We start from the raw sequence: 72,089 nt of genomic DNA, 5'->3' as shown, positions 1-72,089 counted from the left end.
ATTCATTAGTAAGTTTACTATGACATGTGATCCATTGTTTAAACTATTAAAGAAAGACCAAAAGTTCATATGGGATGAAAATTGTCCACAAGAGTTTGACAGAATACAAAATTATCTAAAATCCCCTCCCATACTTATGCCACTTAGACCCGTCATTACTCTCATTTTATACCTTAATATAACAAACACAATCATAGGAAGCCTATTGGCTCAAGAAAATGAGGATAACCTCGAAATGACTATGTACTATATTAGTAAAAGAATGACTGAGTGTGAACTTAATAACACTCAAGTTGATAAAATCTTTTAGGTGTTCGCATGGGTTACCAAAAGGTTAAGACACTACATGTAAGTCCACCCCATCAAGTTGGTATCAAGATTGAACTCGATCCATTTCTTGTTTCAACAAACTCTTCTATCACCTAGGCTAGCTAAATGGATGATGATGATATTAGAATATCACATAGCCTATACAGTACAAAAGTCTATGAAATGAAACTGTTAGATAAAGGGAAAATTGTTAGATTAAGTTAAAGAATTAATAAGGGGGAATAAAAATCAGAAGGAAATCAATCAATTAAGAGAAACGTTGAGCTGATGATGCTTAGAATAATTAATTAAGACATAGTTTTGATGATGCATCAAAGTTTTGATGATGTAATTAAATAAAACTAAATCCTATAAATGTTTAATGCGCAGGTAAAATTAAAGAAGCACGTGTAGACGTCTAGGCAGACGTCTCAACAGTTGAGCTGTGAAGAAGCGCGGACAGACATCTCAACAACATAGTTGTGAAGAAGAACGGTCACACGTCTCAACAACAGAGCTATGAAGAAGCGCTAGTAGACGCTTTGCTTCAGTCGTAGTATGAAGAAGTACGAGAAGACGCCTTGCTTCATCAGCAGTCTGAAGAAGCATGAGCAGATGCCTTGCTTCAGCAGAAGTCTGAAGAAGCACGAGCAGACGCCTTGCTTCAATAGTAGTCTAAAGAAGCACGAGCAGACGTCTTGCATTAGCAGTCGTCTTAAGAAGCGCGAGAAGCATTCTTGCTTCAGTAGTCGTCTGAAGAAGCGTTTGCTTATCTTTATAGCTCATTAGCATAGTGAATAACAACGTTCATTATCAGTAGTATGCCAAGTCGGCTTAATACGACAAATGTACAATTTCCATGTACTCACTTATTCTACTAGCCCGCGCTGTACTTTTAAGTACACCATGTTCTATCGAATATTTTACATTACAATCTAGTACTCCACGATCCAACGAATATATTCTTGCGTATATCCCCGTACACCTAGCATACATTTAATGGAAAGTTGACACGTATCCCAGACTCATATTCGACCGTTGTTACACTTAAGATATAAAAAGGCATCAATGTATAACGACAAATCCCTTGACCATTCCGTATTGCGAATTACGAATTGTTAAGCTCTGTGTTTTACTCGCTCTAAGATTATTCTGTAATTCACTAAACTAAGATGATCTGTTGTTTACTATTCTACCTGAGTGTATTTTCATATTGTAAGTTGAATAGGTCGTTGTCTGTTCAACAGAGTGATAGTTAGGATTTCAAAAACAAGCAGCTGTTAAGTCATGTGTTCTGACTGAGTTTGTGTAGTCGCTATACAAACAAAGCCTTATAGTGAAAATCCTTCTAGAAACAGAAGAAAGGGTGACGTAAGAGTTTTATCTCCAAACATCCATAAAACTTTTGTATTATTTAATTACTGCATCTTTCCTTCTTGCATCTGTCGCTTCAAATCTAGCAAGCTTTTCCATACATGAATTCGTTCAAGAGTTTACGACGATTTGTGAAGAATAAAAACATATTTTCATTTCTAATAGGATTAAAATTAAATTTAAAGTGATTATTTGTTCAATAATATTCAACCCCCCTTCTATTGTTGACACCGATCCTCAAAAGTGGTATTAGAGCAAGGTTTTCTATTCTCAAGCATCTTTAGATATCAAAATCATGTATATCCTAAACAAAATCCTAATGTTCTCAAAGGAAAATTATGATGACTAGAAGATAAGAATGCAAGCTCATTTGCCCCCTTAAAATGATGACTTGTGGTATGTCATTACCGATGGGCCAATAAAAATCATGAAGGTCAGTACAACCACAACTTCAACCAATGGTGCTCTTGAGATTAAGGAGAAACCAATATCTGAGTGGAATACTGAATAAAAGAGGAAGGCCAACCTCGATAATATCGCCAAAGACATTCTTTATAAGACGCTATACAAGAATATATTCAGCAAGATCAAGTCATGCTCGACTGCCAAAGAAATTTGGGAGAAGTTGACTCAACTTTGTGAGGGAAACGATCAACCAAATAAAACAAACTCATGGTTGCCACACAAATATTTGATAGCATCAAGATGCGTCCTGGAGAAAAAATGATTGAATTCTATGAGAGATTCAGTAACATTATCATCGAACTCTCCACTTTAGGAAAGACATATAAGAATAGAGATGTTGCCATTAAAGTCATGAGAGCTCTTCCCAGAGAATGGGATATAAAGACGATGGCGATGAGAGAATCTAAAGACCTAAACAAGATGGAGTTGCATGACCTGTTCGCCGATCTGAAAGCCTATGAGTTTGAGATAAACTCAAGGAATGAAGAGGAGACATCCACATCTGCCATCACTAAAGCGCCGATGACTACTGAAGAGCCACCAACAACGATAGCTGTGAAGTCGGCTGAGCCGATCAACAGCGATGCCATGTCACTCTTCGTCAAGAAGTTTGAAAAATTCATGAAGAAGACTCATTCTAACTCAAACTCTAATAATAATAATTATAAGAATGAATCCAAAGCTGGTTTGAAATGTTTTAACTGTGACAAACCAGGTCACTTCAAAACGGACTGCAGAAAGTCTAAGAGGGATGATAAGAAGCATTTTGATAAGAAGAATAAGAAGGATCAAAAAGCTCTCCTAGTTAAGGAAAGCAAAAGCAAGTGGGATGACAACGACTCAAATGAAAATTCATCAAGCGAGAGTGATAATGAAGTCCTTAAATTTTTCATGGCTGACGACAATGAGGTATTTGACTTCTTTTCAGGCGAGTTCACAAGAGATGACTTAACCACTATACTCAATGACATGGTCTATGAGTACAAGAAGTTGTCAGACTCTTTTAATGAACTAAATTTGAAAAAAAAATCTGACAACACTTCTTCAACTCAATACACTAAACAAGAAGCTTTGAAAATAACTAAGCTATCATCTAAGAATGAGAAGCTCAAGGAAACAATTCAAACTCTTTTTACTATAAATCGAAGGTTAAACTATGTGGTTAGTTTCTGGACAAAATCTAGAGATGCCTTCATACTAATGAATAGTCAGCAAAAGCCTGCCGGACACAATCCGGTTTAGGATTTGTTAATAGCAACCCAGATGAGTCCAATAAAAAATTGAAACCAGAAAAAGGCGAGCTTAAACCAATAAGCTTTGTCAAGGGTAGCTTAACTGACAATGGAACTAATCACAACTGTGGTTACTTAATGTTAAAAGATGAGATTAAATATGTTAAGCCAACTGATAGCTGGCTCAAGCCAAAGAAACGGACAGCCAGCTGGTCTGGAAAACAAAAACTTGATAGAAAGTCAAGAAGTTTTTACCAAACTTCATCTTTTAAAGTTAATGAATCATCATCAGGCAGAAAGTAATATGCCAAATACATAACACACACACAACGGAAAATCCATAAAAATAATCAATGTATGGATTCCTAAAGGACTAATAATCCACGGACCTAAAGAAAAATGGGTACCAGATCTGTTATTGTCTATGGATGCAAGTAAAACAACACGTTCGGATGCAATACATATCAATAGATCAGCAAGTGGCGGACATCCATAAAACTCTTGTGTTATTTCATTTATACATCTTTCCGTCTTGCATATGTCGCCTCAAATCTAGCAAGCATTTCCATACTTGAATTCGTTAAAAAGCTTGCGATGATTTGTGAAGAATAGAAACATATTTTCATCTCTAACAGGATTAAAATCAAATTGAAAGTGATTATTTGTTCAACAATATTCAACCCCTCATCTATTGTTGACACTAATCTTAAAAGAAGCGTTATCGCGGACTTTCTAGTTTACCCATCATTGTTGAGTTAGAAACGAACTCCAGTTCCTTAATGATAGAATTATGAGTATTACACTAGATACACGGGAATTGATGTTTAACGGAGCTTCCAAAAATCAGAGTTATGGAATTAGGATTTTGTTAGTTAACTAAAAAGGACATACAACACAATATCAATAAAACTCGAGTATCTCGTCACTAATAATGAGGCCGAATACATGGCATGCCTCTCGCGTCTCAAATTGGCATATGAAAAAGGGGCAACCAAGATGTAAGTCATTGAAGACTCTAACTAGGTTATATCTCAAGTCAATATCACGTGGCAAGTGAAATGGGAAAACTTGAAACCCTACCACGCCCATCTGACCAAAATGATGAACAATTTCAATCAAGTATCGTTTCTTCATGCTCCACGAAGCCAAAACCGCTTCGCGGATGTATTGGCTACTTTAGGCGCCATGACTTAGATATGTATCCAAAACCTTGTCTATCGACAAGTACAAAGATCAGTCGTATATGATCTGTTAACAATCTTGTTTGTTGATAAGAACCCAAGATCATTTATCATGATCCACTCAAAATTCCTATCATTCGATAGGTATCAAAACTCTATCTCTCGATAGGTACTCCAAACCCTATCACTCGATAGGTACGAAAACCATATATCTTGATAGATACTCAAAACCTTATCACTAAATAGGTACGAAAGCCCTATCACTCGAATAGGTACTCCAAAACCGAGCCCTATATCTTGATAGGTAATCAAACCCTATCTCTCGATGGGTGCCCAAACCCCTAGTTGTTACTAGGTACCAAAAACCCTATATTTCAATAGGTAGCTAAGCCATGTCTATTGAAAACCACAAAGATTATACATGCATGATCTACTAAAAAAACTATCTTTTGATAGGTATTCGAACCTTGTCTGTTGAAACTATAAAGATCATACGTACATGATCTTATCAAACCCTATCTTTTGATAGGTATACAAGTCATGTCTGTTGACAAGCACATAGATCATTTGTACATGATCCGTTAACAATATTATTTATCGACAAGAGCCCAAGATCATTTATACATGATCCATTAAAACTCATATCTCTTGAATATGTATCAAAACCCTATCGCTCGAATAAGTATCTCAAACCTTATTGCTCGAATAGGTACAAAACCCTATCTCTTGGTAGGTATTCAATCAAAAATCATATTTTTTTATAGGTATTCTCCTTCTAATTCAAAAACACAAAACCCTATTCGTTGATAGTACCTTGATCATTTGTATATGATCGCCCTAAAAGTTACATGTTGGTAACTTCCATGGCAAGTTTGTTATCCCCATGATGAACCTATCTATTGATAGTACCCTGGTCATTTGTATATGATCGCATTGAGCATTACTTGTTATTACGCCTTATAAGCAAGTTTGTTAATTTTCACTAAGATTTTTATGTTGATAATCTCGTGATCATAGACATATGATCACCTTAAGATGTTACTTGTTAGTAACTCACATGAAAGTTGTTAAAATTTTCATGTCCCTTTTAGATCTCATCAAATGACATCAACCACTAGCCATTTGTACACGACTATCTTGAATAATATGTTAATATTTAGACTAACTAGGAATTGATGTTTTAAATACTTATGATTATGATTATCTTTATACCTTGTGAATTTTACAGATACTTTATTAAGATCTGTGAGATAGGATTCCAGAAATTAGCGTTGTTAGGATAACCACCAAGAAAAGATCCTTAACCAACGCATGGAAGTACCTTGGCGAATGTTGTGTATACATCAACATCAAGTCACTCCAACTTCAACTCACAACATGTTCTATCTTTCCATTACCCTCAATAAATTGGATGAAAAAGACTTAGTGTTAGATGATACTTGAATCAACCTTTTCAAAAGCAGTTTGTTGTCATCAAACTTGATACGAGAGGGCATACTACAAGCACTAAAAATTTACATACCCAATTTATAAATTTAAGAATAATTATTTTGATTACTTTCGAATAAATAAATCAAAATAATTAACCTTAAAGGACAAAACCTAAATAAGCAATCAATTAGATTAATTATTGTGATTATTCAAACCAAATTTATTGAGGATAATCGTCAAATAAAATAAACAAAATAATTTAGGATAAATATTGAACTCATTTAGGAAGAAATGTGGTATCCATTTTATACAAAAAAGTTTATTTATTTAACCCAAGAATATATCAAAAAATAAAATAAATTAGCAAAATACTTGTCATATTTATTTTAAATATTTTATGTATTTTAAAGATTTAAAATAAATCCAAAAGGATGACAGAAAAATAATTTCAAATAAATCCTTAAAGTTTAAAAATAAAAATAAAATCAGTAATTTAGTGCAACTGAATCTCAAAAGATTTGCTACAGCAAGAATTGCAACCAACGGATATGCGTTGTATTTTCATCCAACGCTTCAACGTTGCTCACGTTGCCTGCTACAACGGAAGTAGCATGCGCCTACAAAGCAACGAATCAGCTAACTCCCCATTAGCTGAAACACATTAGAGCTCCCTAAATGTGATGGAACTTTGACGGGACGTGGATGGAACGCTCCGCGTCGTGTTTTCACTCAAAACGAAGTCGTTTTGCCTACGGCCTTCGTCTTCATCGTGACACCGGGAGGATAGACATCCACAACCATCATTGATTTTTCAACGATGGAATCAACCGTTTCTAGATGGTTTGACTCCATTCAAAAGCTGAAATGATCACCCTAATTTGGTGATCATTTCCCCTACATCTAGGTGCATCATTGATGCATATTCCGATAACTGGCCGGCTTGAGTGTTTGACTAATTCAAGCCACTTGAATTCCTTAACTAACTTCGGGAAGCTTTAAATAGTCTCCACTAATGTTTCTGAAGCTAAGAGACAACATCTCAAGCCAATAATCAAAAGTTTCATAAAATCCGCCATTGAATCTCCAAGCTTCTAGATTTTTGAAATTTTCGTGTAAGGCCTTAAAGTTTAGATCTAGACATCCCCAAAGCTTACTTAAGGTTTAAGGAGTATTCTTCAATTCTTGGTATGCTTCCAATCACTCTTTATTTTATACTCTAGTTCATAATTAAAATTTGTATTTTTCAGTTTTCCTAAACTTGTATGTTGTCTAGTTTATGAATATGTTGATTGGAAAATCGATCATAGGATCATTTACAATGTGAAAGTTAGAACCGATCAATCAATCATAAACAAAAAACTCAAATTTATATTTGGAAAAATTGAAAATCAGGTTTTCTGTTCTTGAGCTAATCCTCAAGAAAAGTAGCCTAGAAAGCTTCCCAACATGTTTCTAATGATGTTAGGCAACTATTTGGATCATATTTGATCCATCTCGATCATGTTTAATCAAAATCGAAATTTTCAAAAGAAATGAAAATTTTGAATTCTTGAATTGGTCAAAATGAACTGCCAATTTTAATGTTTTGATACCAATCAATCATATAAAGTATAAGGAAGATGTTAGAAAGTTTCATGAACTACATTATAACTTTAAAACTAAAAACCCAATTTTTGGCCCTAAACTGTTTTGATGAAATCGAGCATCATCCAAGTTGAATCACACATTGAGATGATGTTCATAATGTTCCTGGGACCCTTTTAAAGCTACCCAGGAAACTCTAGTGTAAAGTATGTTTGTAAACATACCTTTTATTAATTTTTCTAAAATCATTTGACGACTCTATTTTCAAATTAATAATATTTTCTTAAATTAATTATGTTTAATTAATTTAAACGGATTTCAAGTCAAATCCTTAGATTATTAAAATTTAAATAAAATTAATTATTTTTACATAGTTTATTTCAAAAATCTCCTTGGTACTATCAAAATCTTTTAAATAATAATCTTTTATTTTTAAAAGATGCCTAACACGCAATCCAAGGTTGAAACACATCGAACCTTGAGCCACCCCGAGATTCCCCTTGAATTTCCATGCGTAACTCGACACATGTTAAGCTACGGGGACGCCTCGTAAGGAAAGCTATTTCCAGGGGTTACAAATTTTTGACAAATTTGTTGGGGTATTATTTTTAAAATAAATAAAACTCTGGCTATAAATGTTTTTATTTATAACATTCCAAAACCTTCATAAAATAGTCAAACTTATCGGGTTCATCACTTTAGAGGATACCTAGGCTTTATCCTAATAATTACCAGAAACCCAAAATGGGTATATCACTCGAGATTACGTGAAGAAGTACCATATCAGAACTTTATACTTCTACGGATTACGTGATGACCGATAATATCGGTCTGTGATCGAGAGATGTTGCGTGAGGAAAAACTAAGAACACATAATCGATTCCCCCTTTCGAATTTGATACATATGTCAGGATGCGACCTTAGTGACGGTGGGGAGAAATTCCAACTCAAACCTCGACTAAATCTTAGCACCCAAAACCTGGTTATTCTACCCACTTATTGTTTGACGTCCCCAAACAACAAAGCCTCTACAAGTCAATATGTACGTACTTATTTATAATACATGCATACATCTATAATACATATAATAAATATCTCTAAGCATATTTATTTTATTAAAATCAAACAACATGTTTGTCAAGTTGATTATACGATCGCAGAATGTCTCTACTAGAGAACGAAGATCTAGTCCTCTAGAGCCACCATTTCCACAAGATAGAATGGTACTACCGAGGCTACGGTCTAAATACCGCTCTCAAGTATACTCACTTTCGTATCCATAATAACTTCATGATGGAGATGCAGCGAAAGTGCGATCTGATACATATGGCCTTTATCTTATGTGATTGTCAAATCTGTCCAACTATCGAAGAATTCAAAGCAATCATGATGATCGATAACAAAAACATCATAAGGCTCAAACTTTATACAGAGTCCATGTGTCTTAGGTGCCTTATCCATAAAGAATTTGGTTATACTAAGACCACGACAGACAAGATCCTAACAAGAACATACTTGGACCTTCCACGCTGGGTAAAGTTGGCCACTAAGATTGGAGAAATTCCACTAAATTTCAGTACCTCTCTACTCACGATGAAAATCATGACGGCCCACTTTCTCTTCTCCCCATCAGGAAATTGTATGCCATCCTCCAAGATACTGGGAGTGGCTTATCACCTCAGGGGAGGAAATAAAGATCCCATTAAAATTATCCTAGCTAAAACATTGCTAGGTTAAAATGAATCCTCACCTACTATCTCAACAAGAGAGGGGCTCTAATTATTTTCTACATATGACTCTTGGAAAAGATGGAACATATACCTCCCCTACTTCCCGGTAATAAGATGAATTCCACCCTCTAATGTCGATGCATTAGGAGTGTCAAGCCGAAAATATCCATCCATGATAACAATTCCATACATGAACTTCTACCATGGTATGGTATTAATAATATCATCTATCTAATGGATGATCAACCTAAACTAATGTTTATGGGTCTCGAATGGATTATTTCTTACTATACCAGTGAGTTGTTTAAGAAATTTGGGAGAGACTGCATGCGCCCCTATCGTGATTGTGCGGTTGCCATAGACAAACCCACTAAACATAATGATTTCACAAACTATCTAGAGTTGTGGAAAGATGTAGAAAAATGGGCATCCCTAAAGACATGATGGATTATCTTGACCAAATATGGATGAGTACCAACATCAGGAAGAGGAAAAAGAGAGTGAAGGTTCCATAACCTCTACCTGTTGTATCAAAACTCGCGCCCCTTAAAGAGGATCTCTAGTTTTACCACTGTTATATAAATTAAAGGAGTTAAAAAGAAGTAGTATAATTAACTGACAAACACAAATCTCCGAAATTTTGAACTGTGTAAAATCAAAAGTTATTTAAAGCAAGTATATAAAACTCTTATGAGATGTTTATTCTAAGTCATGTTATTTGCATATTCATTTGCTCTTATTTTTACAATTGCAATACTTCCGTCTACTATAAATGGGGTCTCCAACGTTGTCCATGCTGACCGATGTCGAGCTGGTCTCCTACATCGATAACTTTCACTCTAAAAAATGAAATTATCAATCTTATGGCCTCATCCCCATTATGAGGTTCATAAACTTCAAAGTGAAGTCAAACTTCATGATGGAGATGCAACAAAGATGGAATCATGTCAAAACGAGCTTACTTCCTCGGTAAAAGGTCTATATGCCCAACCATAGAAGAATTTCGGTATTATGATGACGATTAAAAAAATATTTTATGTTTAAGACTGTTTATAGACTTAATGCCTATTAAAAAGCTCTTACAAGAAAAGTACGGATACTCTAAAGCTACATCTAATACTATCATCACGAAAATGTACATTAATTTCCAGATTTGGACCAAGATAGAAATAATAGATGGAGAAATCCCTCTAAAGTTGTGCTCATCTATAATAACGATGTCGGTCCTACTTGCTCATTTCTTTCTAACACCGACAAATGATAAGTCCTTCTCGAGAATCATTAAGGCATACGAAATGTGAAGAGACAATAAGGATCCTTCTAGTGTTATTCTAGAAGAAACACTAATGGGCATGAACAACTCATGTAGATCTTCTACCATGAATAAAAAGGGTTCCCCTTTAATCCTCTATATATGGCTTGTTGTAAAGCTCAAGCGCTTGCCGCCAGTTCTGTCTGATGGCATCATGTCTCCTTTCATCAAATATTAGAGAATGAAGAAAGCCTTTCTTAAACTCCCAATATATAGAAATGATGAAATTTGGGACATTCTCCCATGGTATCTCATCTAGAAAATGACTTTCATGATGAATGACAAACCGATAATCATGATTATGGGTTTGGAATGGATTACATACTACTATACCCATAGCATTTCAAGCATTTCGGCTACAACTTTGTCGAAGCTGCCTTCGCTGTGGATAAACCATCAATTGAAAGACCCATGCATGATATCTCGGAAAATGGAATATTGCCTTTCAAATGAATATCCTATCAAAGTGAATGAAATATGTAGAACACATTCTCAAAAAGTATGAGATAGTTCAGAAAATTGAAGCATAAGAAGATACTAATTTCATAACGGACTATGTTTGGACTTAAAGTTTTTAATTTTCGTCAAGCACTTTTTCTCTTTATGACTCTTTGTAAAATATCACAAAAGTGTTTTGTCTGTAATAAATGTCAGTATTTTTATATGGGAAATCCTGATTTATTCTATAAAACACAGGCAGGCTGTACTAAATGAGCTCAGCAAGGCTAAGGTACCAACTAACACAACTTCTAAAGATATGGTTGGAATCATTTCTGCCACTTCGTAAATCGACATGATAGGATTTTAGGACAAAGATCTACTTGCTCCTGAAGAAACCCATGTTAAGGAACTTTACATATCTGTAAAGATGGCCGATAAAATTATTCTCATGAATCTAATCGACAATGGTTCAGCGCTGAACATATGTCCATGGAGGACTCTCCATGAAATCGGCATCTCTACTGATAAAATCATTCCATCAGACTTGAGTGTCTGAGGCTTTGACAATTCTCGTCAAGAAATTATGGGTAGTTTCTAAACAATTATTTATGTAGCTAATACACCATTTGAGGTAGAATTATGCGTAATAATATCCGACCATCATACAACATAATCTTGGGAAGACCTTAGTTGCATCAGGCTAAGACTCTAGCATTCACCCTGCATCAGAAAATATGGTTCATGGCTAACAGTAAACTCATCACCAAAGAAGGTGAGAAGTACATCACAACCAACGTAGGTTCAACTCATTCTAGTAACCTATAGGTTGATTTAAGTGGATTCGATAGTTGTCTTATATTTAGACAAGGACATAATTCATCTCACATTCTTGAGTTTACACCATATAGTGTATGTTCATGCATCTCATGCTGAAAATTGAATATTTCTCAAGAATGGGTTTAGGACCAAATACTACTAGCATGCCTTCTTTTTATTGGTCTTATTAGAACATAGATAACCTTGGTATCGGATATACTCTGACATGGTATGAAGGTTCTAGAAAAGGAAAAGGACTACTTATTGGCACGAAACTCTAAAAAAGTTGGTCAGAAACAATTCATCTATGATGGGAGAAGGCTTGGATGATGAAAGTTCTTGTAAGATAGACTCTGCAAAGCTATTAGTAGTTTATAAAGCTCTTATGATCAACCTGAGAGATGATTGAAACATCACACCCCCTTTTGGATTGTAAAAATGTATTTGATGTTGTAATAAATACATAATGTGTTTGGGTCAAATTATTTTGACTAAGTGTTGAAATAATTTACCCACTGATATTTTGATGATGAAATAATTTATGAGTTTTGATACAGGTGTATTAAGACAACATGTTATTAGACTTGGATCTAATGAGGGTCATTAGACCGATTTTGATCTCCATTCGCATAAAATTAGACGCAGGTCTAATGGAATTAGACGCACAGTCTAACTCAACGGAGTTAGACGGGCAGTCTAATAGACGCATGAATTAGACGAGAGTCTAATGGAATTAGACGTGAGTCTAATAGAATTAGACGTACAGTCTAACCCATCGGAGTTAGACGTGTAAGTCTAATAGATGTGTAAAGAATTAGACGGATGGTCTAATGAATACACGGAATTAGACGTGAGTTTAATAGAATTAGACGTACAGTCTAACTCATCGGAGTTAGACGTGTAAGTCTAATAGATGTGTAAAGAATTAGACGGATGGTCTAATGAATACACGGAATTAGACGTGAGTCTAATAGAATTAGACGTACAATCTAACTCATCGGAGTTAGAAGTGTAAGTTTAATAGATGTGTAAGAATTAGACAGATGGTCTAATGAATACGCGGAATTAGACGTGGCAGTCTAACTCAGTGGAGTTAGACGTGCCAGTCTAATGGTTATTATAATTAGACGGGTTGTCTAATTAGTGAAAGTTAGACTTGAGTCTAACTCCTTCAGACAAGTCTGAGGTAGAACCGAAATTAGACATGGCAGTCTAACTCAGTGTAGTTAGACGTGCCAGTCTAATGGTTATTATAATTAGACGGGTTGTCTAATTAGTGAAAGTTAGACGTGAGTCTAACTCCTTTAGACAAGTCTGAGGTAGAACCGGAATTAGACGTTGCAGTCTAACTCAGTGGAGTTAGACGTGTCAGTCTAAATGTTATTATAATTAGACGGGTTGTCTAATTAGTGAAAATTAGACGTGAGTCTAACTCCTTCAGACAAGTCTGAGGTAGAACTGGAATTATACGTGGCAGTCTAACTCAGTGGAGTTAGACGTGTCAGTCTAATGGTTATTATAATTAGACGGGTTGTCTAATTAGTGAAAGTTAGACGTGAGTCTAAATCCTTGAGACAAGTCTGAGGTAGAACCGGAATTAGACGTGGTAGTCTAACTCAGTGGAGTTAGACGTGTCAATCTAATGGTTATTAAAATTAGACGGGTTGTCTAATTAGTGAAAGTTAGACGTGAGTCTAACTCCTTCAGATTAGTCTGAGGTAGAACCGGAATTAGACGCGTCAGTCAAACTCATCGGAGTTAGACGTGTCGGTCTAATGGTTATATAATAATTAGACGGGTGTCTAATTATATTAGACCAGACGTTCTAATAGACGTTTTTCATTAGAATGAGTTGACTTATTTCATTAGACTGATTTTCTCAAATACGTCTAATGCTCTGTTCAAGCAGTACGCTTGAATCTAGCATTTCTCCTATCCACGTACTATAGTTGTACCCTACTCCTGCTCCACTTTCCAGTGAAGATTAGTACAACAGCTATATGCATCCAATCAAGGAATGCGACGTAAGAGAATTTTCCTCACATTACCCGTTTTGCAGGTACATCTCTGATGGAATATTCGACGCACTACCAGTTCGGTACGGCCACGATCCTTGTGCTCAGAACCTGTTGTGTACAATGGAGGCTTTCCAATGGAAGAGCGCCACGTATCATTCTTGAAGATTCGACCGTTAGTTCCTGCTCAATTTTTAATCAATCCTAAGGACAACGGACAATTAGCCTCAACCAATCTTACGAACAAGCATTCTGATTTTGCAGAGAGAGACTACTCAATCATCTTACTTATTGAATTTATTTTGTGAAGCTTCTTTCTGATTGTACTGTGTGTGAATCGAGAGAGAGAACTAGAATCAAAACACCATTAGTTGAGTGATATTCTTCATCTTCTTGTAATTGAATAGAAAGTGTTCTGGTCAATAGTGAGCTAAGTGTGTGTGTAAACTGTATTTGATTCTAATCATATAGTGAATCCTTCTGGTGGTTGGAAGAAGGGGTGACGTAGGAGATTTTCTCCGAACATCCATAAACAAACTGCTGTGTTCTTTTTTTTTCTGTCATCTTTTCATATTTCATCTTGTGCTTCAAACCCAGGTAAACAATTCCGCCTTGAATCTATTTCAAGTGTTTACACAAGTTTGCGTAGAATATAAAGAGATATTAATCCCTAACATGATTTCTATCAAACCGTTTTTCATAAGCCTTCATCATTATCCAGACCCCCGTCTCTATTGATAAAGCCGATCCTATCAATTGGTATTAGAGCCTTGTTTCTATTCTCAAGCATTAAGTTCCCAAAGCATGTCTTGCATCAATGAAATCCCTCTTTTGTCAAATGACAACTATGATGTGTGGATGGTAAGAATGCAAGCTCACTTGGCTGCTATTGACTATGATATGTGGAGTGTTATCATCGATGGTCCCATAAAGATCTCAAAGCCAAGAATTGAGTGGACGACTGAAGATAAAGTGACCAACAACCTGAATAATGTTGCTAAGAACATTCTGTTCCAGTCTCTCAACACGAAGATGTTTTGTGAGATTAAGTCTTGTTCCAATGCAAAATAAATATGGGATAAGCTTAGCCAGATCCATGGAGTGAACTCTCAAGCAAAGAACAACCAGAACGCATTCATTTGTAGTCAAAACAAATCCAGATGGGCTGACAGTGATACTGAGGAGTCTCCCACCGAAAAAGAGAATGAAGCTGTAACATGCCTGATGGCAGATGACCAATCTAAGGTAAATGATATCTCTGCACCAGAATTTACAAACGAGGAGTTAACTAATGCACTCAATGAAATGGCTATTGAGTACAAAAAGTTAACTGACTCTTTTTATGAAATGAAAGTTAAATATAAATCAACTGTTCCCTTTTCAAAGCAAGAACCCGAATCAAATGTTTTTGATGAAAACTTAACAGAGATCTCATCTGAGAATGAGATGCTCAAGGAACAGATTCAAACTCTTTCATTTGAAAACAAGAGACTGAACTACATGGTCAGTGCAAGTACAAGGTCTGGTGATGCTGTCAGATATCAGATCAGCATGTTGAAACCTGCTGGATCTAGATCCGGATTGGGATTTGATAGCAATGATCCTAACTTGACCTGCAAAAAGTCAAAGTCAAATGACAAACTTAAGCCAATAAGTTTTGTCAAAGGAAGTATGACTGACATTGAATCTGATCATATTCATGAAGAAGTGGCTTTTAAAAATGAAATAGTTTATGTTCCACCAACCGTTAGCTGGCTCAAGAATAATCTTGAAAAGGCTAATAAGTCTAGTAACCTAAAACCTGACTCAATGTCAAAGAGTTTTAAAAGAAAATCTTCTTCAAAAGCTAAAAGATCAGTGGCTAGCAGGAAGTCATCTGCTGAGTCAAAAACTTATGAATGAATCACAACACAAAATGGGAAATCCATCAGAATAACTCAAATATGGATTCCTAAGAGACTGATTGATCGAGGACCCAATTAAAGGTGGGTACCAAAAGATTGTAAATATCTATTTATGTAGGTACAAATAAATGAAGGACTGGAGGAATCTATATGGTATCTCGATAGCGGATGTTCTAGGCATATGACTGGAAACAGACGGCTTCTCACTGATATATCAGACTACTCTGGACCTAAGATCACATTTGGTGACAACAAGAAGGGTAAGACCATGGGTAAGGATAAGATTATCCATGGTAACCTAACCATTAATGATGTGCTGCTAGTTGACAACTTGTGTTATAATTTAATCAGTATCAGTCAACTATGTGATAATGGTTTGTCAGTAAATTTTCAAACTCATGCATGTTTAGTTAAAGACCAAGATGGAAACATTTTATTAACTGGAAGTAGAGTAGGAAACTCATATAAAATGAATTGGAAAAAAGAAACATCTGATCCTATGTGCATGATTGCCAAAAATGACCAGAAATGGTTATGGCATAAACGTTTGAACCACTTGAATTTTAAAACCATCAACAACATTTGTTCAAACAATTTAGTTATTGGTTTACCCAACCTTCAGTTCTCAAAGGACAAGATTTGCACTACTTGCCAGTTAGGCAAACAGGGCAGATCATCGTTCAAAAGCAAAGGGAAATCACAATCCATCCGTATCCTAGAACTTTTACATATGGATCTTTTTGGTCCAATTCCTGTAAAAAGTGTAGGAGGAATGAGATTTGCCTTAATTGTTATTGATGACTTTTCACGTTTTACATGGGTTCCATTTCTACCATCAAAAGATAAAACTGCTGAAAATTTAATTAGGATATTTAGAGGAATTCAGAATCAGAAATCTCTAAATATCACATGTATCAGAAGTGATCAGGGAACTAAGTTCACTAACAGATATCTATCATCTTATCTTGAGGAGACTGGGATTAGGCACGAGTTGTCTAGTGCCAGAACTCCACAACAAAACGCCATTGCTGAGAGAAGAGTGAGAACTCTGAAGGAAGCAGCGAGATCTATGCTTGCTGAATCAGATGTTCCTCAGAGGTTCTGGGTGGAATCCATTAGTATTGCTTGTTATACTCAAAACCGATCAATAATCAACAAACGTTTTGATAAAACTCCCTATGAACTGTATTATGGGAGAATTCCCACAGTTTCTTACTTTAAGATTTTTGGGTGTAAATGTTTTATCCATAACAATGGAAAGGTTTATTTGACTGCTTTTGACGCTAAAGCAGATGAAGGATTCATGTTGGGATATTCATCAGTAAGCAAGGCTTACAGAGTATACAACAAAAGAACACAGACTGTTGAAGAATCCTTTCGTGTAATTTTTTATGAGCCTGTTGAGAGCAAATCCAAAGAACCCATTGATCTTGCTGACATACTACAAGCGGCTAGTCTAGAGTCTGTAAGTGAAGAAGAAGAAACCTTGGACAAGCGGATGGCTCTATCTGATCCCGTGGCTGATCCGGTTGAAGCTCAACCAGATGTACAAACTCCTGTTCAACAAGATGTTGAGAGTTTGGATGTCGCGGTGTCACCGGTTCAGATGACCAATCCCCTTGGTTCCAACTTCAGATGGAACAGAAATCATCCACCAGAACTGATAATTGGTAACCCCTTTTCTCCTCGAAGGACAAGACGTCAGTTGATGGATGAAATGGCCAATTCTTCATTTATTTCTCAAATTGAACCAAAGAAAATTGGTGAAGCTATAGTTGATCCAGATTGGATCAATGCTATACAAGAGGAGTTAAACCAATTTGATAGAAATAAAGTATGGTATCTTACTCCTAGACCAACTGATAAGTTAGTTATAGGAACAAGATGGGTTTTTAGAAACAAGCTTAGTGAAGATGGCCTAGTCATTAGAAACAAAGCTCATTTAGTTGCTCAAGGATACAGACAAGAGGAAGGTATTGATTTTGATGAGTCTTTTGCACCGGTTGCAAGACTAGAGGCAATCAGAATCTTCCTAGCATATGCATCATTTAAGAACTTTACAGTTTTTCAAATGCATGTGAAAAGTGCATTTTTAAATGGAAAATTAAATGAAGAAGTATATGTTGAGCAACCCCCTGGTTTCGTAGATCATGTTTTACCTAATCATGTTTATAGGCTTAACAAAGCATTGTATGGTCTAAAACAAGCTCCTAGAGCTTGGTATGATACCTTAACCAATTTCTTATTTGATCATGATTTTGTTGTTGGAACAGTGGATAAAACCCTGTTTAGATTTGCTAAAGATTCCCATATATTACTTGTTCAGATATATATTGATGACATTATCTTTGGGTCAACTAACCTCAAATTGTGTGAGAAATTTGCCAAGCTGATGCAGGATAGGTTTGAAATGAGCATGATGGGAGAACTTACATTCTTCCTTGGGCTTCAAATCCATCAGCTAGAAAACGGAACTCTCATCAACTAGGCCAAATACACTAAAGAATTGCTAAAGAAATTTGGTTTGGAGAACTGTTCTGCAGCAGCTACTCCAATGAGCTCTTCAACTAATTGGACAAGGATGAAGGTGGCCAAAGTGTAGATGTTACAGCATATAGATGACTCATTGGTTCCTTGTTATATGTAACAGTTAGCAGGCCAGACATTCAAATTGCTGTTGGTGTTTGTGGCAGATTTCAGGCTGATCCTAAACTTTCTCATTTTACTGCTACTAAACGTATTCTTAAATACTTGAAGGGAACTCAAAATGTGGGACTATGGTATCCGAAGGATTCCAGTTTCAATTTAATTAATTTCTCAGATGCAGATTATTCAGGATGCAAAATTGATAGAAAAAACACTAGTGGAACTTGTCAGTTCCTTGGAGATCGTCTAATCACATGGTTCAGCAAGAAGCAGACTTCTGTGGCAACTTCTACAGCTGAAGCAGAGTATCTTGCAGCTGGTAGTTGTTTTGTGAATTCAACAACAGCTCAGAGACTATGGGATTAAGGCTGATGAATCTCCAATTTTCTGCGACAACACAAGTGCCATCGCAATATCCTACAATCATGTTCTGCATTCTCGGACAAAGCATATTGAAATCAGGCATCATTTCATCCGAGAACACGTCAATCAGAAGCAAATCCGTCTTGAACATGTTCCTACAGATCAACAATCTGCAGACATTTTCACGAAACCTCTACCGGAAGCTAAGTTTTTTCATTTTAGAAACATGCTAGGTCTTGTTGACCTTGATTGACGTAATTATGTGCATAAATTGAGGGGGAACGTATTGCTCAAAACGAAACTGAACAGATATGAAAGACGGAGGTCTTAACTTGTCCTAAGGATTCAGAGTTTGAGAAACATAGCTACTTAGACAAACATCTCCCTTAGCTGTTTCATCTTTATATGAAATCATTGTCTTGGTTATTTTAACCTGCTTGGTTAGACGGATGCATCTATTAGACGAACACGTCTAATAGACATTGGACGTTTTTACGTCATGAGCAAGATGATACTCACTTCTAATCAGACACGCGTGTCTCACGTGTTGTTATAGCATAATTAGACGTACACGTCTAATAGACTGATTTTCAAAAAGAAGTTGAAAATGTGAAAAGGAGAATAAAACGTCTAACTACTGGTGTAATTAGACTCTTCATCTTTTGGCATTTAGGACAGCTGTCCTTTAATGATGTCTGTTTAAGTTCTCTTTCCCGCCGAAAAATAAATTAGTCATTCCTCAAAAGAATTGAAGACACGTGTCTCTCAATATGCAAGAAATGACTAATATTTCTGACATCTTTTGCTTGTACACTTAGTATTAGACGTTCTATTTCATGCTAACATTAAATGCTGTTTATTGGGAACTGTCTTTTTCAATTCTTGACGGTTGGAGCAATCATTAGTATTCTTCTTCATGATTAAAACCCCGATATTAATAGGTTCATTCACTCTAAAAGATAGAAGATCCTTGAAATCCCTCTTTCTCTCTTTAGAAGTCGAATCCTGTAAATCTCTCAAACCCTTGTTCATCAAATCAAAATGCTGCCTTTCCGACCAAAAGCGATTCAAGTGGACTTTCAATCCGTTTTCACTCTTGAATCTCCGGGCATGCAAAGGATGTTCGATTCTCTAAAAGCTTCAGGGCTGAGAAGATTCCTCACCCCTCATGAAACCTATCATGAACAACTTGTCAACGAATTCTTCCAAACCGCTAGCTTCTATCAAGATAATGTTATTGCTGGTGCAGTAATGGGCCAGATGGTATGGCTCACAGAAGAATCTTTTGGTGAGTTTTTTCATCTCCCAACAGAAGGTATTGATGATTTCTCTACCACTCACCCTAACCTCATGATTTCGATGATAAAAGTCTTTTCCGATTCAACTTAAGTAGATATTCATGGAAAGAAAAACCTTCTGAAGGTTGAATATGCTCTTCTAAGTGATATCATTTCTAAATCCCTTCTGTCTAAAGAAACCTCCTACAAGTATTGTACGAAGGTCTTTCAGATAATAGTGGCTATCACCAGGAGTGTTCCGGTGAACTAGACAAGCTTCCTCTTCGAGAATCTTGTCAGAATGGTTGTAGCTAGAAAGAAGATCTTCGGCTTTGACGGTCCTCTCAATTCTTTTCTTTGTCATCATCTGAACGAACCTGGTAAGAGTTTCCCATACCCTCTAAGATCCTGAACTACCAGAAAGTGGTAGATTATATTTAAAGGGTGGAAACGCTCAAGTCTAAGAAACGAAAAAGTGAAGACTCCATCTCCCCTCTAACTGCAGTCTTCGAGACATCTTAGGTTGAAGTCTATCCCGTCCAGAAGTTATGACCAGGAAGAAAAAGAAGAAGAAAACTAATGATTAAATGTCTTTTTATAGTTATTTTGAATGTTTTGAGTGTTTCTTCTGAAAACACTCATATGTGATTAACATGGATATTTTTGAATGATTACTTGCATGTTGTCTGTTTGTTTATTTATTGGATGAATGCAAGTCTTGTTATGTGTATGCAGGTTTGCAATTTCTTCATCAAAAAGGGGGAAATTGTTGGGTCAAATTATTTTGACTAAGTGTTGAAATAATTTACCCACTGATATTTTGATGATGAAATAATTTATGAGTTTTGATACAGGTGTATTAAGACAACATGTTATTAGACTTGGATCTAATGAGGGTCATTAGACCGATTTTGATCTCCATTCGCATAAAATTAGACGCATGTCTAATGGAATTAGACGCATAGTCTAACTCAACGGAGTTAGACGGGCAGTCTAATAGACGCATGAATTAGACGAGAGTCTAATGGAATTAGACGAGAGTCTAATGGAATTAGACGTGAGTCTAATAGAATTAGACGTACAGTGGAGTTAGACGTGCCAGTCTAATGGTTATTATAATTAGACGGGTTGTCTAATTAGTGAAAGTTAGACGTGAGTCTAACTCCTTCAGACAAGTCTGAGGTAGAACCGGAATTAGACGTGACAGTCTAACTCAGTGGAGTTAGACGTACCAGTCTAATGATTATTATAATTAGACGGGTTATCTAATTAGTGAAAGTTAGACGTGAGTCTAACTCCTTCAAATTAGTCTGAGGTAGAACGGGAATTAGACACGTCAGTCTAACTCATCGGAGTTAGACGTGTCGGTCTAATGGTTATATAATAATTAGACGGGTGTCTAATTATATTAGACCAGGCGGTCTAATAGACGTTTTTCATTAGAATGAGTTGACTTATTTTATTAGACTGATTTTCTCAAATCCGTCTAACTGAAATACGTCTAATGCTCTGTTCAAGTAGTACGCTTGAATCTAGCATTTCTCCTATCCACGTGCTATAGCTGTACCCTACTCCTGCTCCACTTTCCAGTGAAGATTAGTACAACAGTTATATGCATCCAATCAAGGAATGCCACGTAAGAGAATTTTCCTCACATTACCCGTTTTGCAGGTACATCTCTGATGGAATATTCGGCGCACTACCAGTTCGGTACGGCCACAATCCTTGTGCTCAGAACCTGCTGTGTACAATGGAGGCTTTCCAATGGAAGAGCACCACGTATCATTCTTGAAGATTCGGCCGTTAGTTCCTGCTCAGTATTTAATCAATCCTAAGGACAACGGACAATCAGCATCAACTAATCTTACGAACAAGCATTCTGATTTTACAGAGAGAGACTACTCAATCATCTTGCTTACTGAATTTATTTTGTGAAGCTTCTTTCTGATTGTACTGTGTGTGAATCGAGAGAGAGAGCTAGAATCAAAACATCATTAGCTGAGTGATATTCTTCATCTTCATGTAATTGAACAGAAAGTGTTCTAGTCAATAGTGAGCTAAGTGTGTGTGTAAACTGTATTTGATTCTCATCATATAGTGAATCCTTCCGATGGTGGAAGAAGGGGTGACGTAGGAGAGTTTCTCCGAACATCCATAAACAAACTGTTGTGTTCTTCTTTTCTATCATCTTTTCATATTTCATCTTGTGCTTCAAACCCAAGTAAACAATTCCGCCTTGAATCTGTTTCAAGTGTTTACACAAGTTTGCGTAGAATAGAAAGAGATATTAATCCCTAACAGGATTTCTATCAAACCATTTTTCATAAGCCTTCATCATTAGCTAGACCCCCGTCTCTATTGATAAAGCCGATCCTATCATAATGTAATGACACTCCTAATGGGATATCCTCTAATCTTTATAATAAAGTGTCTATTAAAATACCAGAGTACAATTTCGGATATATGTCAGATGATGATGTTTCCTTTCAGTCTGATATAATTTCGAAATGAAAAACTTCTTGGAACAAGAGGACGAAATCGTTTACGTAGCTGAAACAACAATCGAAATAAAACTCAATACGACCGATGATTCTCAATTAGTATTGTTTGGACATAGTGTGAATGATGATGAATGTCATGAAATGATAGAATTGCTAAAAGACAATAAAGACGTGGTCACCCGGTCTTACAAGGATATGCCCGACGTAGATCCTGACATTGTTTGCTGATTCCCCTTTATCTAGAGGATAAACCCGTCAAATAAAAGATAAGATGTGTGAAAATTGAGGTTGTAGCCAAGATAAAAGAAGAAGTTCAAAAACAGTTGGAAGAAATATTTCTTGAAGCTATGAATACCCCACATGAATAGACAATATGGTTCCTATATTAAAGAAAGACGAAAAGATGCGTGTGTATGTAGACTACTGCAATCTGAACAAAGAAATCCATAAGGATAGTTTTCCTTTACCACATATCGACATTCTGGTCGATCATGCCGCTGGCAATCAGTTATATTCTTTCATGGATAGATTTTCTAGATATAACTAGATATTAATCACTGAAGAAGTCAAAGATAAAACTACCTTTATCAATGTGGTAGGCACGTTCTATTTCAGGGTCATGCCCTTACGTCTCAAAAACATCGAGCTACTTAAAGAGCAGTAACTATGATCTTGTACGACATGATCCAAAAGGAAGTGGAAGTCTAGATAGACAACATGATCGTAAATTCTAAAGATTGTCGGGGTCATATTCCCAACCTGGACAAATTCTTGTAGAGAATTAAAAAATACGACTTCGATTAAACCTGAAGAAGTATGCATTCAGAGTCATCGCTGGTAAGATGCTATGTTTTCTTATTACTTAATGAGGAATAGAAATTGAACCATCCAAAATCGAGGAAATTACGGCTATGCCTACCCCTCGAAATGAAAGAAAAGTCTGGGATTTCCTCGGCAAAATTCATTTCATTAGTCGGTTCATTAGCAAACTGACTCTCACATGTGATCCTCTTTTCAAGTTATTGAAAAGGGATTAGAAAGTTCAATCGAATGAAACTTGTCAACAAATGTTTGACAATATCAAAGACTATCTAAAGTCACCATCGGTCCTTATGCCACCAAGGCCTAGTGTTCCTTTAATTCTCTAACTCACGGTAACAGATTCGGCCATGGGCAGATAATTGGATCAAGAAAACAAGAATAAGTTCGATATTGTCGTTTACTATCTGAGAAAGAGAATTACTAGATATGAATTAAACAATTCGATGACCGAAAAAGTGTGTTGGGCACTTGCATGGGTCACCAAAAGGTTGAGACATTATATACAAACCCACCCATCAAGCTGGTATCTAGGTTGTAACAAATCCATTATTTATTTTAACGAATGTTGTTGTCGCTTAGGCTCACTAAATGGATGATGATAATTTCTGAATACGATATTACATATATGGTTCAAAAATCTGTTAAAGGAAGCGTTGGTGTAGACTTCCTGGTTGATCAACCAATCACGATCAAGCATTCCTATAAACGTGACTTTCCGAATGACACCATAATGTCTTCCACTACAGACACGTGGAAGTTAATGTGTGAAGGAGCTTCATTAAAACATGGCTATGGAATTGGAATTCTCTTGATAGATCTCAATGGAATGTATAATCTTATCTTTATTAAGTTAGAATATTTTGTAACCAACAATGAGGCCAAATATGAGGCATGCCTCTCAAGTCTCAAAATTGCATATGAACGGAGAGTAACTAAACTAGACGTAGTTGGTGACTCTAACCTGGTTATATACCAGGTTAACAGAACATGGAAAGTACGAGGGAAAATATTAAACCCAATCATACTTGCCTACTCCAATTTATCGACAAGTTCGATCATGTGTCTTTTGTGCACGTGCCAAGAAGTAAATATCGCTTTTTCAATGCTTTAGATACGCTAGTCGCTATGACCCAAACTCCTGTTGGAATAAAGATCAAATCTCTGGAAATCAGGCATAACCAAAAGCTCAATTTCAAAATCGGAGTGGTAGCCTCCATTCAAGTTCCCACAAAACCATGGTTCAATATTCTTCAAAAATATATCAAGTATGGAGAATATCCGTGTCATTTCCGAGCTAAGGAATGAAGAGCCTTGTGCCAGTATTCTACTAACTATGCTTGGATAGCCAACAAGTTATACAAATGATATTTTGATGGTCAGAACATGCTCTTCATCAATGGTCCCAAAGCACAACGGATCATAGAGGATGTACTTGCAGGAGTATGTGGTCCACATATGAATGGCCTAGCCCTTGCCAAGAAAATACTCCATCTCATGTATTATTGGAAAAATATGGAATAAGAATGTGTCAGCTATGTAAAAGGATGTCACCAATGTCAGATATATGTTGATCCAAAACATACCTCGCATCTTTGCTTTACAGTATGATATCATCATGGCCTTTTTCTACATGGGGCATTGATGTCATTGGGAAAATATATCCCCATGATTCAAATGGACATGAGTTCATACTCGTAGACATCAAATATTTCTCCAAATGGGTCGAGGCAGCGTCATACAAGATTATGAAATCTATTCAAGTGGAAAAGTTCATTTGTATCAACATCAACGGTAGATACAGATTTCATCATGCCTTTATTTTAGATATTGGAAGACACTTCCAAGAAAATGTTTTATCCTTGCTCAAAGAGTTCAAAATTGAGCATCACAAATCATCGCCTTATCGACCTCAAATTAAGGCGCGGTTGAATAAGCTAACAAAAATGTTATTAGGATCATCAAGAAGATGACCAGTAGATACAAAGATTGGTATGAAAAGTTACCATTTTCTTTATGGGGATATCGTGCTACTGATCGCGCATCGGCAGATGAAACTCATTATTCTCTAGTATATGGTATGGATGGCATACAACCTATTGAGATTGAAATCTCTACATTGAGAGTCCTTTTGGAATCCTAAGTCATTGAAGAAGACTAGGTAAAATATCGATGTGAACAGTTGACATTGATGGAAGACCACAAGTTGGACGCGTTGTGCAAAACCTAGATTTATCATAAACGAATGGCCGATACCTTTAATAGAAAGGTCAAGCCCAAGAACCTAAAAGAAGGTGACTTGGTGCTCAAACGAACCCATGAACTATTAGACCCTAAGGGCAAGTTCCGACCACAATGGGAAGGACCCTTCCTAATTAAGAAAATAATCTCTAGAGGTGTAGTTCTCCTATTGACAGTTGAAGTTGAAGAGTTTATTACTCCAAGAAATCTAGACGCATTAAAACGATATCATGTGTAATATCAACCCATGCAAATGACGGCTCACAATCCAATTTATTAGGATTAAAACGAGCTTAGTCCCCTGCCTCAAATGGACTAATCGACCTCTAGTTTTGTATAATTACGTCATTATTAATCAGGAGAACTACGTGAGACCTGATTCTTACAAAGAAATTAAAAATATATATGTCAAGGAAAAAGGAAGATACGTAGGCAGCCTATATGTAGGTTCGGTCTCAATAAAAAATAAAAATTAAAAGGAATGGACAACTCCTAATTCTGTCTCGCCTAAAGACTAAAGATAGTAGGAACTTTGGTTCATTCCACCAATCGGTGACAAAGATTTTAATAAATAAGTAGGGACAAAAGCCAATAGTAGCTTTGTTAATCAACAGTGATTAATTTCCCAAATATGACCCTGAGTTTCCCATAAAATATGATCGATGGATATCCTTAATAAACACATTTTCATTCTACGCGATTATTCAGAAAATTAACCCTCATGGAATGATTTTGAAAAAAGACTAAAATAAACCCCCAAAAGCCAAGCCAAAGCCGCAATATGAGAAAAGATGTCTCATTCCCATTTGTACAAAAGAAAAAAGAGAGCTAGACTCACGGTTTCAAAAAATAATATACATAAACACTCCCGAGTAGGTCGAGGTGAAATTATTGTTTATGCTTACTCAGGTGGATGTCTCGATGACTATCGCAAGAGCAAAGCTTATCGATTCTCCAAGAGATACCCTAAGAACCAAAAATATATATGCTCCCGTGTAGATTGAGGTGTTGAAATTACCGTTTATGCTCACTCGGGCAGCTGTCTCGATGACTATCGCAAGAGAAAAACGTATTGATTCCCCTAGATACACCTCAGAAGCCCAAAAAAGAGAAAAAAAGAAAATTCATGAAGCCATAAAGTTATAACTCTCTCTAGGAGGAAAAGGAACTCGGACTTTTTAAGAGAGATAATCTCCACCAATAGCAAGAATGCTTGTACCTTAGTCCCGAACACGTTTCCAATTCAAATCTCCATGATTCATGGACAGAACTAAGGTTTTTTCTATTTTCAAATATTTTTTGAGACTGAATTGGGATTAGTCTATCCCCAAATACCTTTTATTAAAGTTACCCATGCCATAGATAAATAAGACACAATAAAGCATGAAAAAGTAACATGCACTCCTTCCTTGTGATGGAAGATGACAAAACAAAGGTCGATGTTTCACCCAGTTGTGAAGGTCACTTCGTAAAACGAAAGAGAAAAAGGTTTTATTAAACTATTCCCTAAGTGATAGAAGTTTCTTGGAAGTCGGCGGTTTTAATCCAACTATGAAGGACATTTTTCAGGTTAAAGCCAAAGCACTCCACAACACAACCGGTTGATCACCCAGTTACGAAGGACACTTTGTCAAAACTAGAAGAGATAAGTTGTCGATCAGAGAAGCTTCTCTCGTAAAAAAATCCCTAGCCGAATTATGATTTTTCAACCAGCTGTGAAGGTCACTTTGTATAAGACCTCTCCAAAGCCCTATCTGTTGATAATCATAATAGGACATTATTATGATTCTTAAAGCCCTATTTTAATAGGCATATGTGTAGGTCATTGTCATAACCTATTCCCCTAAAGTGATTGTTATCACCCTTCCCCATAATAAGTCTTATCCTATGATAGACATCTGTGAAGTCATTATTATGACCATTCTCCAAACACAAATTCTATCTCATGTTGGACATAGCGTGATTATTATCACTATTCCCGATGAGAGTATTCCCTAGGAGAATCCTATTTGCTGATAAGCATCCAAGGAAAAGTCTTACTTTCATAAGACTACTCCCCTCCCCGTTGAAGCCCTATCTATTGATAGGCTTTATCAAATATTGTTATGGTAGGGTTATTATAATAATCCATCCCCAACTAAAGTCCTATTTACTCCCCAACATGCGTAAGACTATTGTGATAGTCTATCCTTAAAAAAGATTCAATCGATGAATGATCGTGTGGCAATCTGACTTAAGAATCATTGTCATGATTCATTACTAGCATTCGTTGCCATTCAGGGTCTATCCTTCTACTTTATAATTTAGGGTATGAATTTCAGAATATTCAAACCTCGAACCCACGTTTTCCAAAACTGTAGTTTGTTTTATTCAAAGTTGGTTCTAGAGGGGCATTTTGTAAGAATGAAAATATGACGTACCCTAATTTATAAATAATATTATTAATTTATAATAAAATTAAAAAAATATTTTTAATTTTAAAATTCAAAATAACCCAAAAAGAGATTAAAAATCATATTAGGGTTAACTATTGTGATAATTAAACCCTAATTAGAAAAATTAAATAAAAATCCAAAAATAGTTTGAGATTAAAATATTATATTTATTTTACCCAAATTAAACCTGAAAAGTGGTTGAAATTATTTAATTATAATTTTAAACATAAATTATGTATAATATATGACATATAATAATTAAATAAATATCCTAAAATACTCAAAAATAAAATAAATAAACGTAATTTTTATTATGTTGTCAAAAATATTTTTTTGTATTAAATTGGTAAAGAAAAACGAAACAAATGGTTAAAAATTCGATTTCAAATAACTATTTTATTAAAAATATAAACTGATAATTCTGTGTGACAAAAATTCTATTTAAATTTTGCAACATGATTTAGGGCCGCATCCGGCTGTAACGAAAGTAGTGCGCGCCCGGGTCCACATCGGAACAACTAACGGAATACCAATGGAAATCAACAACGTCTTTTTTCTTCTTCTTCGTGAACGCCGGAAGCCCGCAACCAACGTCGGCGACCTTCTAGAAGGTTTATCTCCTCTGTTTCTCAACATTATACCTCCATTTTTCACCAATGTACATGTCTCCTCCCCGCCACCATTTCTCCTAGGATCAATAGTCAAAACATATACTCTACTTAGGATGCTTATGACGAAATAGAAATGGGGAAGAAAAACTTCAGTAACCAAATCGAAGTTGAATTCGATCTCAATAACCGACCTAGTTTAGTATAAATAGTCTCTAAGTGATCTTCTTCCAATCCAACAAACAATCATCAAACATTATAATATAAATCAAAGAATTGTGAAGAACTCTGGTGACTGGTTTTGTAAAAACTTCTCCGACGAGTTAAGCTTCGATCTAGGGTGCAGGAAAACTTCCTACACATCAATGGAATGTTATCCAATCAATTGTAAGCTTCAAGATCCACTATAATTCAATTTGTGATTCAAAATTGGACTTTTCAAGTTTGATCGGGTTGATCATATTTAGGGTTCAATTTTGTGTTTTCTTTATTTAAAATCATTCCCTAGATGATTTCTAAAGTTTTTTTCGAAACAGATTTCATCAATTCAACCTAAATAGAAAAAACCCAATTTTGATTTAAAAATCTAAAAATTTTGAATTTTATGTTCTTGAGCTTTAAGCTTTAATTTTTTATTCAAATAGTTTCTTAACATGATTTTAAATATGCTAGGATGGTTTCCAAATCATATTACAGTCATCCCGATCATGTTTGATCCAACTAAATTTTTTAATAATAAAGGTTTGAATTTCAGTTTTGAATTTTGTTATAGAGATTGAATGATATTATTGTTTTGGTTATGTTCCACTATAAACATCATTTCAAATCTTTTGTAACAAGAATTAGGCCATGAGATGGCTTAAATAAAAAAAATTTCCCTAAAACCATTTTGAATAATAAATTATTATAGAGTTCGATTAATTGTGTTTAGGGTTAGGGATTATGATTCATACATTCATATGAGTTGTTTGCAACTTATAAATCATATTTTCATGATCTATATCAAAAGATACAAACCTACAATTCTTCATATAAAATTATGAATACTCGATCCCCGATGATCGAGTCCTATAGGACCAGGACTAAGAAGCTAGACCGAAAACTCTTGGTCCTTATCGAGACAAGGACCGAGAAAATCGATATAGGACCGAAGTCAAGGACTAGTGTTCTTGAGTTATGACCGAGACCTAAGACTAGTGTTCTTGAGTTAAGACCGAGACCTAGGACTGGTGTTCTTGAGCAAGGATCGAGGAATCCGACTAGTAATTCTAACCTAGGACCGAGAGGTCTGGCCTGGAAACAAGACTCTCAAGTCCAAGATTGAGGAAGCTAGATCTAGGATAGAGACTCCAAGACCTAGGACCAAGCCTCCTAAACCCTAAGGTCGAACCTTTTAGTCCCTTGACCGAGTGTCCCGAGCCTTGATCCAGACCACTCTCGGTCTTGACCGAGCCCATCCGAGCCCAGATCGGTATAAATGGATCCAAGCCTTAGGACTCTGGTCCTAGGCCTGTATTGGAGCCCCAATCCATTTTTAAATAATCTTGAATGGTTTGAAAATGTTATTTAAATATTTTCGGGATATTTCCCAAACAAATATTTTGACAAAGGCCCCGTTTGGAATTTATTTTTAAATTCTAATCCTTTACTGATATTTTTCTGGTATTATACTCAATCGTATATCAATGCAATCGCAAGTATGCATTTCTAAATAATTTTGTACAATTATTCACGTAATTTAAACTTATATATGTTTAGGAACCCAGACTACTAATTAAAGAAAATAAATATTATAAATAAATCTTTTGATAGCCATGCTTTTAATTTATGAATAAAAACGTTTTCAACGGACGAGTAGAACATAGCGCGAAAGCCCATTCTTTTCCCAAGCGAAACCAAATAATAAATCTCTTATGAAAACTCTAGTATAAAGTACGTTTGTGTTGGGTCAAATTATTTTGACTAAGGGTCAAAATAGTTTGACTATTGGAATTTCGATGATGAATGTGTATAAAATTTAATATAAGTCGTCTAATCATTTTTGGTGCAGGTGTATCAAAAACATGTAATATTAGACTAAGTCTGAATGAGGTTCATTAGACTGATTGACCTTAAATGCATTCAGTTAGACGTGCAGTTTAACAAACGTAGTTAGACGTGTAGTCTAACAGATACGTAGTTAGACGTGTAGTCTAACAGATACGTAGTTAGACGTGCAGTCTAACGGATACGTAGTTAGACGTGCAGTCTAACAGATACGTAGTTAGACGTGCAGTCTAACGGATACGTAGTTAGACGTGCAGTCTAACAGATACGTAGTTAGACGTGCAGTTTAACAGATACGTAGTTAGACGTGCAGTCTAACAGATACGTAGTTAGACGTGCAGTCTAACAGATACGTAGTTAGACGTGCAATCTAATAGATACGTAGTTAGACGTGCAGTATATACGTAGTTAGACATGCATTCAAAAAAATACGTAGTTAGACGTGAAATCTAACAGATACGTAGTTAGACATGCAGTCTAACAGATACGTAGTTAGACGTGCAATCTAACGGATACGTAGTTAGACGTGCAGTCTAACGGATACTTAGTTAGACGTGCAGTCTAACAAATACGTAGTTAGACGTACAATCTAACAGATGTGTAGTTAGACGTGCAGTCTAACAAATACGTAGTTAGACATGCAGTTTAACGGATACGTAGTTAAACATGTAGTCTAATAGATACATAGTTAGACGTGCAGTCTAACAGATATGTAGTTAGATGTGCAGTCTAATAAATACGTAGTTAGACGTGTAGTCAAACAGATACGTAGTTACACGTGCAGTCTAACAGACGTAGTTAGACGTGCAGTCTAACAGATACGTAGTTAGACATGCAGTCTAACAGATGCGTAGTTAGATGTGTAGTCTAACGGATACATAATTATACGTACAGTCTAACATATACGTAGTTAGACGTGTAATCTAACAGACGTAGTTAGACGTGCTGTCTAACGAATACCTAGTTAGACGTGCAGTCTAACTGATACGTAGTTAGACATGCAGTCTAACGAATACGTAGTTAGACGTGCAGTCTAACAGATGAGAGTTAGACGTGTAGTCTAACTCCTTCAGATTAGTCTGAAGGGATGCGTAGTTAGATGTGTCGTCTAACAGATTAGAGTTAGACGTGCAGTCTAACTCCTTCAGATTAGTTGGAAAGGAACCGTAATTAGACGTGTCGTCTAATCCCATTAGACCAAGTGGTCTAATGGATCATGCGATTAGACGTTGGCGTCTAATGTCATTAGACATGTCAGTCTAAGTGAAAAACGTCTGATGTCATGCTTAAGCAGTTGCTTGAATCTAGCACTCGTCTACCCACGATCAACTAGTTGTATGCTACTCCTGCTCCACTTTCTAATGAAGATCAGTACGATAACCAGTTGCAACCAATTGATTAATGCCACGTTAGCAAATATTCTTCTCACTACTTGTTTCTTACAGGAATATTTTAGAAGAATATTTGGCGCACTACCAGATTGGTACAGCCACGATCCTGGTGCTCAGAGTCTGTTGTGTACTATGGAGGCGTACCAATGAAAGTTAGTCACGTGTCATTATAGAAGATTCGACCGTTAGTACATGCTCTCTATTTAAAGATCTTCAAGGACAACGATTGAATGATCGATCTATCGATACTAAGAATTATACGCAAACATACAAGCTGATATACTAAAGAGTTGCTTTCTTATTTTATTGTGTGTACATCAAGAGAGAGAGAGAATCAAAATATTGTCTAGCTGAGTGATATTCTTCAATATACTGTAAGTTGAATAAAGTCTGTTTTGTTCAACAGTGAGCTAGTCGTGTAACTATATTTGATTCTAAGAAACGTATAGTGAATTCTTCCGGTGGTTGGAAGAATGGTAACATAGGAGAGTTTTGCTCTGAACATCCATAAACAAACTACTGTGTCATTTTCATTATGTCTTCTTATCATTCTTTGGTTCTTAGCTTCAAATCTGAGCAAACGTTTCTGCACTTGAATCTTTCAAGAGTTTGCAAAAGTTTGTGAAGAATAGAAAGTGATTTAAATCCTTAACAAGATTTCAATCAAACCGTTTTCCAACCATACATTATTATGTAAGCTAAACTCTTTAAACATACTCTGTCAATTCTCATCACACTCATCAACCGTAAGTGAGTTATATACAATGTTCTTCCTTTGTTTTTTTTATCATTTTATATTACGCAAGACCACCTAATTTAGTTGGAATTTTTTTTCACTATATGTCAAAGACATAAATGGTGATGAGAATTTGGTAATACCTCTGCAATTGCAATTGCCATTAAACGACATTGGTATGTGATTATGGCCTTTGAAGCACGTCCAAACATACATATCAAAAATGTTTTGAACAGTCACATGAATGATTTTGTATCTTCACTAGATATTAGTCCACATCCAAGTAAAATAGATTGCCATGATAATTCACTCCAACAAATGGAGCGAAAGGTATATCATAACTATTAGTCAAATAGGTTGTATCAAAAGTAATGGCAATAGAAAAATAATCATATGTAGCTCTTGATCTTGCATCTACCCAAAAAATATTTATAATTCTAGATTCACCATCTAAATCAAGCGCGTAGAAAAAATTTGAGTTCTTACTTTGCATTCGACGAAAATAAGCACTCAAAGCTTCAACATCTCCATTCCATAATCTTAACCTTCTAATATCTAAAATATAATTTCTACAACTTCTTTCATCGTATGAAAAATTATCATAGCTTCCAGCCTCAACTACAAGTGATTGATTGAAAATTTTTACTTAAAGTTATTTCAGCTTCAATATTGAGTTCAAATCTTCTCTTTGTAACCACATCCAATACTTAATTAGATCTAAAATATCGTGATTTTCCTAGACTCAATATATGATTATGTTCAATGTGTACACCACTTATTACAAAATTTGTATCACCTTGAATAACTATATTAATCTTAACTTTACAATTTGTCTTTAATTGTAGGTCTTGAATTTAGTAATTTTTTTGACATTTATACTTTGTTACGACATTTAACGCATCCAATGGAAAAATATTTATATTTTTCATCGTCTTCATTTCTACAACTTAATTTAATTTGGAATACCGAAACCAATATTCTCTGAATAAGATTTATAAAAATTAAGTACTTTATCTTCAGATGAAAACCATATTCTAATTTCAGAAGAATTTACCTCTTTTAAACTTGGCAATGAATCTTGATTTTCATCGTTGTTATTTTGAATCATCTAATTTGTATCATTTTTTCTTTTTTTCATAATAATTTTTCTACTTAAATTTATTAAAAAAATACGTGCAATTAGCAATTATTAAAAAAAAAGTAATCACAATATTGATCAAAATAAAAAAGATTACCTCTCTCTCACTAATATGTAGATAATTTGAGTTTGATATTATTGACCAAAATAAAAAAAAAATTACCTCAATTGATATGTTAATAATTTAAGTTGGTTAAAGGGTTAGAAATTATGAAAAATAAAAAATGAGAAATATTAGATAAATATGTACCTGCCATAAAAAAATATTAATAAGTCAAAATAAAAATAGAAAATAAATAAAAGAGATAATTAATTAGTTAGAAGAAAAAAAGGAAATACACCCCACTAGTTTTTATTCAAAAAAATTATTAAAATTAACCACTTCAATAACATCATTTGAGTTACTCATTTATGTCTCAAACAAAATGACTTGAACCTCTAAATTCTTTGAAATGGCGGGAATCTGATCCACAACATAGTAGTAGTATCTCAGACCCTCAAAGTAATAACTACTACATATAAATAAGTAATGTTCTCATCAGTCTTACAGTACTATCAGTCGATGCTAAGAGCATATTTGAATATTTCTGTTTAAGCTTAAATCGATTGTTACCACTTTTTGGATGCGAAACACCAACTCCTCAATAACTCAACCATTAGTATTTCCGATGTTAAATTATTATTTAACAGACCGGCCGGGAATGGCAATTACAGGTTGTTTTTCATCATCCTGATGTAAGTACCACCTACAGTGGGAAAACACACATTAGTTCTTAATTTAAAGGCTGGAGAAAGAAAATATAACTAAGTCTACTACTGATTCATGTGAATTTTTTATTTATTTTTTAAATCTTCAAGTGATCAAACCATTAATCAAATAATGTTTAACAACAACCCTGAAGAGACCAATAGCTTAAAAGCTACTAGTTGAAGTTGTAGAGTCTAAGGGCTGGTTATTAATTTAAACCCAGCAACCATAATCTCGTACTTCGGATGTGGGATTCAAGTCCCATATCTTAGCCAATTGGGTCATAACATAATGACTTATCTATATTTATTTACATGTAGAATTTGTGTAACAAGAAAGAGCACTGGGGTGATCAAGTACAGAAACAATTTCTAAGGCACTTGTATGATTAAGATAAAATTGGCTGAGGATGAAAATAAGCACATCACTTATCAGACATCTGAAATAATTGAAAATGTTTCAGTAATCACTCAAGTGCCCAACCTAGTTATAAAATAACCTATCTTAGAACATAAATGTTAATTCTTCAGAATATCTGTAACGGAATCAATGCAATCCAACATAACTGTGCACATGAATATCCAAAAGTGTACAAGTAAACCAGCAATTTTCTTTTGAAAAATTAAAACCACGTATATTAAGTTTTGTCTAGAAGTGCCAATATTACAGACACGAGAAAACCAGCATTTACTATTTTCTTTCTTTTTTCTTTTCAAATGATCCAAATAACCCTACATCAAACAAGATCTAGATATTTGTTTACCTTTATCACTCAAAGCAGGTGAAAGCTTGGGATCATTTATTGCATTGATCTCACAGAAATCAGACATTTCATGTGATCTGATTTGTGTCGGGGAGCATGTGTTGCTCCTGATTGCATGATAACTGGAGGTCTGGTATCCCGTTTGGTGGTTTAAGTATACATCCATACTAGCAGATGAAGAGGGAGCTATCTTTCTCTTGAACCTTCACCTAACACAGATGTTAGAGACGAAAAGAGAAGAACAATGTACCCTTTCAAGGTTCTTAAGCATGTGAAAGTTAGAAGTTCACACATTTAGGATACCTGTCCTTGCGTTTTTCAAGATATCTTTGCACTGATAATTTTATATTTGCAGGACCTTCAGTTGCTAAAATGCCAACAAGAAGGAAATCAGAACCTACAGTATCATTACGTTTGCAGTTTAAATTATAAAAAGTAGTTGCAATCTATTATAGATTTCTTTGACACTGAAATAACATCTCTGGATGTCAAGGAAGTTATATATAATTTTATGGTCAAGAAGACAATACTAAGTTATAATCAATTGTATGACAAGTTAGCAATGTGCTGTTTTAATTATCAACCTTTTTCATGTTGATCGTGATGTAAAATTTATATTTGTTATGTTTATGTAAATCACGGTGATCTAAAAAAGAATCAGATTATCATCGTGAAAAAAGTCTATAGATCGAATGAGGCAAAATATTACACTATAATTTGAATTATGATCTAAAAAAGAATTTATATTATCAAATTAAGCAAAAAATATCAAACTATATGCTGGATCATGATCCAGAAAGAATCTTATACCCAAAAAAAAAGACTTTCAATTTTAAGTTTGCAATAGAAGTGTAGAAAGGATAATGCAGTGATGAACCTGACCATCATAGTTTCATTTAGAAAGATAAATTATTCACTTTGACAATATGTCAAACAACGAAAATATAAATTATTCACTTTTACAACTATTCTTATAATATGAAAATTTAAATAGGAGGCAGAGCCAGAAGAACCTAAGAAGTTGTAAAAGTATGATAAATGAATTTATATTCTTTGCTCATTACAGTTAGCTGTCCTTAATTTTTGACATAAGTGAGAATTTTAAATTTTTTACTTAAGTTACTTCAATGAGAGAATTCAATAAATACAGTTTTAAACCTGGAAATCCTTTGTAGCTTTCTTTTGGAAAAGGAATAGCAACATGGATAGTTTGTATTTAAGTGGCCCGGAAAATAAAAAGAGTCAAATGAGACTGATTAGGAATCTGATGACATCCTGAACAAGATCTAGAAGCTCCAATGGATATGGTATCTAGAATGAGTACTAAATTTTACTTTTATTGGAGTATCCATATGGGAAAGGCAGGTATCAATATAAATTTGACATTTCACAAATGTTTAAAAGCTAATTGAACATACTTACCAAAGTTGTCCTCCAGATTTGTGTCAATTTCCTCTCTGTGTAACCGAGAGTTATCAGTGAGGTTCACTGTGAAAACCCAACCAAGTCACATCACACATGTAAGTGAACTTGCTAGCAAATAGTAACAACCATTATTTTAAAGTTCTTAACTTAGTAATGCTCCCAAGTCATACGTAAACATGAAGCCATGAATAGTTTTCAATAATGCAAAGAAGAATTTGAAGGTATAACAAAAACAACAGCAAATAAGATTAATCCACCATAAATCATTCCTTTGATAAATTCCCAGCTCAAGTTCCTCTTCATGGAAAAGAAATAAGGAAAATAGGTAAGATTAAAGTTGGGGTTACTTGATATCAAGGTTGGAACAGGAGGATCCACACCAGACTTGACACTGGATAGATGAAAAATGCCTGGCAAAGTTTGCCTTGCGGCTGCACCATCAAAAGGGCCTTCTAGAGGCAAATGCAGAGGACTTGCAACAAGCTGCTTAAGAAAACGAGCCTAAAGTAGTGTTCATGTTAGACATACTGACAACTATATCTTTTTATTTCAAGCATTCAATCATAGTGGTAATACCTTATCAGCAGGCACATCATCATATACATTAACCTTCCCACAATAGAAAATTGTCAATTGTCCAGCGGGAACATTTGCTGCTTCAGATATTCTATAACCATTTTGTAGAGCTTCAGTTTTCAAATACCAATTGGTGCAAGAAAATGACACTATTTAGAAAGAAAAAATATCAAAGCTAGCATATATGTTAAACTACTAGGATATATGTTCAAATTGAATAAAACATAAACCAAAAGAGAACATTAGAATCTCAGCTAGAATCAAACAAACTTAGAAGCAGAAAGAGAATAATTTACCAACTTCTCTAGCTGAATCACTCATTTTCTCTCCATAATCTTTTTTCAATCTTGCAGCCATGTGGCCCAGCCGTTGAATATTTATGCATCCAGCAAATATGGGACAATTAATAAAACATTTATTATGAAGCCTTTCCATGAAGGGAATTTTCTTAAGAAAAATAGGTCTATTTGATCCCAGAAAAGGAAAACACTAAGGAATTTCTACTTTCAACATAGAACTTCCACTACATAATATATATAGTCTCCTACATAACATCGTTCAGACAGTAAAACTGTCAACAAAAAATAATTGTCCACCAAATGGATGATATCAGTTTCATGATACCCGAATGTAGATGCCTGATCAATTGAAGTCAGTACTAATCAAGTTTCACAAGATATACATCAGAGTGAATAGGTTTGGTATTTGCATAGAAGTAAAGCACACTGAATGTGCATTGACATCATTCTGCTGCGTTACACCCATATAGCTTTCAGTTGACATTGGATAAGACAGTGCAAAGGCATGTTCACCTAAAGTCATGACATTAATAAAAAAAGAGAACCATTACGAACTAACGCATTTAAAGTTTCATCAGACAAACCTACAATCATGGAGATACTTTACGTCTTGATACAGAAAAGTTATACCCGTCAACCATATGAAATTAGAATGTATGATCTCAGAGTAGGTACAAAAGCAAACCAAAATCTAATCATACCCAGAATGCAAAAAGATACATAGTCGTAAAACCACGATTGGTAAAGGAGCAGAAGATAGGAAAAACAAAGGGTGAGTCTATTATTTAAATTGCAAAGTTCAGACAGTGAAAAATTGTAGAATTGGTGCTACAAACAACCTGGGAGGGATTGAGTCATTAGTATCAGAGGCAGCAACATGGCAGGCCAATACATCGTCGGGGAGATGATCGGATTTTTCTGAATCCTTAGCCTGGTAAAGTACAGTTTCTTCGGCCGATGAAGGACTTGACGGACTATTCCCACTTGCTGGTTTTGGGGCCTACTTGGCAAATAAATCGTATTTTGATATATAGAAACAAAATAATATAAAATATATGTTCTTTCTGGAAGTATGCTTAACTGATGATTGAACTCACAATGTAGGAAGTATCGAGGCGAGGAATGTGGAGCTTCTTCCGAGCGGCGGAAGCATCGGAATCGTGTGTGGCTTCGAGAAGTGTCTTGAGAGAGATGACCTGTTGGATCGCCTGCGATTTGTTCCAGGAAGGACGTCGCATTCCTGTACGGAAGTGTTAAATTAGACCTGTTCCCGTCACTGACATTCCAAATCCTCTCATTATTTCTATATGTAGTATAGACGTGAGTATGTGTGATGTGAACAAGAGAAGGAGAGAGAGAGAGAGACCTTTGGATTTGAGATAGCGTCGACAGTCTTCGCGAGTTAGCTGGGATATATCTTCTTCTGTGAGCTGGTGGAGGGGTTTGTCGAGAGGTGATGGGAGAACGGTTTCTTGGGAGGCCATGTAGACAGATTGCAGCGGTAATTGACCGGAATTCTCAGATTAACTTTGTTTGTCTCCCCAGATTTGCATAGATCAGTGGCCTGGAATTGATGTTTGAGCACTGGGTTTCTTCTTCTTTTTTTTCTGGGTTCTTTCCCGTCCGGAAGAAAGAGAGGGCTATTGAGCTTTGGCTTGGTGAATGCTGAGGGGTTTCAGTTGCGTAGCCGCAGCAGTGTGGATAGCTTGGCGTTTATAGTTATTTATTTTTAATTGGCTTCTTTTTCATCAAATTGGGGGGACTGCAACCCCAGATCGCCACGTAGCTTATATATAATATTGTTTCCCCTTGTTTGTCCAAACTTTTCTAACAATAATTACCATTTACTTTCTAACTATTCTTACATTTTATTCACCCATTTTTATTATTATTATTATTGTCAAGATGTATAACCCTTTACTTTTTCTTTTTCTTTCTCTTTATAACTTTCCTTTTTTATTTCTTTTTTTATATATTATTTTATTTATAAATATATTTTTTAATTAGAGTAAAGACTTCTTTTTTACCTCTTAATTTATAATTTGTATTATTCATTTTAAATAAAATAAGTAGACTATAAAAGAAACTTAGAATTAATCATTTTGTGTTTATTTGGCAGGATAACAAAAAAAAATTGACAAAAGAAATCGACTTGGGAAACTGTAGACGACAATCAAGGACTGCCTGTCGGAGTCAGTCGAATAGGTGAGCCCAGTCGACCTACGAGTCAACAAAGCTAGTCCCGGTCAACCAACGAGTAAACTAGGTGTGAGAACAGGCATGTTCTTCAGAAAATTTTGCAAAATGACCTAATAATGGGTTAAATTCGAAAAATGATCCACGCTTGATAAATCTTGCAAAAATAACACTTTCGGCCTGTGAAATGTACGTCTTGCCCCTGAGATGCCCCCTTACCGTTTATTATCGCGTATTACATAATGCGTGTAACGTGTATAATGTAATATGCGTATTACATAATACGCGTATTACATAATACGCGTATTTCATAGTATATAAAACTTAATTTAGGACCCTCATTTTAAAAAAAATGTTTCAACTCACGACTTTCTTTCTTCAACCCACGACTCTACTCTCCAACTTCCACGACTCTTTAACTTCGTTCAATATCAGTTCAACTCCGTTCAACATTAGTTCAACATCATCATCGCTCAACACTCATCATCGTTTGTCCGTCTCGTCGTTCTTATATATATTGAGGTGAGTTTAGGGTTTATGTGTAATGTTCTTGTTATTCTGGCGTTTATGTGTAATACTTCAATGTATGTGTATATTGATGGATAATTCTTAGCTTTTAAGGTTTATGTAGCTTTTAGGGTTTATGTAGCTTTTAGGGTTTATGTGTGTATATTCTGATGTTGCTTATCCAATGTTTCTCACTCACGCATATTACATGAACATATTGTAATGTTCTTATTATGCATGCATGCATAGTTTAGGTTTATAAAATATCTGTGTATTGCTACTTCACGAGCATTGTACGTATGTGTATATTGAAATGTCCACGTATTGCAACTTCACGTGAATTGTTTGTTATGGTTTATCCAATGTTTGCGTATTGTCTAATGTTGCTTACTTGAGTTGTTAAGCCTACTCCAATGTTGTTTGTTTTTTACTTACTTGTTGTTCTGTTTTTGTATATGGCGTCAACCATAATTCCTGAGTTTGCTGCTAGGGTATCATGGAATGCCAATCTGTCAAACATTGCCACCAAGTTTACTACAACGAATCTAATGGAAAGGGTAGAGCAAACTCAATTCCAATTTTTATTCAAAGGAGCCCCGTCACTACGGTTCTCAAGAACGATAATCCATCAAATGCTCCTCAAGAATAGCAGCTCAAATTCTAAGAAGATGAAGTTCCACATGAATGGAGAGGAGTTGTGTTTTGGGATGAAGGAGCCTCAAATATGGGAGATTCCCTACGGTGGAAACCATTTTCAATCATGTTGAAGAATTTCCTCATTTGGTGGTAAAATATTTTAAAAGTAATATGATTGTTAGAACATAAGACATTCACTCAAGATTTGTGTCTTGCTTTGATAAGGAAGATGCATGGAAGTTGGGGTTGGTATTTCTAGTTTTCCATTATCTCTTCTCCCTTGACCCAAGGAAGATAATAAATATCAAACTCCTCCGCATGGTCGAGGACATCAATACTTTCCCCCAATTTCTATGGGGAAAGTTGTACTTCAGAGCAACCCTGAATGGTTTGAACAGGGACCTAGAACACTTTAGGTCGGTATATCTAGACAAGAAGAAAGCCATAGGGAAGAAGGAAGACAAGAAGGTCGATGTTTCTTATACCGTATTTGAGTTCGCATTAGCCTTCCAAGTGTGGACCTATGAGATTATAAAAACGTTTGTCCCAAAACTTGCCTAGAGGATGTTGTACGCGCATGAGCCTATCTGCCTAAGGATAATACGGTATAAATCCAGTAGGAAGAGTACCGTCTCTAATCTTCACACTGCCCTGTAAGGCAAGGTTTTCAAAAAGATGGAAGTGTTCGAAGAGGAGAAGATCTTGTATGGTGGGAAGGAGTTTGAAGATATGGGAGGTAATTTGTATGATTCATTATTTGAACCTGATTCCGAAAAGAGGAAATATGAAGAGATTGAAGATGTAGTTCCTCCCAAACCTGCCATGAGGAAGAGAAGACAAATTATTCACCCCAGCACCTCTCATTCTGTTCCTATCAAACCTTCCACGAGGAGAAGAACCTGCATCCCTACCCCCAACCCTAACACCTCTCATTCTGTCGAGAGCACCACCAGGACTCAAGTAGATTATGATGACTCTCAAATGACTCCAACATCGACATTTCCCCAAGATGATGGCCCCCGAATGAATCCAACAGCTCCCTATGATGGATGTAGATTAATTAACTGACGAAAGAGGTAAATGAACTAAAAAATAAAATAAATCTCATAAAAAAGATGTTGAACTAGTTATAAGAACAATTTGACATAATATCATCCACACTAGAGGAGGAACATAGTATGACAAGATTGAAGAAGAAGGAGAAGAATGAGGAGAATGTTGAGGTGATGGAGGAAGACAAGGATGATGTATGTACAATTTACATTCACTCTTTTTGTATATGTTCACGCTTTTTATCTAATTTTTTCCAATGTGCATGACAAAATTAAGGAGGAAGATGCGGAGAAGGTGGATGTGTTGGTGGAGAAGAAGAAGTAGAAGAAGAATGTGAAGGTGGAGAAGGATGAGGAAGACAAAGAGAAGATTGAGGAAGACAAGGATAAGGATGTGGAGAAGGTGAATTAGGAAGACAAGGATGACAAGGATGAAGATCTGTTAGAGGAGAAGGATAAGGATCTGGTGAATAAGGAAGATGTGGAGAAGGTGAATACGTTGAAGGAGAAGGATGATGATCTAGTGAATAAAGAAGATGTGGAGAAGGTGAATGTGTTGGAGGAGAAAGATGAGGATCTGGTGAATGACGAAGATTTGGAGAAGGTGAATGTGTTGGAGGAGAAGGATGAGGATCTGGTGAATGGGGAAGATTTAGAGAAGGTGAATGTGTTGATTGAGGATATAGTGAAGAAGATTAATGATGTGGAGAAGGTGAATGAGAATATTAAGGAAGATGTGGTGAATGAGAAGATTAACGAAAAAAAGGATGTGGATCTATTTGTGGATAAGGATGAGGTATGTGCAATTCACATTCACACTTATTGTATAAGTTTACATATTTTTTCTATTTTTTTCCAATGTGCAAGACAAGATTGAGAATCTAGTGAAAAAGATTGATGATGTGGAGAAGGTGAATGATAAGGTAGAGAAAGATGTGGTGAATGAGAAGGTGGAGGAAGATGTGGTGAATGAGAAGGCGGATGAAGATATGGTGAATGAGAAGATTGAGGAGAATCTAGAGAAGGATGTGGATCTAGAGAAGGATGAGGATCTAGAGAAGGATATTGTGTTGAAGGATTAGGTATGTACAATTCACATCCACGCTTTTTGTATTGGTTTACACATTTTATCTAATTTTTTCCAATGTACAGGACAAGATTGAGGATCTGGTGGTGGAGAAGGTGAAGGATGTGATGTTAAAGGATGAGGATCTAGAGAAGGATGATGTATGTACAATTCACATTCACGCCTTTTGTATTGGTTATCAATTATCCCAGTTTAAAAACCAATTCAAGAGATACAATTAATCAAGAGCAAGAAATTCAACAAAAGTATTTCAAAAAGTTCATAGTAAAAAGAACAGTAAGTAGATAAGTTTAGTGTTCCTCCCTTGTGTATTTGTTTTCTCTTTCTTCGATATCCACCAAGACTTAGGTCACAATGCCGATACTAGTTCGACCGCTAGAGTTCCTTCCACGACCCTTTCCTCTTGAAGCTCGAGAGCCGCTTCCTCGGGAAGAAGGAGGTTCAGGAGAAACATGATACTTGAATGGATTTTGAGTTGTGCTTCGTCTAGAGCGAGAGCTACGAGGGATAGGATTTTCTCGTTGGTTCACCATCTGTGATAAGCTCATATTGTCCTTTTCATTAGCTTCATTAGTTTGTTTAGTAGCCTCAGTGGCTGCATTTTCTTTATCCTAAAATCTTTGTGCAACCGCCTCTATTTCTTTCAGTCTTTCGCATCAGTAGCATTGAATGACTTAGCTATCTCCATCACTTGGGACGTGAGGACATCAATTGAAGACTAGATTTCGATATGGAGATCGAAGGTCTTGTTGAAGAAAGATTCTACCTTATTAAGCTATTGTCGCATCCTATATAGCTCTTGAGTATTTCCCAAAACGTTTTTGTCTGTACACTTATGCGCATTTGAGGAGGACGCTTGTAAGTCCTCCATTCGGTCCAATCATGAACTAAGGGATTGGAAAATTTCTTGCCATAGAGCCATAACCTCCATGACAATTTTTCGCACATCCACCGGTCTTGGTGTCTCCTCCTCGGAATTAGAATAAGAGGAAAAATGGGAGCCAATAGGAACATATCAGAGAGGTATAGTAGGATAGGAACTAACCTGAATAGACATCTCCCGTTCTATTTGAACATTTTGTTGACCGACTGGTTCTTCAAGAATCTCATCTTTGATTTTACGAATACAGTTCGAGACTTCTTTAGACTTAGTGGACTTACCCGAGGTAGAATGAGCAGGGGTCGGCAACTTGGAATTCTGAATTTCAACCTCCTTTTCGATAGCCTGCTGGAGGAGAAGGTTCACTACAAGTCAGTTGAGAGTTTTCAACTTAATGAGAGGAGGAGAGACCTTTTTCAACTACGGACGATGGTTTTGAACAAGCTTAATCTTGCTCATCCTCTTTCTTGCTTTTCTCAAATTCAGAGGAGGAAATACCTGTTGAGACTCTTTCACCAGATATCAGCCCATCTACCGCCAAGGCTGTCCCAGTACGCTCCCAGTCCTGCCTAGGAATAGGAGTCTGCTCTTAAAACGCATTGTTGTAAGTGATCACTGAAATAAAACATGTCAAAACGACGTTCCTCAAAAGAAGTCTTCTTCTGCTCGACCAAATATTTCTTTGACTTTTCTACTTCTCCATCGAACATTTGCTCAGTTATATAAATAAATAGAGTCTTATCTTGAGGAGTAATCATATCTTCAACAAAGTCTATGGGCTCGTCCTCGTCATAATAATTCAGATTGGTTTTAGGAGAGGGAATTTCAGATTCTTCTGAGTTGGAGGATTCACCACTGTCCACATATTTAAGAGTAGTAGAAATGTACTCCTCTAATAGCCCGTTTAAATTATTGATGACATCCGCATCCATTCTTGCAGTATTAGCTAACGGATTATAGTTCTTTTTGCATTTTTATAGTAAGGGAATATTGCACGGCCTCTTGCAGATGCTTCCACAACTTCACTTCTTCTGAGGGCTTCGTTAATAGATTTAGTTTTGGTTAAGGAAAAGATCACATTTTCCAAGCTCAGCAATTCAGACCATTTCTCATCTTCTGCAACATCTAGAAGCACCTCACTAAAGCTTGTGCCTAATCTGATGCTTACCCAAATGTTGAAAAGATTGATTTTCATCTTGGCAACAACTTCAGCCTCTTCGAGTATCAATTTGATAGATATTTGAGATTCTGGAGTAATGTCAAGAGGCGAGTTAGGAGGTGGATCAGCAGTACCTTTTTCGGCCCCTACAACTTTAGCGAGTTTATGATCTGGAACAGGTTCTCTGAACTCAATTCCCCTTACTGTTCTCATTTGAGCAAATGAAGAGAAGCCCATTGGGATTGTTTTACTAGAACTTTATTTGTGACATCTTCCACTTCTACATTGAGAGCAGCCGAAGAGTACAGAATCTCTTGCCAAAAGGAAGGAATAGGGATAAAAATTCTTTATTAGCGGCTACATCAACCACCTTATCAGCGTTTTTACCCATTGAGGAGACCATAACAGGAGTTGGAACCTCCCGTTGAATAACTAGAATATTATCAGGTTGACCAGTTTCAATAACTTCTAGTTGGCCGGTTTGTAAAGAATGAAACCGATCGGTATAAATGGCATCTAACCAGTCAGTTTGAGGAATACTTGATCGATCAGTTTGGAGAATAACTGACCGATCGATTTGAGGAATGGTTAATAATATCATCTGGCCGGTTGGTTTGAGAAACGTCCAACCGGTAGGTTTGAAAAGCATTTGACCGATAGGTAATAACAGAGTCGACCACCGTGGTTGTAATATCAACTACCGATTGAACCTCTAAAATCGCAGGCTCAATCGGAGTGACAGGGGGCTCTAAACTTTGCTCTTGAACTGGAACATTTAAAGATGAGGCATTAAAACGCGGAGGAATGGGAATATTACCTCAAACCGAGTTCTCTTTCGAGATGAGTTGATTTTACCAAATTCTTCAGGTCTGACTTTGGCAATACTATTGGAACTAGCATTAGACTCAACCCTAGAAGATTTTAGTCTTTTTGCAGACGCGGCATGGGTAGAAGTGTTTATGCGTTTAGAGCCGCCCACTGATCTTCTACTTGCCGATTTCACACTAAATGTTTTATCCCCACTAGATTGCTGACAAGAGGCCTCGGAGTTAGACTCCTTTCCCTTCTTAGTCCTGGTAATATGTATTGCAATCGTTTTTGAGGATACAACTTTATTTGGATTAAGGGATTTACCTAGACTGATGAGAACATTCAAATGCTCCAAGATCCATCCGATCTAGACTGAAAATCTCAAACTCCTTTTGGTGTGGGGAGACACCATTTCGCAGAGAATGTTGAAGAGAACCAATCCCTAGTTAACTTCTTCACCCTTTATTATTGTAGCCATCATTTCGAACTTCAATTGGGTTATCGAATCGAAAGCTCCTCCTCTCCCTTGGAGTGCTTTAGTTGTGATATCGCAAAAGATCCAATATTCACACTTCAAATCTTTCTTCTTTCCGCTATAGTTGATGGGAGCACTAGTATCGGAGAAGAAAAGTTGCATTTCGAACAATATCTTATCGAGAATGGCCTTAGAAAAGTCAAAACCCTTCGTCGGAAGCTACAAAATCTCAGCGAAAGAAGCTTCAAAGTGAATAATGTCCATTCCCCTCACCTTTGCTGATATAGATACTTAGACAATCTTCGCCGAATCGAAGTATGCTCGTACATCTTAATCGTAGAAAATGAAAGGACCGCCTAGAAATTTCATTAGGCCGGAGGCCTCAATCGATCGAAAAACCTTCACCATCTCTGGAAATCCAGATTTGTAAATGGATTTGAAGTCCATATACATAGCATTGTTAGACAAGGCATTATTTTTAGCCATGTCGACAGTCTAGAAGAAATGAAGAATGTTGGGTCAAATTATTTTGATTAAAATAATTAAGAGAATAAGTATATTCGATGCCAACTTTATTTTAATAATGTGATTAAAACTTAACTATGATTAAAATTTAAATATGAATGAAGCTAAGCCGTGTAATTATTTTTGTGTAGGTGGATCAGACTTGGAAAACTTAGACATGGTCTAAGCAGGCTAATTACACGTGATACGTAGTTAGACGTACAGTCTAACAGATACCCAGTTAGACGTGTAGTGTAACAGAAATGCAGTTAGACGTGGAGTCTAACAGATACGCAGTGTTGGGTCAAATTATTTTGACTAATATTATTTTGATGATGAATTAGTAAAACTTAAATTAAGATTGAAGCTAAGTCGTCTATTTTTTTGTGTAGGTGCATTAAAACTATGCTAATTAGACGTGTTATCAGTTAGACGGGCAGTCTAACAGATACATAGTTAGACGTGTAGTCTAACAGATACGTAGTTAGACGTGCAGTCTAACAGATACGTAGTTAGACGTGCAGTCTAACAGATACGTAGTTAGACGTGAAATCTAATAGATACGTAGTTAGACGAGCGGTTTAACATATATGTAGTTAGACGGGCAGTCTAATAGATACGTAGTTAGACGGGCAATCTAACAGATACATAGTTAGACGAACAATCTTACATATACGTAGTTAGACGTGTAGTCTAACAGATACGTGATTAGACGTACAGTCTACCAGATACGTAGTTAGAAGTGCAGTCTAACAGATATGTAGTTAGACGTGTATTCTAACAGATACGTAGTTCGACATGCAGTATAACAGATACGTATTTAGACGTGCAATCTAACATATACGTAGTTAGACGAGCAGTCTAACAAATACATAGTTAGACGGCAAGTCTAATAGATACATAGTTAGATGGTCAATCTAACAGATACTTAGTTAGACATGCAATCTAACAGATACGTAGTTAGACGTGCAGTCTAACATATACGTAGTTAGACATGCAGTCTAACTCCATTAGATGTATGAGTCTAATAGGATGTAAAGATAGACGTTGGCGTCTAACTCCTTCAGACAAGTCTGAAATGATGTATAGTTAGACGTTGCAGTCTAACTTCATTAGACTTGGTGGTCTAATGGATCTTGCTATTAGACGCTGACGTCTAACTCTCATTAGAGTTGGCAGTCTAATGGAGCACGTCTAATGCCTCGCTTCAGCAGCTATCTGAAGTTAGCATACGTCTACTTACGATCAACTAGTTGTTTGCTACTCCTGCTCCACTCATCTGTGCAGTCCATTACGCTAGCTATTTGAACAAATGAATGAATGCCACGTAAGTAAACATTCTTCCAATTATTTGTTCTATGCAGAACAGTTTCAGTAGAATGTTTGGCCCACTACCAGTTTGGTACGACCACGATCCTTGTGCATAGAGCCTGTTGTACTCTTGTACTATGGAGGCTTTCCAATGGGCGCTTGCCATATGTCCATCTAGAAGATTCGACCGTTGGTGTCTTTCTTCTATATATATATGCCAAAGGACAACGGACAAATCAATCTCTCTCTCTGCCTGACTGACTGTCTCACGAATTGTTGATTGCTTGCTTACTTGCTCACTGATTTGTATATCTTCAAGTTCAAGAGAGAATCAAAATCTGTCTAGCTGAGAAATACTCTTAATCATATTGTAAGTTAAATAGAGCTTGTTCTGTTCAATAGTTAGCTAGCCAGTAAACTGTATTTGATTCAAAGAAGTATAGTGAATCCTTCCGGTAGTTTGAAGAAGAGGTGACATAGGAGAGTTTTGCTCCGAACATCCATAAACAACTTGTTGTGTTATTTACATTATGTCTTTCCTTCTCTCACTAGTTCATAGCTTCAAACCTGAGCAAACAGTTCCGCACTTGAATCGCTTCAAGAGTTTGCAAGGGTTCTTGAAGAATAGAAAGTGATATTAATCCATAAAAGGATTTCTATTAAACCGTTTTCAAGAAGTTGTCATCAATAGTTAGAACCCCGTCTCTATTGATTACACCGATCCTATCAATTGGTATCAGAGCTCTGCTTCTATTCTCAAGCATCAAGAACCTGAATCATATCTATCATCAACGATATCCATCTGCTTTCGAAAGAAAACTACGACTATTGGATGATGAGAATGCAAGTTCACATGGCTGCTCTTGATTGTGATATGTGGAGTGTCATTAGCGATGGTCCCATAAAGATTGTGAAGCCAAGATGTGAGTGGACAATGGAAGATAAGATGACTAACAATTTGGACAACGTTGCCAAAAATATCCTATATCAATCCATCAACATGAATATATTCTATGAGATCAAGTCCTGATCCTCTTCTAATGATTTTTGGGAGAAGCTGATTCAGATCTATAGTCGTAACGTTCAACCTAAGAAGAACCAAAACGATCAGAAGGTCCTCATATATGTTGAAAACAAGTCCAAATGGGCCGATAGCAACTTAGAGGACTCTTTTGGTGAGTCACATGCTTGATGGCAGATGATCAATCCAAGGTAATTTATCTTTCCTCACAAGAGTTTACCAACGAAGAGTTATCTGTTGTACTCAATGACATGGCCATTGAGTACAAGAAGCTATCAGATTCTTTTAATGAAATGAAAGCGAAATATGAGACTAATATATCTTCTTCATCTCAAATCTCCAAACCAAATAATTCTGAAAATAATGTGGTCGAGATCTCATCTAAGAATGAGATGCTCAAAGAAAACATACAAATTCTATCTTCTGAAAATAATCGGTTAAAATATATTGTTAGTTCATGGACAAGGTCTGGAGATACTGTCAAATATCAAATTAGTCTGTTGAAACCTGCTAGATCTAAATTCGGTTTATGATTTGATAGCAATGACCCAGACCAGTCCTGTAAAAAGTTAAACCCAGAAACTGACAAGCTTAAGCCAATAAGTTTGTCAAAGGGAATTTAACTGATACTGAAACTGATCTAATACATGAGGAGTTAGATTTAAAAGATGAAATAACCTATGTTCCGCCGATTATTAGCTGCCTGAAAATTAAGTTAGAAGAAGCCAACAAGTCTGACAAACCAAAACCTAACAAGAGGTCAAAGAATTTTAAAAGAAAATTATCCTCTAAAGCTAAAGGATCAGTGGCTAGCAGGAAGACGTCTGTTAAGTCTAAATCATACACATTAATCACAAAACAAAATGGGAAATCCATCAAAATAACTCAAATATGGATTCCTAAGGGAATGATTGACCGAGGATCCAAGTGAATGTGGGTACCAAACGATTGTAAATATTATTTTGTGTAGGTACAAGTGAATGATGATCTCGAGGAATCTATATGGTATCTTAATAGTGGTTGTTCCAGGCATATGACAGGAAACAGACGGCTTCTCACTAATATAGCATATTGTTCTTGACCTAAGATCACTTTTGGTGATAACAAGAAAGGTAAGACCATGGGTAAGGGTAAGATCATCCAAGGTAATCTAACCATTAATGATGTTTTACTTATTGACAATTTGTGTTATAACCTGATTAGTATTAGTCAATTATGTGATAATGGCTTATCGGTTGATTTTCAAACTCATGAATGCCTAGTTAAGGATCAGCAGGGTAATACATTACTGACCGGAAGTAGGGTAGGAAACTCTTATAAAATGAACTGGGAAAATAAGACATCTGACCTTATGTGCATGATTGCCAATAATGACCAGAAATGGTTGTGGCATAAAAGATTAAACCATCTAAATTTTAAAACCATCAACAACATTTGCTCGCATAATTTAGTGTTAAGTTTACCTAAATTACAGCTTTCTAAGGACAAGGTTTGTCCTGCTTGCTAGTTAGGAAAATAGGGCAGATCATCGTTCAAAAGTAAAGGGAAATCTCAATCTAGACGTTGCTTAGAACTTTTACACATTGATCTGTTTAGTCCAATTCCTATAAAGAGCTTAGGAGGAATGAGATTTACCCTAGTAGTTATTGATGATTTTTCACGATTTACATGGGTAGTATTTTTGCAGTCTAAGGATCAAACTGCTGAAAATTTGATTAAGATCCTTAGAAAAATTCAAAACCAGAAATCTTTTAAGTATTGTTTCTATTCGAAGTGATCGGGGAACCGAGTTCACCAACAAACACCTAACTTCTTATCTCGAGGAGTCTGGTATTAGACACGAGTTGTCTAGTGCCAGAACTCCACAGCAAAACGGTATTGCTGAGAGAAGAGTGAGGACACTAAAAGAAGCAGCGAGATCTATGCTGTCTGAATTAGGTGTTCCTCAGAAGTTTTGGGTAGAAGCCATAAACACAGCATGTTATACACAAAATCGGTCGATAATTAACAAACGTTTTGACAAAACACCCTATGAACTGTTTTATGGAAGAATCTCTACAATGTCTTGCTTTAAAGTATTTGGGTGTAAATGTTTTATTCATAACAACTAAAAGGATTATCTGACTGCTTTTGATGCTAAAATAGATGCTAAATTCATGTTAGGTTATTCCTCAGTAAGTAAGGCTTATAGAGTATACAACAACAGAACACAAACTGTTGAGGAATCCCTACATGTTGTTTGTAATGAGTTTGTTGAAAGTAATCCCATCGATCCCATCGACCTTGATAGCAGATTAGAAGCGACAAGTCTTGAGTCTGTGTGTGAGGATGAAGCTCTGGCTAAACAAATTCCATTGTCTAATCCTGTGGACGATCCGGTTGAGAACTAACCAGATGTTCAAACTCCTGTTCAACAAGACGTTGAGAGTTCGTACGTCACGGAGCCATCTGGTCAGATGACTAATCCTTTACGACCCAACTTCAGATGGAACAAAAATCATCCACCATAATTGATAATCGGTAATCCTAACTCTCCCGTAGGACAAGACGTCAATTAATGGATGAAATGGCCAACTCTGCCTTTATTTCTCAAATTGAACCTAATAAAATTGGTGAATTAGTGCTTAATCCAGATTGGATCAATGTTATGCAGGAGGAGTTAAACTAATTTGTGAAAAATAAAGTGTGGCATCTAACTTTAAGACCGACTAATCAATCGGTCATTGGAACTAGATGGGTTTTTAGGAACAAGCTTAGTGAAGATAGCTTAGTTATTAGAAACAAAGATCGATTGGTTGCCCAAGGATACAGATAGGAGGAAGGCATTTACTTTGATAAGTCATTTGAACTTGCAACTAGACTTGAAGCAAATAGAATCTTCCTAGCTTATGCATCATTCAAGAACTTTAAAGTTTTTCAAATGGATGTGAAAAGCGCATTTTTAAATGGTAAACTAAATGAAGATGTTTATGTTGAACAACCCCCTGGTTTTCTTGATCATACTTTACCAAATCATGTTTTTAAACTTGACAAACCTTTATATGGATTGAAACAAGCTCCAAGAACTTAGTATGATACTTTAACTAAGTTTCTGTTTGATCATGATTTCGTTATTGGAACTGTTGATAAAACACTATTTAGATTCGTTAAAGATTCTCACATTCTACTTGTTCAAGTATATGTTGATGACATTATATTTGGGTCAATTAACCCTAAATTGTGTGAGAAATTTACTAAGTTGATGCAGGATAGGTTTGAGATGAGCATGATGGGAGAATTAACTTTCTTCCTCAGCCTTCAAGTTCGTCAACTAGAGAAGAAACATTCATTAGTCAAGCCAAATACATTAAGGAGCCGCTGAAGAAATTCAGGATGGAGAATTGCTCTATTGCAGTTACTCCAATGAGCTCCTCTAGCAAGCTAGACAAAGATGATGACAGACAGGATGTAGACATCACTACCTACAGAGGTCTCATCAGATCTTTGCTCTATCTCACTTCCAGCAGACTAGACATTCAATTTGTTGTTGGTGTTTATGGAAGATTCAAGGTCAATCCTAAAATCTCTCACTTTACTTCTACTAAACGTATTCTTAAATATTTGAAGGGAACTCAAAATGTGGTACTATGGTATCCGAAGGATTCCAGTTTAAATTTAACAAGTTTCTTAGATGCAGACTATGTAGGGTGCAAAATAGATAGGAAAAGCACGAGTGGAACTTGTTAGTTCCTTGGAGATCGTCTAATCTCATGGTTCAGCAAGAAGCAGACGTCGGTTGCCACATCTACAGCTGAAGTAGAGTACCTTGCTACAGAGAGTTGTTGTTCTCAGCTCATGTGGGTTCAACAACAGCTAAGGGACTATGGGATTGAGGCAGAAGAATCTCCAATTTTTTGCTAAAACACAAGTGCAATAGCCATCACTTACAATCCAGTTCTGCATTCTCGGACAAAGCACATCGAAATCAGACATCATTTCATCCGAGAGTATGTCAGTTAGAAGTATATTCGCCTTGAATATGTCCCAACATATCAACAAACGATAGACATCTTCACGAAGTCACTACCCGAGACTAAGTTTTCTAACTTTTAAAATATGTTAGGACTCGTTGATCTTGACTGATTTTCTTTTATGCATGAATTAAGGGGGAATATGTTGTTCAAATTTAACTAGACAGACAAGTAGGCAAATGTCTTAATACGCCCAATGGATCAGTGGTCTAAGAAGTATATCTACTTAGACATAAGTTTGCTTAAGCATTCTATACCTCCGTTTGGATAAAATTCTTGGTTGATAACCTGCGTGGTTAGACGTTGAAGTCTAATAGACGTTTAGACGTTTATAAGACAATAAACATTGGATGCTCACGTCTAACCAAACACACGTCTAGCACGTGGTGTTTATGCGTAATTAGACGTTCAAAGTCTAATAGACTTTTAACTATCTATAAGAAAAGTGTGATTAGATGTTGATGTTTAATAGACGCATATCCAGATTAGAGGCAAAGAATGTGAAAAGTGAATTAGACGTCTAACTATTTATGTAATTAGACTGTTCATCTTTTGGCTATTGGGACAGCTGTCCACTGCCACTATATCTGTCTATGTACTTTTCCCACCAAAATCAAAACAGTCACCTCTTAAATGGATTGAAGACATGTGTCTTTCAATATTCAAAGAGTGACTAAAATGTCTGATAACCTTTCAATACACGTCTAATATTAATAGCTTATCTCATGATTAATATTAAATGCTAGCTGCCTCAATTGATGCGTCTCTTGGGAATAGATGTCTTAGGCTTTTGACGGTTCATATAATCATTACATAGCCATACATCAACATTTCTCTATTTAAGAGACGGTAATACTCAAAGGTTTGAGTACCTCCCTCTTAAATCTTCAATATCTCTCTAAGAGTTCTTCGTTTGTCTCTTTGTATTCTTCAAGAAATATTCTCCTTCTCTTTTTGAAATGGGTTCTCTTGCTCCTTCTACTCTTCAAATCGACCTTTTCTCTGTTTCTATGATGGAGATTCCAAGGATAGTGGCTATGTTCGATTCGCTAAAAGCTTATGACCTCGAGAAATTCCTCCAGGCCCCCGTCGTCATTCATGAACCTGAGGTTCGTGAACTTTTCAAATACGTTGGGTTTTACGACAACGTGCTCATTGCAGCCAAAATATTTGATAATATTGCTGCATTCACCGAAGTGTCCTTCGCTCGTTTCTTCAACCTTCTATCCGAGTGACTGTCTTAGTTCCCCACATCTTCGAAGGAAGTCCTAACTGAAATGGGGTTTGTCTTCTCCGATACTTTTCTTGATGGGACTCTGGTTCCTGTCAATAACTTTGGACTACGGTCCTTTCTGAAAGTTGAGTTCGTTTTACTCAACGAAATCATTTCCCACTCCCTTTTGGCCAAGGGAAGTTCTAACCATTACTCGAAGATGGTCTTCGAGATGATGATTGCTATCACCAAGGGAACAACAATCAATTGGTCGAGGGTCATTTTCCGCAATTTAATGGGGATGTTTGAAAAGAGAACCCATGGATATGTTGCTCCGCTCAACATGTTTCTTCCTTCTATCCTCAAAAGTGTCCCGGGACCTAGGATTCTCAGCAAATCATCAAGGGTCCTAAACTATCAAAAGGTTCTTGACTACATTGTCCAAGACAGGAGGCTCAAGCAAAAGAAAAGAAATCGGGAGACCCTTTTGGCCGAAAGAGATCAATAGGAATCCATCTCTCCCGATGATGTTAAAAAGGGGGAAAAGGGAAAAGATTGGCCTTAGATTTAGGGGGAAAGAAAATCTTTTGCCGTTTTTGAAAATCTTTGGATTATCGATCATGTTATGTGTCTTTTGAAAATATAAATACATGATCTTTTGTTATTAACAGCGTGATGATTATCGAATTTGCATATACATTTCTAATCTTTTATTTAAGTTTTAACATCATCAAAAGGGGAAATTGTTGGGTCAAATTATTTTGACTAAAGTTATTTTGATGATGTATTAGTAAAACTTAAATTAAGTTGAAGTTAAGCCGTCTAATTGTTTTTGTGCAGGTGCATTAAAACTATGCTAATTAGACGTGTTATCAGTTAGACGGGTAGTCTAACAGATACGTAGTTAGACGTGCAGTCTAACAGATACGTAGTCAGACGGGCAGTCTAACATATACGTAGTTAGACGGACAGTCTAACAGATACGTAGTTAGACGTGAAGTCTAATAGATACGTAGTTAGACGTGCAGTCTAATAGATACGTAGTTAGACGTGCAGTCTAACAGATACGTAATTAGACGTGCAGTTTAACAAATACGTAGTTAGACATGCGTCTAACAGATACGTAGTTAGACATGCAGTATAACAGATACGTAGTTAGACATGCAGTCTAACAGATACGTAGTTAGACGGGCAGTCTAACAGATACGTAGTTAGACGAGCAGTCTAACAAATACGTAGTTAGACGGGCAGTCTAACAGATACGTAGTTAGACTTGCAGTCTAACTCCATTAGATGTATGAGTCTAATGAGATGTAAAGTTAGACAGTGGCGTCTAACTCCTTTAGACAAGTCTGAATGATGTATAGTTAGACGTTGCAGTCTAACTCCAATAGACTTAGTGGTCTAATGAATCTTGCTATTGGACGTTAACGTCTAACTCTCATTAGAATTGGCAGTCTAATGGAGCACGTCTAATGCCTCGCTTAAGCAGCTATCTGAAGTTAGCATACGTCTACCCACGATCAACTAATTGTTCGCTACTCCTACTCCACTCATCCGTGCAGTTTAGTACGGCAGCTATTTGAACAAATGAATGAATGACACGTTAGTAAACATTTTTCCAATTATTTGTTCTATGAAGAACAATTTCAGAAAAATGTTTGGCGCACTACTAGTCTAGTACGGCCACGATCCTTGTGCATAGAGCCTGCTGTACTCTTGTACTTCATCAAAATAAACATTTTTCCAATTATTTGTTCTACGAATGTAGTCTCACTTCTCGTCTAGAGGTTGCATACTTCCAACTCCTAGGCCTTTGAGGTTGTCTATTATTTCTTCATACTTGGGTATATCTCATAAAATCGGTACACTTTTGTTCTTGCGTTTACAACCCAAAAAGAGTGCAAGTGAACATTAAATGGTGATTTTAATATATCAACCTCTATGAGTGTATCATGTGTCATTAATTCTTTTCATCCATTTAGTGACCGAGGTATATCTGATAGAATCGATACTCTTTTTTTTTGTTTTTTCACAAACTATATAAGAGTCTAGGTAAACAACAAGTGGTGATTTTAAAATCTTTGTATGCGTTTAAAATTTCGCCTCATAACCCATTTTTCAACGTCCCCAAGAATTATTTTCTTGGTATGTGAGATTTCTCTCATGCTATGCATTTACCAATTTTAGTGCTCACCTAACATCTTTTGTTTTGGAATGAATGATTTAATCCTAGGATATATTTATTCATTAGAATTCTCAGTCTTTAAGAGTGTTTTGGAATGCGATGGGAAGTTGGTCAATCTCATTCCTTACCTATCCTTTCGAATGCTCCGCCTGTGGAGGGATTCATCAAAGGAATTAAATAGTAACTATGACTCATGCACTTTTTAGGAAAAAGGTTTTTCTACGAAGGCTATGCTATAGAACCCTGTGTCTTACCTTTCTCTTGAATCTCACAAAAAGTAGATAGGAGAACTATTTATATAAGATGTTGTCCTATCTGTTTGAGATGAAGAACCAAAGTGGAGTTCTATATCATAGACCTGTCCTTGCTTGGTCCGTATAGGTTCCAGATTAGTATGTGTTCAAAACATAATAATCTAGTATACTTTAAGGTTCACCACTTTAGTTTAATTCAAAAAGAAACAAAAGGTAATAAAACAAAGTATTCATGGGTGAAGGGTATGATGTTTGGTTATGCATGAAGAAAGGGCCACAACATTTATGTCTTATGCGCTTATCCCGTGGGATAGTCTCTACTTCAATGTAGTTGACCATTGTTTGTGAATATACATTACACATTTACATTATGAGCATAATTTTTTGTCTTGTATATACCCTAACCTTGTCTTTAATCTAGAAGGAATAATCCTAGCTCAAATTATATTATATTGAAGGTTGGTATCAAGCCGATAGAATTCTTTAATGTCCATTTATCGTGTCTTGGGTCTATTTTAACAAAATATTCTATTCATAGTCCAAAAGTGATTCTAGACCCTTGTTGGATTTCCTATACTTAAAGAAGATGAAATGGAACCTTGAATGCGCTCCTTGGGAACACATGTGAACCATAATGTAAACTCTCACTTTTACCAATTTTCTTGTCGATAGACTATGCATCCTTACACAATAAGATTTCACCTGCATACGTGAATGTGGATTAAGAAAACGAAGAGTAGAATATTAGAGCTCCGAAGTATGAGACAACCAAAATCGAGAATTTTCTTAAAAGAGTTGGAAAATCCCAAGAGTTCTTGTGCATGTCGATTATGGAACTTTTCAAGGTTATGAGACACCCGATATAACCTCGATAAAACGAGTTTATTTTAAAAGTGTTCCAAAATTTCTAAAAATTTCATAATTTTATGGGCTATGAAGCTCCAAATATGAGCATTCCAAAAAAGGATGTTTTTCAAATTGACCCAAAAATTATGGAAAAATAATATTTTTGACGAAAATAATATTTTAGACCATCCCTGAATTTTTATTTTTTTTCTAAAATCATTTAAAGGCTTCAATTGAATAAACAAGTTAGTTTGGTACCAGAATTAGTCCTTTGTGGTTTTTATTGGGTTTATCTTGCCTTTATTAGTTTTGTATTGTGCCTTAGTGATTTTAACGTAATCTTTGTCGAAATTCGTAAAACAAAATTCCTCTTAGACTCGTAGATGAGGAGGAGGATTAAGATTGACAAGATAAATAAGACCGAGATAAGTTGACTAAGAAAGTGTGAGGAGGAAAGCATGTTTTGAGGCGTGGATTGTCTAGCCAAAGAAATCATGATTAGGGTGATTTGTTCTATTATGTGTTGAAGAGATTACTTCATTTCTTTAAATTTGGTCATTGAGACTATTTTGGGTGCTGGACTTTCTTCAACCATTTCAAGGCTCGTGAAACATTCGAAGGATGGATATCTCCTTCTAAGGGCATAATGACTGACCGGGCTCGAGACCTACGATTGATGTGGATGATATAAGTTTTGAGCAATCATGGCCCGCGTATAATGTTATGTATATGCATTTATATGAATAATAGAGAATGAACATCTCCTTCTGATGTCATTTAAAAAAATCCTAATATATTACATGGTAAAGGAGTTATAAAACAAACACGCTTTCTTGTTATATTTACAAAGAGGGTAGGTAAGTAAAGTAGGAAAAGACGAGATATCTTAAACTAAGTTCTTCCAACGCTTGATCATGTTCTTACATCATCTTCTTTCTTAGTCTTCTAGTTTTGTTTTTCTTCCTTAATGATATCAATTAGGTAGTCCTTTCGTTCCATTGGAGTTCTCATCTTTGTAGCATCATGTCACTTCTTGAGATAAGCCTTGTTGTCGATTGGTACATGGCTAACACGTTTCTCATATAGGTGACATGTTATCCCGACCAAATTATTTGAATAGGTCGGTTGTATAGTAAGAGGTGACTCATTATAGGATCATGAGTACAATCAATGGCTCGTTGTTTATTAAGTAAGCCATATTTTGATAGGATACCGCAGTAGTAATTCTTTGATCGAATTATTGTCTTATATGAGAGGTTCCGGGATGAATTTTCCTTTCCCTTTGGTATTGAGTGATGGTACTCACGTAGTCGCTTGGGGCCAACAGTGGGTTGCGCTCGAGTTTATTGAAGAGACAAATGTATACCACCAAAGGCAAGACTCTCTTACTCATTGAGGAGGCTTGATAGAATTTGTTTAACCTCATGAGGGTTTCTACCAAGATGAGACCAGACTGGTCTTTATCTCCTCTACGCATGTGATAAGCCACCTCTAAGATTTTGGATGATAGTTTTGTGTTGGTAGGTGCCAAGAAGAAGTAAGCTAATAGTATGGTCATAGTCATTAGTGTGGAACTATGAGATATGTGGACTTCACCATTTTGGATCACCAATTTAATTCATTTTTGGAAGTACATGGTGGTCTTTCTTAAGATGAGTTCGAACGTGGTTTTGGTATATATATGATTTCCTCTTATAATAGTTTTCTTAATGTCATCGATTCCACAAATAGATTGAGATGTAAAACATTTTTATTATCAATCGTTAAGATACATCTGAATTCTTCTATAGTGTGGCACATTTGTGTGCCTCCCATGAAGAAGGTTCTAGAGACGTGGCTCCATCTTTTTTACATTTACAACATGAAGTTTTTAGTTACATTGAATTTAATAAATTTCATGATTTTGTGTAATCTGTAGGTTATGTAGTTCCATTTGGACTCATTATAATGGCTGATCCAAGGGATCAATGATGAGATGTCTAACATGAACAGATAGAAAGACAAGTAAACAATGGTGTTCTTCTATTTTTGAAAAAGGAGAGCGCACTTGTAGATGTTCATGTGTTTATCAATGCATACATAAAATACATATAAGTAGTCACATAATGGCTTAGTGATACTACTTAGTTGCTTTGGCACGTCAAACAACGTATTTGAATGATGTAACTGAAATTTTGTTTCTATAGTAAATCATAAGAGAGATTACTCACCATAGTGGAGGGGGTTAACACAACCATAAATTGGGAAGTATCAACTCAATTGAGATTTTTTTTTCCACCTCCATAATGTATTCTAGAGGAAAACTCACTATTAGAGACTTTCCTGGATCGCTTGTAGTTTAATGCTAGTTTTAAAATATGGGTATAACTTCTTGCATAAGAGCCAACTTAGTGATTGAAATTATTCACTTCCTTTGTGAAAGTTAGAATCGTACTTTCAACTGTGAACAATGACTTTCTTGGATTGGATTTAATTTAGAGTTTTAATTCGTTATACTCTTAACGATCAAGCTGTACAATGAAGGGTGTGGGTGGGGGTGAGAAGTAGGCGGGTTCAACAGGAACGCACAACTTGTCTAATAGGTCATCCGCGAGAGACCGCAAGAGCAAGAACCCCACTTGGCATGGAAGGTTGCAAGAGAAAAGAAAAACAATTCTTTTTAGCCTCGAACAAAGTGTTTAGAACATTTTTCTTAGGGTGAAGAACAAAGCTTCGTGAAACTAGGGCCCCTTTTTTCCAGACTGGTCAAGGAAAAATCTTGCCCTTTTGATTTTGGATACATTGTGCCCCGCCTACAATCTAGTCTAGGTAGAGACATTTCTTTTCCCCCCTAAAAAAAGAAATGCGGTCATTTCACAAAAAAACATCGGAATGAAGAGAAAGAATGACGTTACTATCTTGATAAAGAAAACTATCAATCCCTAAGTTCTCTCCTCAACTATGGGTGGCGTGATCTTGTTGGGCATGGTCATACCTTGCTCAATTCTCTCTTTAATCATCACAAGTTCATGAAGAGGCCTGTCGGATGGAGCCTGAGGAGGCATCAGTGAATATGGTTGCCATCTATCTTGATAGTTCAGCCATGTTCCCATTTTTCAGGTTAGGTCAAGTCGAAGAAAATAATTTTCTTTCTTCCTTCAAGGATTCCATATGTTTCGTCCTTTGAGTAGTCGCGATAAGATCAAGGAAAGTGTTCTTCAATTTAGAACAGAGGAGATTTCTAACAACACTTGATTCATGTGAGGAGGCTAATCTTTTCGATGACTATGTCAATGCTTTCTGTTCAAAATGGGCAGGTGGACTCACGCAAATATTAGGTCGTTCACGATGACTAAGTCCGGATTTGACATAGTAATATTACTGACATTACTCTTATCAGCCTCCCCTACCAGTTTCAACGATGACCTCTTGTGGATTCCCCTATTGATCCGTAGATTGAAGTCTTCATACTCCTTGTAACCACTAGTTGTAGAATTGGATGTATTGACTTTTGGTAATCTACGAAAGAATCTCTTGCATATGAATAAATGAACTTAGTCACCGTGAACGACCTAATGTCTACATGAATCTGCTTAGTTGAATGGTGCATGTTGAGTAAGGAAAACTTTCGTGTCCAAGCCCCTTGTATAGGTTGGTGCTTGAGCGTATCTCAATTTCGAGAAGCAAAATATTCGAGGCTAAAAAAGTGCAATCTAAATTATAAAATATAGTGGATTTAATATATTCATGGAAGGAAAATCACTCTTATTCGATTCCTAGTCTATCTACTCCCTTCAAGGTTTCAACTTCCAAGATAAAACTTAGAATTGGGAGGCCAGATTTTTTTTACCTTTTGGATTTCTTTCTCGAGTAAAGGGAAAAAAATCTAGACTTTTAGTTAGCCAGTCAAAGAATTCAAGTTTGTATTTTAAAACTAGCATTAAAATACCAGCAATCTAGGACGTCAATTGCGTTTTCTTAGGGAAATAAAAATTTTTACGATCGTTTAGCAGGTGGAGACATTTCTTTGGCCCCTAAATTGGATGATAACAAAATTAGCAAAGCTTTATATTTAACAACCCCTTAACCAAACTCAAGGAACTATGCATTCGTTGTGAAAGCATAGTACGGGAAAATTTAGATAACACTATTAATCTAAATCATTATCAGAACATTGATCCATTTCTTTATAGTTCAAACATCTCGCATCATCGATCAATTTATAACAAGTTGTCATTCCTCGTCGACAAACACTTAATTAATTAATAGGAGTATAGAGAGCATCTCGTGATACATCTCATACATATTTGAAAATAATAGGATTTTGTACCATTTTGATATGATTAAGAAATTATTAGGATAAAGTCTAGGCATTATTTGTGCGACATGCCCTCCGATGTGTCTATTATTGGTATTAAAAACATAAAGAAATATTTACTTTTGATAACCAAAAAATATATTTCGATTTAAATAATAAAATTGTCCAACATAGTCGCCAAGAGACCCTATAAGCGCCCAAAGTTGTAATGGTGTGATGTAATGGTAATGATGCATTTTCTTCCTCTTTTAAAAGATGAATTAGAAATTAATTTTAGGTAAAATATTTTTATTCAATAATCAAATATCATAACTTACTCTCCTCTAAACTATTGTAAAAGAGATGAGAAACCGAAATAATAAATTTGATTAAAGAAAATTTAAAATAATTTTTAAGAAAACTAATATTGATAAGGCTAGCCTATTTTTTTTTATAGTCGTCACTTGATTTACAAAATAAAATAAATATTTTACATATACAGACATAATTTTGATGGTAATTGGGAAAGAGCTTTCGTGTTATATCCTTAATGCCTGTTAAAGAAGGGTCTTTACTTCACAATATTTTGATATTTAAAAACTTGAATTTCATGTTTTATTTATGACATATATTTTGATTTGATATTTTTAATTTTTAAATATTAAATAAATGTAGATACCTACAATTGACTTCCAAAATTTAGAAGAAGGTAGCTGAAAATACAATTAAAGAAGTTAGATTAAAAAATAAATCCAATTGTCTTTAAGAAAATATGTTTTTGTAAATGTTCTAAATATTTTAAAGGCATTTTTTATTTTTATTTGAATTTTTTAGAATTTTTTTGAAGACTTTAAAATATTAAAAACTTTTAAAATAAATAAAAAAGCAAAACAAACAGGCCTAAGATGGCCTTGGATTGGGCGCAGGGCGAATTACCAGCTCATTAGGCACGGTTTAGGAGTGCTCTAGGCCAATTCAAGGCAGTTTGGCCTTTCAGTCAACACGGAACGAGGCACGCGGATGGACCAGGTGTAACGTAGATTTGGACTCGAGCGTAGAGGGAGAGGTTAGGCCAAGTTAGCTTCATCTTCAACCTCGCCATTTTTGACTGAGAGGCTATAAACGTGAAAACAAATACATGGGGATCTTTGTCTCCCCATTTGGAACTTGTTCACCATGATCTGAGGTCATGATTCAACGTCAAGGGTCATGTCAGAGCCTCGTCAAAAAATGAAATTTTCAATCACAAAATAATTTTTGTTTTAAGATTGTAAACATTAAAATTTGACATAACCCAATTTATAATAATATTAATATTTAAAATAATATTTTTTTAATTTTTAAATTCAAAATAATCCAATAGGAGAAGTTAAAACTAAATTAAGGTTAATTATTGTGATAATTAAACGTTAATTGGAAAAATTAATTAAAAATTCAAAATAATTATTTGGGGTTAAAATATTTTATATTTTTGACACAAATTAAAACCAAAAAATTGTTAAAATAATTTAATTATGATTTTAAACATAAATCATGTATAATTTATGGTGTAAAACAATTAAATAAATACCCAAAAATAAAATAAATGAACATAATTTTTATTATGTTGTCAAAAATATTTTGTGTGTATTAATTTGGTGAAGAAAAATGCAAGAAAGGATTAAAAATTGATTTCAAATTAATTTTATATTAAAAATAAAACTTGATGATCCAATGTGGCCGACACAAAGAAAATAGGTTGCATTAGTATTTCTATTTATCAGATCAACGCGCATAAAAATAAAAATTGATGATCCAATATTTTGTGTGTATTAATTTGGTGAAGAAAAATGCAGGAAGGAGCCACTCCTCCGGTTGTAACTAAGGAAGCGCACACCTGGATCCACACCGGATCAACTAATGGGACGCTAACCCCGTTAGCCCAAATGTTCGATCGTTGATGGACCGCCAACGAAACACATCAGCGTGTTTCATATTAAATAAAACGACATCGTTTTGTTCATGTTTCCCAATGACAAGACGAACGTCGGAGGCTCGCAATCGATGCCGATGATCCTTCAAAAATTCCTATCTCCTTCATTTCTCAACCTTATCCCTCCATTCTTTAACCAACGTGCACGTCTCTCCCTCGCCTTCAAATCCCCTAGGATTAGAAGTCAAAACATACCCTAAAACTAGGCTGCCAAGTACAAAATAAAAACGGAGAAGAAGAACTTCAGAAGTAAAATCGAAGATGAATTCGACTATGAAACCGACATAGCTTGGGTATAAATAGTCCTTAAGTATTCTTCTTCCCATCCATCGAACATAATCCAAATATTACAGCCAATTCAAAGAATTTTTAAGAACTTCGGCGACTATCTTTTTTAAAGAAATCGTTATGGAAATCTAGGCTTTGATTCTGGGTTTGGGAAAGCTTCCTACAGATCATTGGAGTGTTCTTCAATCGCAAGTGAGCTTCCAGACCTACTGTAATTCAAGTTAGGATTCAAAATTGGATTTTTTTCAAGTTCAATCGGGTTGATCTTATTTAGGGCTCAATTTCATGCTTTCTATAGTTGAAATCAATCCTTAGATGTTTTGTAAGCTTTATGTAGAAAGAGATTTCATCAATTCATCCTCAATAAAAAAAATTGATTTGAAAATTTGGAATTTTGAATTTGGTGTTCTTGAGCTTTTAATCTTGAATTTTAATTCAAATAGTTGTCTAACATGTTTGTAAACATGTTAGGATGATTTCCAAATCATAAAACAAACATCCCGATCATGTGTTGATCCAACTGAAATTTAAAAAAAAAAAATAGTTTGAATTTCAGTTTTAAAAGTTGCTATAGAACTTGATTAATGTTCTTGTTTTGGTCGTATTCAATTGTAAACATCATTTCAAAGATGTTGAAACAAGAATTAGGCCATGATATGGTCGAAATTAAAAGTTCCTAAATTTTTCCCTAAAAACCATTTTGAAAAATTAATTGTTGTAGAGTTCGATTGATCGGGTTTAGGATTAGGGATTATGATCCCTACATACATATGAGTTGATAGTAACTTATAGATCATGTTTTCCTTATTTGTATTAAAAGTTACAAACCTATAATCTTCATACTAAATGAAGTACACTTGATCCTCGTAGACCGAGTCTTGTATGACCGAGGACCGAGAAGTAGAACCGAGAAGCAGGACCGAGAATCCTCAGTCTTGACCAAGACCAAGGACTGAAAAAATTAACCTAGGACCGAGACCTAGGACATGTGTTTTTGAGTTAGAATAGAGCCCTAGAAATGGTGTTCTTGAGCAAGGACCGAGAAATTCGACAAAGGATTCTCACTTAGGACAGAGTGGTCTGACCTAAGAACGAGACTCCCAAGTCCCACGACCGAGAAATCTAGATCTGGAACTAAGACTCCCACACTTAGGAGCGAACAATCTGAGTTCAGATTCGAGCCTCCTAAACCCTCCAATCCAATGACCGAGTATCCCGAGCCCTAATCTAGACCACATTCGGTCTACACCGAGCCCATCCGGTCTCAGACCGATAAAAATTGTCCCAAGCTGTTGGGAAAAATTAAGTAAAGAGTTAATTAACTTAGAATAAATTATTTGGAAAAACTGAGTAAAGAGTTAATTAATGGAAAATACGAAATATTAAACAACTGAATTTTGATGATGTTTAAATATAAATGAAGCTAAGCTGTCTAATTATTTCTGTGCGGGTGCATCAGACTTTTATAACTTAGACGTGGTCTAAGAAGGCTATTTAGACGTGTTACGTAGTTAGACATTGCAGTCTAACAGATACGTAGTTAGACGTTGCAGTCTAATAGATACGTAGTTAGACGTTGACGTCTAACTCCTTCAAATAAGTCTGTAGTGATACGTAGTTAGACGTTGATGTCTAACAGATACGTAGTTAGACGTTGCAGTCTAATAGATACGTAGTTAGACATTGAGGTCTAACAGATACGTAGTTAGACGTAGGCGTATAACTTCTTCAGACAAGTCAGGAGGGATGCGAAGTTAGACGTTGCAGTCTAACTCCATTAGACTTGTCGGTCTAATGGAACACGCTATTAGACGTTAACGTCTAACTTCATTAGACTAGGCATTCTAATGGAGCACATCTAATGCCTCGCTTCAGCAGTTGCTTGAAGTTAACATACGTCTACCCACGATCAATTATTTGTCTACTACTCTACTCTACTCACTCCTGTGCATTTTGACAAGCTAGTTAATTGCATCCAATGAACGAACACCATGTACACAAATGTCTTTCCAACGGATTTTCCGGTACAAGACAATATTAGAGAAGATATTCGGCGCACTAACAGTTCGTTATGGCTATGATCCATTTTCTTAGAGTCTGTTGTACTCCTGTCCTTTGGGCAGCCCTCCATTGGACGATTGCCACGTGTCCATGAAGAAGATTCGACCGTTGGTGTCCTTCTACTACAAATAGATGCTCAAGGATAACGACCGAATCACCGTTTACTTTGCTCACTTTTACAATCTTACAAGTTTACTCTTGCTTTGCTGATTTCTATCATCTTCTAAGTTCAAGAGAGAAAAAATCAAAAATTGTATAGCTGAGAGAATAATGTTCTTAATATTATAAGTTGAACAGAGGTTGTTCTGTTCAACAGAGTGTTAACTAGATCAGTAAACTGTATTTGATTCAAAGAATTTAGTGAATCATTCTGGTTGTGGAAGAAGGGGTGACGTAGGAGAGTTTTCTTCGAACATTCATAAACAACTCTCTGTGTTCTTTACTCTCTTCCATTCATCTTTATTTAGTTTAAAGCTTCAAATCCGACGAATACTTCCTCCCTTGAAACGGTTTATAGAGTTCGAAGGATTTGTGAAGAATAGAAACGGATTTTAACTTCTAACAAAGTTAAAATCAAATCGTTAATCGGAAGTTGTTATCAATAGCTAGACCCCAGTCTCTATTGGTACCATTGATCCTATCAAGTGGTATCATAGCTTCGTTTTCTATTGTCAAGCCTCTAAAGAACCTGAATCATGTCGAAAGATGCTAGCTCCTCCAAGATCCCCATGTTTTCGAAAAAAACTACATGGTGTAGAAGAAGAGAGTCTGTGCCCATCTTGCTTCCTTGCACGATGAGATGTAGAATGTTGTCACTGAAGGACCTATTAAGATTGAGAAAGACAAATCTGAATGGACAAGTGAAGATAAGAGGAAGAATAACATTGACAACTTGGTCATGGACATCTTGTACAGATCATTTGACGACAGCATATTCAACTACATCATATCTTGCGAGTCTGCCAAAGAAATTTGAGACAGACTCAATCAACTCTGTGAAGGCAACACGCAAACTAAAGAAAACAATATTACGGTTGCCACCCAGAAGTTTGACAACTTTAAGATGCGTCCTGGAGAGACGAAGACTGAGTTTGATGCAAGATTCAGTCAGATTGTTACCACCCTATCTATTTTGGGCAAGACCTACATCAACAGAGAGATTTCTATAAAGGTCGTGCGAGATTTGCCAAGGGAGTGGGACATCAAGACTATGGCGATGAGGGAGTCCAAAGACCTCAATAAGATGGAGCTCTTCGACTTTCTTGTCGATCTGAAAGCTTATGAGTTCGAGTTGAACTTTAGGAATGAAGAGGAGCACCCCACATCTATCATCATAACCAAATCTTTGGTGACTACCGAGGAGTCACCAGTTGCCACCGAAGAAAAGACGTATGCTTAGTAGCTCAGTAGTGACGCAATGGCTCTTCTCGTGAAGAAATTCAGGAAATACATGAAGAAGAGAAACCCTAACTCAAACTCTTCTAATAATATCAATGATGAGAAATCTAAATCTAAGGCTAACGTTAAGTGTTTTAACTGTGTTATTCTAGGTCATTACAAGTCGGAGTGCAGGAAGCTAAAGCATGATGAGAAGAAGAAAGACAATGAAAATGAGCTGAAGGCCCTCATGGAGACTGACAGCAAGGCCTAGTGGATACAAAGCGACTCAGATTATTCATCATCCAGCGATAGTGATGATGAAGAGTTTTCTTACTTCATGACAAGAGAAGAGGAAGATTTAGAGGAATCTGAGGTATCTGATTTCTCTTCTAAAAACTTTTCACGAGATGAATTATTGGCTGCACCATGGTCTAGGATTATAAAAATTTATCAGAATCTCAAAACAAAACAAGTTAAAAATCTGAAAATGATGAACAAACTTTTTCTAAAAACTCCGAGTCAAAAGTTTTTGAAAATATGAATGATCTCTCATCTAAGAATGAGCTCAAGGAAAAGATTCAAACTCAACGTTTAACCTATATTGTCAGTTCTTGGACAAGGTCTGGAGAAGCTGTTAAGCATCAGATTAGTCTGTTGAGGCCTGCTGGATGTAAATCAAGTCTAAGATTTGATAGCGATGACTCAGACAAGTCCTATAAGAAGTTAAACTAAGCAACTAGCAAGCTTAAGCCAATAAGCTTTGTCAAAATGGGTTTAACTGATATTGGAACTGATTCAAGCTGTGATGATCTAAAATTAAGGATGAGATAACTTATGTTCTGCCACTTGTTAGCTGACTGAAACTTAGGTTAGAAGCAGCCAGCAAGTCTGGCATATCAAAACATGACAGGAAGTCAAGGAGTTTTAAAAGAAAACCATCCTCTAAAGTTAAGGGATCAACGGCTAGCAGAAAGACGTCTGCTAAGCCTAAATCATACGCACTTACAACTACACAAAATGGAAAATCCATCAAGATAAATCAAATATGGATCCCTAAGGGACTTATTGACCGAGGACCCAAGTGAATATGGATACCAAAATATGTAAATACATTCTCGTGTAGGTGATACATGGTAGTTGCATGGAGGAAAAGTGGAGCACACTCTTTTGAGATCATGCTCCAAAAGATCAACAAGTGGGACATTTACCATCTCCACAAACTAAGTTTTTCTTCCTTAAAAATATTTTTGGTCTTGAGGACCTCAAAACATTTATTTATTCATTCTGTAAATATGCATAAATTGAGGGGGAAATTTAATGTTTAATTTGTTTAAACAGATTAACGCATACGAAAGCTTTAATCGGTCCATTAGACAAGGACGTCTAAAAGAAAAGCAAATACTTAGACATTCATCTACTTACACAGTTTGTGCTTCTGAGGTGGATTGTCTTGGTTTAAAATGTGAGCGGTTAGACGTCGAAATCTAATAGACGTTTAGACGTTTATAATACTAGCGTAGATAGACGCTAACATCTAACCAGACATGCGTCTAATACGTGTTGTCCATGCATAATTAGACGTCTACGTCTAATAGACATTTAGACTTCTATAGGACAAGTGTGACTAGACGCATGCGTCTAATAGACTTCTATTCAAATTAGATGCCTAAATGTAGAAGCAAAGGACACGTCTAACTACGTGTGCAGTTAGACGCTTCATCTTCGGACAAATTGAGGACAATTGTCTTTACACACAGTCATCTAATTTTCCCGCTCAAATAATAAAGTAGTCATTTATTAATGACTTGAAGATGTGTCTTTTAATGTCAAGGAAAATGACTAACATACCCCTAAATATTAAATTATTATCGGTTTAAACCAAGTTAATGATGACTTCCTTTGTGAAAATGTGTCTAACATTAATTGGTGGGCCCATTTCATGAAAAGTGACGGTTAAGACATGTGACTTTTCGGATTCTATTTAAGGACATCGTGCATGTTTTTGAATATTTTACGCTCACAGTTTCTTAAGAACACTAGTTTTTCTCTAACTTCTCTCTAAGAAATCGTGTTCATCTTCTTCATCTTTTCTCAAAATGACTAACAAGAAACCCACCCTTGGTCACAACACCTTGCAGGTGGACTTTGCGTCGGTATACACCATTGATCAATAGGACATTGTCGATATGTTCCGGTCTTTGGAGTATTTCGGTCTTCGAAAGTACCTTGGCGGACTGTTCATATTCTACGAGAAGGATGTCAGGGAGTTTTTCAAGACGGTGAACATGGTCGGAGCTTCCATTACGGCGACCATCAACTAAACGTCTATCTCTTTCAATGAAGCCGCCTATGTTGAGTTTCTGGAACTTCCATCGGAGGGTCATACCTTTAATCTACCTCTTCCAGCAAAAATTATCTCGGAGATGAAGATTGTTTTCTCTAATGATGGTTCATCAATCAGGCTAAACATGAAGAAGAAGTCCCTAAAAACGCATTTTAGTCTCTTGAACAATATAATAGAATATGCTGGATATACAGTCCAGACTGATTAATCTTTAGAAAGGGTCGATTTCAAGTAATGAAGAGATGTCTTCTTTTCTTGCCTCTCAGAAGGAATTGGAGAAAACAATGAAGAGAAATACTTATGAAGTCAACATCGTTAACACTACATACACAAAGTTTGAGAAGAATCTCTTTAATAGACAATTGGAGTTGTTTGCTGAATCCAAATCTCTCACCCTTGAGCTTCATCAAAATGTTATGTCAGCAATAAATCTCATGCAAGCACAAATGATGGAAGTGTCCAATGTTATGAATAGAGTTGAAGCCGAGCGAATGAAGCAAGTTGATTCCTTTGCAAGGTCTATTCAAGTTGCTGAAGAATTCGAGGCTGCTGCTGTTAAAGAGAAAGCCCTTATTGCAGCTGATAATGTTAAAAAGGGGAAGGTAGCTCTAGAGGTGGTATCTCAAGAAGTGGAGCTACTAGAGGAACCTGATCGAAATCAAAACACAAAGCTTCTGAAGAGATCGAATCAGGTTGCAGACCTCCAAAAAAAGGTTCAGGTCGTGGAGGCGACAGAGGTGGTGGAAGTGGAGGCGGCCAAGGCGCTATCACTCGATTTCACGACCTCCTAACGGATAACCCTCTGCTAGGAGAAGAAGTTGATCCAAACGTGAAAAGGGAAGGACCATAAATCTCTTTCTTTTTTTTCATATCTTAAAACTTGTATTGGAATATTTTTTGTGAATCACTTTTATTTCTATCGTATTTGATGGGTGTTTACATTGCTTTATTAAGATTGCATGGTTTTAACATCATCAAAAAGAGAAATTTTTTGGATTAAATGAACTAATCTGATTTTGATAATTTAGCTTAAATAATCAAAAATTAGGAAATTATTGGGAAAAATTAAGTAAAGAATTAATTAACTTAGAAGAAATTGTTTGGAAAAACTAAGTAAAGAGTTAATTAACGGAAAATACGAAATATTAAACAATTGAATTTTGATAATGTTTAAATATGAACGAAGCTAAGCTGTCTAATTGTTTATGTGCATGTGCATTAGACTTTGCTAACTTAGACGTGGTCTAAGTAGGCTAATTAGACGTGTTACGTAGTTAGACATTGCAGTCTAACAGATACATTATTAGAGGTTACAGTCTAACAGATACGTAGTTAGACGTTGCAGTCTAACAGATACGTAGTTAGACATTGAGGTCTAACAGATACGTAGTTAGACGTTGAGGTCTAATAGATACATAGTTAGACATTGTAGTCTAACAAATACGTAGTTAGATGTTGAGGTCTAATAGATACGTAGTTAGACGTTGGTGTCTAACTCCTTTACACAAGTCTGAAGGGATGCGTAGTTAGACGTTGCAGTCTAACTCCATTAGACTTGTCGGTTTAATGGAACACGCTATTAGACGTTGACGTCTAACTTCATTAGATTAGACAGTCTAATGGAGCACGTCTAATGCCTCGCTTTAGATGTTGCTTGAAGTTAGCATATGTCTACCCACGATCAACTAGTTGTCTGCTACTCTGCTCCACTCACTCATGTGCATTCTGACAAGCCACCTAATTGTATCCAATGAACGAACGCTACGTACGCAAATTTCCTTCCAACGGATTGTCCAGTACAAGACAATATCAT

At 35.9% G+C, this 72,089-nt stretch overlaps 2 protein-coding genes across 2 annotated transcripts; one reads left to right on the top strand and one right to left on the bottom strand.

Annotated features, from left to right (window-relative positions):
• Positions 1-35,430: 35,430 nt before the first annotated feature.
• LOC124941043 (protein TIFY 4A-like) lies at positions 35,431-39,494 on the bottom strand. The gene is made up of 11 exons (XM_047481327.1): positions 39,173-39,494; positions 38,904-39,046; positions 38,612-38,806; positions 38,437-38,497; positions 38,234-38,319; positions 38,061-38,145; positions 37,508-37,656; positions 37,279-37,432; positions 36,929-36,994; positions 35,810-35,873; positions 35,431-35,709 (listed from the first exon to the last, which is right to left on the bottom strand). The coding sequence occupies exons 1-11, from the start codon at positions 39,288-39,290 to the stop codon at positions 35,475-35,477; spliced, it is 1,356 nt and encodes a 451-aa protein (XP_047337283.1). The 5' UTR covers positions 39,291-39,494; the 3' UTR covers positions 35,431-35,474.
• Positions 39,495-42,323: 2,829 nt separating this feature from the next.
• On the top strand, positions 42,324-43,505 carry LOC124941026 (protein PFC0760c-like). Its single transcript, XM_047481326.1, has 4 exons — positions 42,324-42,392; positions 42,610-42,993; positions 43,070-43,264; positions 43,350-43,505. The coding sequence occupies exons 1-4, from the start codon at positions 42,324-42,326 to the stop codon at positions 43,503-43,505; spliced, it is 804 nt and encodes a 267-aa protein (XP_047337282.1).
• The last annotated feature ends 28,584 nt before the right edge of the window (positions 43,506-72,089 follow it).

The sequence above is a fragment of the Impatiens glandulifera genome, chromosome 1 (genome assembly GCF_907164915.1).
Source record: "Impatiens glandulifera chromosome 1, dImpGla2.1, whole genome shotgun sequence".
Taxonomy (NCBI): Eukaryota; Viridiplantae; Streptophyta; class Magnoliopsida; order Ericales; family Balsaminaceae; genus Impatiens; species Impatiens glandulifera.
Note: the sequence above shows the minus strand (reverse complement) of the source record. Positions and strands in the feature narration are given on the sequence as shown.

Bases quoted from the DNA above. Each gene is read 5' to 3' on its own strand.
- LOC124941043 (XM_047481327.1), bottom strand. From the start codon at position 39,290: ATGGCCTCCCAAGAAACCGTTCTCCCATCACCTCTCGACAAACCCCTC. The intron at 38,498-38,611 runs GTCTGAACTTTG...GGGTATGATTAG, and splicing joins CAATTCTACAATTTTTCACT to ATTTTGGTTTGCTTTTGTAC. The intron at 38,146-38,233 runs GTGTGCTTTACT...TCAATTGATCAG, and splicing joins ATGATGTCAATGCACATTCA to GCATCTACATTCGGGTATCA.
- LOC124941026 (XM_047481326.1), top strand. From the start codon at position 42,324: ATGACAAGATTGAAGAAGAAGGAGAAGAATGAGGAGAATGTTGAGGTG. The intron at 42,393-42,609 runs GTATGTACAATT...AAGGTGAATTAG, and splicing joins TGGAGGAAGACAAGGATGAT to GAAGACAAGGATGACAAGGA. The intron at 43,265-43,349 runs GTGTTGAAGGAT...TCCAATGTACAG, and splicing joins AGGATCTAGAGAAGGATATT to GACAAGATTGAGGATCTGGT.